At 43.3% G+C, this 72,089-nt stretch overlaps 1 protein-coding gene and 1 pseudogene across 1 annotated transcript; both read left to right on the forward strand.

The window, feature by feature from the left end:
* Positions 1-28,960: 28,960 nt before the first annotated feature.
* On the forward strand, positions 28,961-38,889 carry LOC123040375 (probable flavin-containing monooxygenase 1; annotated as a pseudogene).
* An 8,636-nt stretch (positions 38,890-47,525) lies between these two features.
* Positions 47,526-57,656, forward strand: LOC123040376 (probable flavin-containing monooxygenase 1). Its single transcript, XM_044463240.1, has 5 exons — positions 47,526-48,113; positions 55,906-56,143; positions 56,381-56,556; positions 56,669-57,021; positions 57,104-57,656. Exons 1-5 carry the CDS (start codon positions 47,673-47,675, stop codon positions 57,453-57,455), a joined length of 1,560 nt encoding a protein of 519 aa, XP_044319175.1. The 5' UTR covers positions 47,526-47,672; the 3' UTR covers positions 57,456-57,656.
* Positions 57,657-72,089: the final 14,433 nt, after the last annotated feature.

Genomic DNA, 72,089 nt, shown 5'->3' on the forward strand with positions numbered 1-72,089 from the left:
ACTTGTACTTTATCTGTCTCTTTGGTCCAACTGTTGAAATAAATTCATCGTAGCCTCCGAACCTTGTTATTTTTGTTTTCTTTTCTCACTGCTCCTTTCTATCTCATTTGAAATGCAAGTCCGAACCCATTTAAGGTTAAGTTTGGTTGTTAGTATATTGCTCGGATGCGAAGGCCCCCACGATGACGCCATTGTGCATCTCGCCATGGAGACGATGAATGTCGTGTGGCAAACGACCAAGCCACACCATGAATTTGATTGTTTTTCAGAAATTGCAAAATATTCATGAATTCAAAAGACATTTGCTAATTGGGAAAATTATTCATGAATGTGGAACAAAATCTTCAGGAATTCAAAAACTATTTCTGAATTTGAAAAAAAATAAGAACTAAAAAATCCAATAATAAAAAAAAATCGTGAATTGGAAAACTAGCTAATTCATAAACCGTCGTGATAGCATTTCCCTCGAAAAAAAGGAAAGAAATACCGGTCAAGGACAAGACACATTCTAGTAATAACCCACCCTAGAGTTTGAAAACTTCACAAAAAGGACCCTAACATTTTGCATTTTGCACCCTCACATTTCTGTTTTCATACAAACAAGGACAAAATTTTGACAAGTCGGAAAGGAATTTTGCTAGAAATTTTGGCAGCATAATAGGTGGCCAATAATTTGAGAAGCGTGTTGTAAAGGTACCATATATCATATATATTGTTGAGAGTATAAATACAACAACTTGTGTGCTTTTCCTCATCCTATATCATCCATCAATACCAGGATATATGAGCTCAAGAGCTACTACATACCTACTCCATCCAAATGCATCCAACATGCCAACACAACCCAGCAGCAATTCTCAAAAGAACCATCTAAACTAATCTTGACGAGAACCAATGGCTCCATCTATCATCATGCCTTGGGGCTTCGCCATCGCCGACTTCCGTCCTTCTTCAGCCACACCACAAGCTAGCAAGAGGCAGCCAGCGGCACAAGTGTGGTGGTACTTTCCATCCACCAGTTGGTCAAACTTCATGGACCGATCAGCTTTGAGTAATCTAGTGAAACATGGGCAGACTGAACTTTGAGTTATGTAGCTTTCAATTCTTTATTAGAAGTTAAAAAAGACAATTTCCATGAATGAATACAACCCAGCTAAATCTCGGTTATAATTTAGAAAACAAGCAGGGAAAGCTCTTTGAGAACTCAATTGCAATGGTGATACAACCCAGCTAAATCTCGGATATAATTTAGAAAACAAGCAGGGAAAGCTCTTTGAGAACTCAATTGCAATGATGATACATATGGGCAAAAGCAAAGCGGTTCACTTATGCCATATGTGGTCATCCATGAGCAAGCCTCTTGTTACTTGTAGCAATACACACACTTGTAGGAGAGGGCCCAAACAAATTACAACTTATTTACTTAGTAGTTGCAATGATGATACATGGGCAGAAGCGAAGCAGTTCACTTGAGAGAAATGTTGTTACATGTAGCAATACAAACAAACTAACTAGAGATTATTTATTTAGCACTAAATAAAAACCCTAAAATGGGACGATGGCCATGAACCACCATAGCCGTGGCTCGATGGCCACAAGCATCATTAGAGCATCATCATAGTAAGCAACCAGGGGTTGGGAGAAGAGGAAGAAGAGGATCTCACCATGACTGTTTTGTAGCCAATGCCAAACAAGCAGCAGGTGGAAGAACCTAGCACCACGCACCTCCTCGATGACCCCCTTGTCCTCTTTTTGATGTACTGCTGCTGCACAAGAAGGACATGTTGAGCTCAAATTGAAAAAAGAATCATGTACTAGGAAGGAAGGCATCCAGAAATAAAGGAGCAGCTAGGTAGCAAGCAAAAATAAATCAAGTATTTAAATTATTCAAGACATCAAGCAACTCTTGAGCTTGCCATCTTCTATGTAGAAAATAACGATCAACTTAATTGTCAAGATTATGTTTATTCTGCTATACAACATGAAAGAGGCAGTAGACTTCATAAATAAAACAAACAAAAGACCATAAAGACTCTAGAGACCAGTATCACTATCTCTAGTTAACTACAATTCAGTTATCGCCATTGTCAAAATATCAGCAGAGGTGCTTGAATATGAATAAGCAACACCAACCGGTGAGTCAAGGAACAAGATATTTGCAAATGCAAATATTAAGAAACAGTTAAGACACATATGTTCCAAAACCAGCAGGAGTGCACTGAAACAACACACTCGCAAAAGTTTAACAAAAGAAAATGGGTACTGATAAGAAACAAAAAAAGGATTGTAAGGCTGGAAACTGAAGTTGTACTGCAAACTGCGTGCGACGGCGTGAGAAGCAATTCAAGGATCTAGTTCATAAAAAATACTAGTAAACATGGGCAGTGGTGAAGGTGAGCATCTGAAAGTAAGATGTAAAACGCACGGGTTTTGCACAAGTGTGGTGGGACTTTACACAGCTCTAACTTAATGAAATGTAAAATGTAGCACCCTAACTACTAATCAAGGCTAGCATATTGGCCTAATAGAGCATATTCATCTTGGTGGAAGAGAATCCAAGATAGCCATGCATAGGCAGCAGTACAACATAGTGGCCACAAAACCTTGAAAAGCAATAATACTGTCAGCAACAAGTTGATCACAATAACAAGACTGGTGGCTGGAAGACCACCATCATAGATCCAAACACTGAATCGGCAAAGCATAACCTGCCATTATTTTTCTTGCATAAACTCTCACTAGTTTAGTCCAGTCTAATAAGAAATAGATGAACTAAGTAAGTGTAGAACAAACCAAAAAACTCAAAAGAATAACAAAGCAGCTCCGGTGGTGGATAGCAACAACAAGCATGCATGAACTATCTGGACATATCAACCAAAAAAATCAAACGAATCTCATCCATTTTCCCTAGAGCATAAAATAAACTATCTGTACACCAACAAAATCAAAATAATCATATCCATCTTCCCTAGAGCATAAAACAGTCAGCCATGCATGGCCAATTAAAGCCGATCTCAGTTCCTGGACATAATTAATACTAATGTTGCAGGGGCAAGGAGGACAACTGACTAATTCAAGCACTACAACACAATATGTTGGCCACAGACAAACATCGACTGATCCTGCCATGAGGAACTGAGGCATAGGGTTTTTTCGGCTAAAACTCTCAATGCTTGTACACTAATCACAGATCAGGCCGGAATAGAATAGACAGAAAGAACCACTAATGTGATGCAGTAAGCAAGTTCAGGCTGGGGAAAGGACACAAACAGAAGGGGGGAGAAGAGAAATACTTGCATTTGTCCATGGCGTTGGAGCAGTGGGAGAGCCGCATCCTAGGAAGAAGTAAGGGCACGAAGCAACTGCGCACACATGAGTAAACCACATCTGGGAGGGAGGGTTGGGAGTGGCCAAATCAAAACCAACATAACAACCGGTCCTAGGTGCTGGTACCTGATTAGCAAACAAAACGACATTGTTAGACCAAGTTTTTTCTTTTCCCATATATGACAATAAACTTCAGCGGAAGCACACAAATAGATGAACCTACGGAAAAGCTCTTTCAAACCTATATATTCGCAATAAATATAAGTAATGCAAAAGGAAATTGTGATGGTCGTAAAAGCAAAGGAACACAACTAACAAGAAGTTAACCTAGAAGATTCAACACTGGAGCCACTAAGATTGAATCAAATCAAAATTGTGGTTTAGACCAGCAATAGTCCAATGCAACATATCCATTGACCTAAGAAAATAACCGAGCAGACACAAAAGGTTCGAACTTCAAGCATGTTGAATAACTAAATATACAGCCAGAATTAAATCAGGTGGCATTTGCAGCAGCTGGCTGATAAAGGAGGTGGTTTGATGGTCCAAGGAAATCAGATCAAGTATGCAAACACAAGAACACATCACAAAAACAAACGATCTGCTACTTTATGCAGAACACAAGCACTTCACGAACACGTGGTATTCACCCTTGGCATAGGAGTAAATCATGCTATTTAGTGAATATAGTCCAAACATGCACATCACATAGTGAGATCATCTACTACAAACAGAACCTATTTACTAATTCAATTGGCATTCAACAAATTAGGGAAAGCATACAATTACAGACCCAAATGACTAGATGATAGAAGAAGTACAGCTAGAAGAGGAGACAATTAGCAAGCCAGAGGACCTAATTAGCACATGTAGCAAGGCTTAAGCATTATAAGGCACAACACACCTGCTTCATCATTACAAAAGGAGACCAAACCCTAACCAGACATGACCATGGCACGATGGCCATGAACGCAGTGCGAGCATCATAGCCGTGGCTCGATGGGCACGGTTCAGAGCAAACGGAGGCGAGTAGAAGAGGAAGGAGAGGAGCTAGAGCAGCTCACCGTGGCTGTTTTGTAGCCGATGCCAAGCAGCACCACCTCCGCCACACGGCAGCAGGGGCAACGGAAGACGCCAAGGCCGGAGACCGAGCCTACCACCAGGAACCTTGCTTGCCACGATTAACCCCCTTTCTCCTCCCCGGACCTCCATGTCCAGCTGACGAGGTTGATCAACCTCTTGTGGACCCGCATCTTGAACCAGTCCCAGGTGTTGGCACCTGATTAGCAAGCAAGACCACATTGTTAGAGGAAGTTTTTCTTCAATATATGATAAGAAACTTCAGCGGAAGCACAGAAACTGAAGCACATGGAGATGGATACCAAGCATCAATTGTTTTTCAATGTCAGACGTCCAAGCATCACAATCCTCTTCTAAAAACAAAATTTAAGTGTTCATATAAACAAACAGGAAGAAATTCCAGTTTACTTTAACCAAAAAATGTTGCTGCATATTCATAGAAATTGAAGATCCAAAAGGGATGGATACTCCAGTTTTAGTCAAAGTTTAACCATGATCACGTTATTCATGATCATGATAAAAGATTACAACTAATAGCACCACAAAAACATTAACATATATATACTTAGGCTTTCATCCTAGATGACAAGGATAGATAAACAGTGGACTGGAAACACCGCGATCAAGTACAATACCTGGTCTGTTACTATACAGTCCTAGAGAGACTAGGGAAGAGAGAAGTATGCTGCTTTGAGACTTGGGTTATTTCAGTTTGATTTGAAAGCAGTTCAAGATAACAGGCAGATGAGAAAATGACGAGAACCTAGGAGTCGAATGGCTTCAATCAATGAAGCAGTAAAGCAAACCCAGGACGGACTGGACCTCACCATGGTAGTTTGGTTTCGCAACAAAAAAGGAATAGTAAGTAGGCAGGCTAGAGCAGAGCATCAACAACTTGGGTAAACCACCAAACACAAGACTTGCAGGCATGCACATCTAGTTCATATTAAGACCAACCTTCAAGAGCTTAATTGGGTAGACAGTGGAGGAGCATTACAAGCTCATATTTTGAGCTTGTAACAAGGCAGATAAAGATAAACTAGTAATAACCTTCAAGCTTAGTTGGTCATCTTTTGTACACATTGTGCAATGTTCATGACACACACATATAATAAAGCAGCTAAAAGGTAGACTAATTACTAAGATTTTATTGGTTTGAGCTTCTGAAGTCCTTTTAAGAAGGCATTGAGGATTAATTTTACATCATCCTATATCAAATTGTTTTCTAGTAAGTGGGCATGAGTTTAGTATATACATTTCTATAGAAAGGTGGCACCTTTTATATATCAAAAGGACTGCAAGGTAGATCACCAAGAGGATATACATGTGACGTAATCCCCACGAATCACTAGACATCGTATAATCCATATAAGCTTGACCAATCCATTTTAATAACACATTCCTATTACTATAATAAAATAGTGTGCTATTAACATGAAACTAAAGTTTCTTGAATGACGCTTCACCACATACTTCCAGCAATGGTATTTTAGCTTTCCGACACACTTGCAGCGGTGATGGCTCACTCCATTTATTCATTACCTAGAAAATACAAATTCCAGTTAATTGAAGATATACGTAGGATACTATTGGATTGGCAAACAAGACAGTTCACAAATCAACATACAACACCCACTTTTCTCCCGTCAGATGTGCATCCTACTTGTATTCAGTCATATTATATATAAACTCAAAAGGCAGCGGCTTTTTTATGGCTCAATGAAAGCAAGGTAGATCATCAACATGATATACATGTGACATATCCCCAGAAATAAATGGAAGTCATTTAATCTGTACAAACTCGACCAATCTATTTCAAGAACACATTCCTATTACAACAATAAAAGTGTGCTATGAAGATGTTTTTTGGAAGATGCTTCCCCACATATTTCCAGCAACTATAGTTTCCCGCGTAATTCTCAAGGCAACAACTTTCCCTGGCATTTGCAGCAGTGATAGCTCACTGCATGTGCTCATTACCTAGAAATAAGAAAATCTAATTCATGCAAAACAAAACAATTCACAAATCAGGCAGTGTGGAAATCTATGTTTTTAAGGCGACGCTTTGCTTTAAGGCGCTGGGGGGCGCCTCGACGCCTAAGCGATGCCTAGGCGCCTTAAAAACATAGGTGGAAATATATCCATTTGGAGGATTTGACACGACAGAAAACTTGAAGGTGGGGTGGACACCTAATAATTTGATTAACACTGAAAGGATGCACCGAACTACAAGGCATTGCCATGGGTATTTCTACAATAATCCTCCCTAATCTCAGCCACAATAAGCTCCAATTGGTGAAACACATAGATATCAGAATCTGCTGATGCTCATGTTTAAATCAGAAAGAGAGAGGGAAAAACTGAATCAACCTAGAACAAGATGAAACATAACAGAAAGAGGAGAGGGGGAGGGGATCTTCCATGGGCTAGAAGGGTCGGAGCAGACACGCGGAACCAAAGAAGGAGTTTTCTCTCTACCAGGGGGGGAGCAGACTTGAGTTTCCTTTAGCTGTCAGAGTCATCTCGGTCGCTGGCCACATACCTCCTACCTACAGAGACAAGGCAGGGGTCAATGAAAAGAAGAAGAGCGTAAAAATCATTCTTTATCATGAAAAGAACATAATAACAAAGCAACTAGCTAGCTATGAAGTAAATACTAAATCATGTGGATCTCATCCTTGACATACATATGTACAAAAGAGGCATCTGGTATTTAATGTAAGTAAATAGCTGCAAACACTTTGATTTATCAGCCACTTTGAGGCATCTTGTAAGACTGGAAACTAACGGTGTACTCCAATATGCGTGTAAGTAGCAGTTCAAGGATCCAATTCATCACAAATAAAATACTACAAGACAAAAGCAGTCAACTTTGTGCACTCAACTAGTGGTGAAAGTGAGCATCAGATAGTAAAATGTACTACCTCCACAAGTGTGGTGGGATTTTGCATCCACCAGTTGTGGTCAAATTTCATGGAAAATTGCAGGAAGCAAAGATTTATGCCAAGAAAGTAGAGCTTACAGTTTAACAACAACCGATCAGATTTAAATAATCTACCAAAACATGGGGCAAAATGAGCCTTGATGTTTGTAACTTTCAATTATTTATTATTAGAAGGTAAAAAAAGACAATTTCCATGAATGAATACAACACAACTAAACCTTAGTTATAATTCAGAAAACAAGCATAGGAAAGCTCTTTGAGAACTCAATTGCAATGATGATACATATGGGCAAAAGCAAATCAGTTTTCAGTACAAGTGTGGTGGGACTTAAAATGTGTTGGGACTTTGCACAGGTGTAAAAGGCGCTTGTTTTGCACAAGTGTGGTTGGACTTTGCATCCACCAGTTTGGTTAAATTTTATGGCCAATTGCGAGCCAATCAATCAGCAGTACTCTAGCGGAAACATGGGGCAGACTCGGCCTTGACCTGTCTACCTTTCACTTGTTTAGAAGAAAAAAGGAAGACAATTTCCATGAATCAATACAAGATTGCAGCTAACCTCAGTTTATAATAATACAGAAAACACGGGAGAGCTCTTTGAGAATTCAATTGCAATGATGTCACAATCATATGGGCAAAAGTGAAGCCTTTTGTTACTTGTAGCAATACAAACAAACACACACTTGTAGGAGAGGTCCCAACCAAATTAAAGCTTATGTACTTAGCACTGAAACCCATGGACACACAGAGCATGAGCTACACACACACACACACACACACACACACACACTTGACTGGTTTTTTTTTTCAGAACTTAACTTGAAGACCCAGGCTTCACAAGTTAATTGATTGAACATAAACCAATCTCAGTTTGTTTCAAAGGGAAAACAACATAAACAACCAGAATGAACAACTGCGGACAGACATAGTTAATTAGTTAAAATAAAAGGCTTGGGTGTGTGCCGCAAAAAGAATAATCTTTGTCTACTAGTGCTACCAGTAGCGCTAGAACATGAAGCAGACCACATCATTATACGCAACCAACAGCGACTCCATAAATCCTAGGATTTTTTAGTCTTTTGCAACCAGATTAATTACTAAGTTTCTATTGGTTTGAGCTTCTGAAGTCCTTTTAAGAAGGCATCGAGGATTCATTTTACATCATCATATATTAATTTTTTTTTTCTAATAAGTGGGCATAGTTTAGTATATGGATTTCTAGAGAAAGGAGGCAGCTTTTATATGTCTAAATGATTGCAAGGCAGATCACCAAGAGGATATAAAAGTGACATAATCCCCACGAATCACTGGATATCGTAAAATCCGTATAAGATTGACCAATCATTTTAAGAACACATTCCTATTACAATAATAAAATAATGCACTATTAACATGAAACTAAAGTTTCTTGAATAACACTTTCCCACGTACTTCCAGCAAGGTAGTTTAGCTTTTCCCACGCATTTGCAGCGGTGATAGCTCACTGCATTTATTCATTACCTAGAAACTAGAAATTCCAGTTAATTGGAGATATATGCATGATACTAGGATTGACAAACAAAACATTTCACAAATCAACATACAACACCCCATTTTCTCCCATCAGATGTGCATCCTATGTGTATTCAGTCATATTTATATAAAATCAAAAGTTGGCAGCTTTTTTATGGCTCAATGCAAGCAAGGCAGATCATCAACATGATATACATGTGACATGTCTCCACGAATAAATGGAATTCATTTAATTTGTACAAACTTGATGCTTCCCCCCATATTTCCACCAACTATAATTTCCCACATAATTCTCAAGGCAATAGCTTTCCCATGCATTTGTAGCAGTGATAGCTTGCTGCATTTGTTCATTACCTAGAAATTAGAAAATCTAATTCACTGGAAATATATGCAGGTTACTACTGGATTGACCAATCAGACATGCAAAACAAAACCATTCGTGAATCAGGCAGGGTGGAAATATATCCAATTTGGAGGATTTGAAGTGACACAAAACTTGCAGGCAGGGTGGACACCTACTAATTTAATTAACATTGGAAGGATACACCTAACTACAAGGCATTGCATTGGGTAATTGTACAATAATCCTCCCTAATAGCAGCCAAAATAAGCTCCAACTAGTGAGCCACATAGATACCGGAATCTACTGATGCTCATGTTTAAATCAGAAAGAGAGAAAGGAAAAAAAACTGAATCAGCCTAGAACAAGATGGAACCGGAACAAAGAGAGGAGAGGGGGAGGGGACCTTCCGTGGGCTGGCAGGGTCGGAGCAGACACGCGGAACCCAAGGAGGTGGCTTCTCTCTACCAGGGGAGAAGGAGCAGACTTGAGCTTCCTTTGGCTGTTGGAGTCATCCGGGTCACTGGGCGCTGCACCTCCTACCTACAAAGACAAGGCGGGGATCAGAGAGCAGAAGAAGAGCATAACAATTCATTCTTTATCATGACAGGAGCATAACAACAAAGCAGCTAGCTAGCTATGAAGTAAATACTAAATCATGTGGGTCTCATCCTTGACATACATATGTACAGAAGAGGCATCTTGTAAGACTGGAAACTAACTGTGTACTCCAATATGTGTGTAAATAGCAGTTCAAGGAACCAATTCATCACAAATGAAATACTGCTAAACACAAGCAGTCAACTTTGTGCACTCAGCCAGTGGTGAAGGTGGGCATCATCAGATAGTAAAGCGTACAAGGCACTTGTTTTGCACAAGTGTGGTGGGACTTTGCATCCACAAGTTGGTCAAATTTCATGGACAATTGTAAGGAGCAATGATTTGTGCCAAGAAAGTAGGGCTTCCAGTTTAACAACCAACCGATCAGCTTTAAGTAATCTAGTGAAACATGGGGCAAACTCGGACGTGATTCTGTAGCTTTCAATTCTTTATTAGAAGGAAAAAAAAGACAATTTCCATGAATGAATACAACACAGCTAAACCTCGGTTATAATTCAAAAAACAAGCATGGCAAAGCTCTTCGATAATTCAATTGAAATGATGATACATATGGGCAAAATCAAAGCAGTTCCCTTATGCCAAATGTAGTCATCCATGAGCAAGCCTCTTGTTACTTGTAGCAATACAAACACACACTTGTAGGAGAGGGTCCAAACAAATTACAGCTTATTTACTTAGCAATTGCAATGATGATACATGGGCAAAAGTGAAGCAGTTCACTTGAGACGAATGTTGTTACTTGTAGCGATACAAACACTTGTATGAGAGGGGTTCCAGCGGAGGCCCAAACAAACTAGAGATAATTTCTTTAGAACTAAATAAAAACCCTAAAATGGGACAATGACGATAAACCCCGATATCTGTGGCTCAATGGCCACAAGCATCGTCAGAGCAGGCAACGAACACGGGGAGAAGATGAAGGAGAGGAGCTCACCATGGCCGTTTTGTAGCCGATGCCGAACAAGCAGCAGGTGGAAGAGCCTTGAACCATGCGCCTCCTCAATGAACCCCTTCTCCTCTTTCTACTGTACTACTGCTGCTGCACAAGAAGGACATGTGTTGAGCTCAAACCAAAAAAGGAAAAGAAGAAATCATGTCCTAGGAAGGAATGCATCCAGAAACAAAGGAGCAGCTAGGTAGCAAGCAAAAATAAATCGAGTATTTAAATTATTCAAGCTATCAAGCAACTCTTGAGCTTGACATCTCCTGTGTACATAGTACCAACCAAATTAACTGTCGAGATTATGTTTATTCTAGCTGTACAACATGAACAAAACAGTAGACTGCATAAATAAAAAGAACCAAAAGCCCATAAAGATTCTACGGACCAGCATCACTATCTCCAGTTAACTACAATTCAGTAATCGTCATTGCTCAAAATATCAGAGCCTATGCCTAAGCCCAGGAGGAAGACAAATCATGGCAGGCAGGGCGAGAGGCGTCGGTCGGAGTGGAAGAAGAATCACCATCATAGTGGTGCACCTTCACACTTGAGGGAAGTGACCGCATCAGGCAAGGGAAGGGCGGCCAAATCAAAATCGAATATGAAACGAACAGAGGGGGAGACAAGTCATCTTGGTGGGCATCCATCCTCAGCGGATCGGAGAAGCTTGTCGATGGGCAGAAGATAGACCAGCCAGCAGCCATTTTCAAAACTGCACATCGTTTATCAATCATGAGATAACAAGAGCAATCAATCATCACTTGTGGCAACATGGATAAAGGAGAGATTCACAAAATGCATGTCTTGAAATTCCAGACGATGAAATGAGACTCAAATTTATTATATATTTGTTAGACCATCATGTCTATGGAGCACAATACAGCAATCAGGCTGATTAGAAATTTTAAAGAGGGCAGTGCTAGTTTAAGAGTTATGAAAGATAGCAGTGGACCGTACTTGAAATGAAGGTTTTGAATCGTGCATACCAGCAGCAGGTAGGTAACTAGCAATATAAATACTTATATCATCGTGGATCGTACGGCAGACGACGTAGTGATGTTGATTAATTCCATTAGAGCGATTATTAATCACAACAGTACTTTTACATATTGACAGCCAATGCCCAATAGTAAGAACAATAGCTGCATGCTTTCTAGAATCATCTATTTTAGAATGGAGGTAGCAGTATTTTGGTGCGAGCATCTTAAATTTTGTACGTGGCCTTGAAGCTTGTTTGCCGAAAGTTTTCTATTTTTTTTAGTTGAGACTTGAGACACATAAATTCGAGGTGTGCGTACAACCATGACGATTATCCAATACTACAAAAATATTACATCCGTCCCAAATTAGTTATCTTAGATTCTAAGATGACTAATTCAGGACGTGAGTTATTATTATATGACAATAGTACACGCCAAGTTCGAAATAAAGCAGATAATTGGCCAGGATGCACCGTAATAATAAAAATAATAATGACTAAAGGAGAAGGGATAGGAATGGGTAATTTATACCAAACTAAGGTAGAAGATACATTGTTTTCCTGTGAGAACGATCGGCGTCACTACACTGGATACAGCGTATAATACCTTTTACGGCGTGCTCGGGGTGGTTTGGTGGCCGGAGTCTCCGTGGCTACCTTTGGTTTGTCGAGCTTCGGCTGATGCTCTGGCATCCCGTATGCAGCCGACGGAGGAAACGGCGGAGGAAATGCAGCCGGTGGAGGAAACGGATAGTACATTCCTTCCGGTTTCTCTTCAGCCTTCTTTTCGATCCTCTGGCTTCCCCTCATCACTGCCGACATCCGAACCAAGTTCGCCGGTCCGGAACGGCCCAGCATGCTCTGCCATAAGCCATACGATGGTGGTGAGGTCACCGCCATGGCCGAGCTGCTTGGCATGGGATTCCCTGTTGCATCGGGTGCCTGCATACAACAGCTTATCCACCCAAATGTTGAAGACGAGCTCCAACAGTTCTTGCATGTTCGAATTATCAGCCTCATTGAGCAGCACCATCGCAATATTAGCCCCTTCTTTGAGCAGCCCACGAATTTTTTTTCCATCGAAATCCCACTGGCCGTCTTTGTTCTTGTAGAGGATCCTTGCAAGCTTCTCCTCTCCAGTTGTCCGACTGGGACTAATGTTTGCATTGACCAATACCCCCTGCAAATATTTGAGGGTTGTTTCGTACAGGCTGCGAAGCGCAAGGCCTGGTAGCATGTCCGGGTTCACGGCCATGAGGAACATGAGATGCTCCGACAGCGCAACGATCGCGTCGGCAAGGGTCCCTTTCTTCTTTGCATGGACGAGGAAAATTTTGGTGGCGATGTGCCACACAAGGATGTCCTCCTGGAATTCACGGCCAAAGCCCAGCATGACCTCCTTCTGCTCAGCCTTCAGGACATTCTTCTTCGTATAAATCTCCTTTGTCACCTGACCCCAGCTTGTTGTGATGTCCCTCATGGAGTAGATGCCATCCTTGTATTTTTCGTATGTTAACCTGAGAACTTCCCTAACCCTTGTGAACGCCGCCTCCTTGACATCATCTGAGAGCTTACGTCCTCCTCTGGAGTGCTGGTATTCCTTCCAAATATCTCCCAATCCAATCACCTTTGCTGCTTTGCCGCAAACACTGATCTTCCGAGTGCACTCTTGCAGCAAGCTGTACTTCCCAATAGTGCCCGACCACCTTCTGTAGCTGCTTGCACTCCTTGGAGAACCCGTGAGGCGCAGCCTCCGAACATCCAGAGAAACAACGAAATGGCGGAGCTGGAGCCATCTCCCAGAGCACAAAACGGCATGTCGAAGCCATCGACATGGCCTGCTGGCCTGCAGGAAAGCATGCGTCCAGATCGACCCAAGTGCACTCAACAGCCATCTCGTATCCAGGAGGAGGGTTGCTAACAGCAAGGTATATGTGATCATCACATCCGGTAGGCTTTGGCCTTCTTTGTTGTAGTAGAACCCAAAGAGCACAGTGGCGGCGACAATGGCAAGCGGCGAGGCGATGCAGATGATGTACCCAACTCCAGTTGAGGTGTGGATGATGCTGGCCTTGGTGTAGAGGATGTCGTACATGAGTGAGAGCTCCATCTCCACTACACTGCACATGTTCCCCCACTTCATATCCAATATTTTTCTGCTTGTATCAAGGTCGTAGTCATTGTCAGGTGACTCCGTGTCGGCTGAAGAATCAACCATGGCACCCTTGTCAGGTGGCTCTGTGTAGACTGAAGAATCAGCCATGGCACGCTTGCAGAATCGGAGCATGCCGTGTGCGACAATCAAGGCTTCCTCATCGTCCAGCTTACCATCCATTCCTTTTCTGATCAGTGAGCCATAGTCCAAGGCTCCAAGCCATCAAAAGCAGTGAAGAATCTAATTGATTGCTTCTTGTTGCTGGAGCCCCTGATTTTGCCCAAGTCACCTTGCCATAGCGCACACGCCCTCTCTGCATACTTGGTAGCGCCAACAACCAAAACCATGATTGACGCCGTGATCAAAGCACCGCCGCCGCTACCGGTGTGCAAGTGCTTGTACAGGAAATAGATCGCTCCACCAACCCGTGAGAGGACCAGTGGTGCTTCGCGCCTATAGAGCGAACTGTCCTCCAGGGATAAGGCACTCATGTTGTCTGGGCCACCAAGATTGTGCAGGAGGAACGTCGCCCAGAATGCAAGAAGCTGCTGCCGCTGTGACATAGTGTCGTCGCAGGCAGAGATGTTGTTGACCATATACTATGTTTTAATATGAACGTCGCCCAGAATGCAAGAAGCTGCTGCCGCTGTGACATATATTACGTGCATTTTGACCATATACTATGTTTTAATATGAATTTGATTTTTTAATTTAATTTCAAATTTATGAATATGAAATGATGTTGAATTATGTGTAGCTGGAAACACAATTATTTGATTTATTGTGATAAGAAAATAGAGTTGAATATAGTTTTTATACAAAAATGTGGAATGAAGTGGAAATTATTTGGATATGCAAAATCACCTCCTTTGGTACTGGTAATCCAACAGGTGATACTAGGGCAGCCCCCGTAACACCCTAGTAGGTATGGATTTGAGGGCCCGTTGGAGATGCTCTGCGCCCCTTCTACAACCATTAAAAAAATTGCTTCTAGTTTCGGTAGTAGCCCATGTTTCTCAACACAGGTTTTACTAACACTGAAGTCTATACATTAACGTGTGATTTTTTTTCAAACTTTTCCTTTGCCTTCCCTTATCCCTGAACAAGGAGTTTGAGAGGTGGCACGAGGAGGGGCATAGGAGTGCCATCATGTAAAGAGGCGGTTAAGGAGGCTGCGGGGCTATGCAGAGTGGCTACGGAACTTGCTGGAGCATGGGTACAAGAAGTGGTGGCGGGGTGTGCAAGGGTGGATGGTGTGTGGGAAGATCTAGTGTGGCTCATTGATCGGTAACGAGAGGGGAGAAGATGTCACGATATAGGTATTTAGCATGGAGGAGACCGCATGCAATGGCGTCACTCCCACTACAAGGAATTAATTGATCTATGCTGAATTTGTGATGAAATTCTTAGAATCATGGAGGAGACCGTGACATACTCATAAATATGCTAGATACTCCCTACTGCTCACTCCGTCCCATAATATAAGACCTTATTGCATCCAATTTGTGACGGAGGGAGTAGATTGTACGCAACCCATACCAAAAGTGGGGGTAACAAAACCCGTTGTAGAAAAGGGGCTTTATATATGGCTACGCATGGTAAACAAATTAAATTAAAAGACACACTAGCTAATGCGTGCGGATGCCAAATTGATCGACAATGACAAGAAAAATAGTGAGCTTACATTGACTTGATTGAACCAGCAAAAGAAGATCAACCGCAAAGCGCCCCTGAATCCTGCTAAGCTTCCGAGTTGGATCACCAGCAGCTAGAGAGCGTTGCGGGGGCATGCATGCATGCTTGTTTGCAGTTGTGTTCAAGACTCCAAGTCGAAGCTATCTATAATGCATCAACTCCATAGCTAGCGTAGCTGCGCCCAACAACAGCCCAAAGAAAGCATAGCTGTGTGCTACGTCCACACATTGCCGGCATGCATGCATGTTACCTTGTTTGTACGTACGTGAATAGCTGCATCGATCTTGTGTACACTCCCTCACTCACTGTTAGGTAACGGAGACAAGCTGAATTTGGAAGGAGGTGAGTAGCCAAGTAGCTAGGTTGGTGGCTTGTCAATTGGTGGAGTACTATAAATTTGGAACCACGCCCATCATACATGCGAGAGTAGGTTGGTACGTAGCTTGTGACTTGTACAGTGCTGCGTTTGGAACAAGGGGATGAGTACGTACATTTGTGTAGGTATGTTGTCGGTCTCAGACGTGCATGTTGGCCAGCTAGCAAGTTGCATATATATGTGCGTGGTGATTGATTTCCATTTGTGGTCAGGATACTCTGCCGCCATTTGTGGGCATGATAGTGCCGCTACATATATGCATGTCGATGGTTTATTATTCTAGTAGGGAGGCTAGTAGACGAGCCCGTCAATGTCAGGACAAAATTCCATTGTTGAGTCTCTCTACACAAGGGAGCTAATTAAAGCGATTATATGTCAGCTACTCCCTCCATCCAGAAATACTTGTCATTGAAATAGATGTATCTAAATGTATTTTAGTTCTAGATACATCAATTTTCATTCATTTTGATGACAAGTAATATCGGATGGAGGGAGTACCAAAGAAGAATTTAACAATTTAGGTCCGTCAATATCCGCCCACTACCCACGGCCGCCTCAGTCGTCCCTGTAACACAATCCATCCTGGCGTTCTCATCCAGCCCGGCCACCACCCCGACCATCAACCCTTGGACTCGCCTCCTGTGGCCGGGTACAATGTCCAAGAATGCCGCCTCTGGCTCGGCCTCACCACCGGACGTTGCAGGTTGCCAAGACGTCTGTGGCGCCGTCTCGGTGCTATGTCTCACCATCTTCTGTTGGGAGATCGACTGACGCATCTGCTATCTTGATGCAAACTAGCAAATACTACCTCCGTCCAGAATTATTTGACGCCGAACTAGCTGTAATATCGATTAGATTGTCTTTTGTTTGTTACTACTACCTTCATAAATAAATTAATATAAGAGCATTTAGATCAGTAAAAAAACTCTTTTATAGATAGTTTATGAAGGGAGTATTACGCATCTAACGTGGCTCGTACGGCCCCGTAAGTAAGACACGACACACGAGACATTAGCCGCATGGGCAAGCGAAAATAGCACGCGCCGACACGCATGTACCACCATGCATGCCCGGGACCACCTGGGCTGGTCCCTGCCTACTCTGGAGCTTACTTGATCGGCGTGCTCACGGGCAAGACAGGCAGGAACACACACCTATAAGATGCACTCTGGACAGAAAGCGCATCTCCAACAACGACCTGAAAATTTTCTCTCACATCCGTTCGTTAATAGGGAGATCAGTTCACGGACATGGATGCGGAAACCGGCCATTCAACCATAGTCGTAAATATCCGTCGCTAAACACCTTCCTTGAAATACATGTGATTCACTATGCTACTAATCCATGGATTACTAGCTAGCCTGAAGAAAGGCTTCCGCAGCTTCCGCCGAACGCCAAGCACTTGCATGCATGGAGTAAAGTTTGCTTCCGCCAAGCACTTGCATGATTAACCTTTGGGGTGTTTGGTTTCAGGGACTTTTTTATGTTAGGATTAAAAAAAATCCCTAGCAAACCAAATAGGGGGGACTTTTTTGAGACTTTTTACTAAAAGTTCTTAAAAGCACTTTCTTAAGAGTCTTTTTCAAAAAGTTCTAGAAATTAGAAAAAGTCTTAGGACTAGAGAATCAAACACCACCAAAGTGAAGTTTCTGCCAAATGTATGTTGTGCTAGGGCAAACCTTCCGCCAGATGCCTATGCTAATTAGTAGATTGCCCATGCTAATTAGTAGCTTCCGTCAAATGCATGTTGCGCTAGGGCAAACCTTCCGCCAAATGCCCATGCTAATTAGTAGCTTGAGCCAAATGCCCATGCTAGTTTTAGTAGCTTCCGCCAAACGCCAATGCTAATTGCCATGCCATCGGAACGAAGAGCGAAGGGTACACGGTTGATTTTGATTCTCCCATAAAGCTCCCTTACGTTTATCTTGGATTTACCCGAAAAAGTACGTCCGGTTTGATACAGGATCGTGTTGGGTGACAAACTGGCGTCCGGACAGCATGGTCCGGATGCTTGCGGGAGGCTTGAGGATCCGCTTTGAAAATGCCCTAAGTTACACGTTTGGTCCTTGTACTATTGCGGACGTGTAATACAACCATCCTCAGACTAGAGAAAGGCTCAAATACATGAATACGTAACGCTTAGAGCATGATTAATAATAGAGCAGCTGATAGCTATATGAAACTCCAATGTCATTTATAGCATCACATATAGTCACCCGTATAGTAGTGTAGTGATCTTTTTGTCCAGAATTTATACTATTACCTTACACAGTCTATTGAGTGTAGATAAGTACTTAAACATGAGGAATTACGTTACAGAGCTGCCTTGGCCAAGCTATCAACTAGTAGTCCAGAATGCTGAAGTTGTAATAGTTCCATGCTGATTTGATGCATGACTTGTTCAAGTTACAGCTTAACATTTCTTTACCTGTGCTTCTGTATATCACGCTGGAGCTGACTTGTATGTTTAACTGTATGCAGCTCTGCTGTTCTTATTGTCAGCCATGGGGATCCACTACAGATCTTTCAAGCGGTACTCAGTGGAGCCAAGGAAAACCCATCTTTCCTCGATGAGGTAGCTGGCCTGAAAAAGGAAAGCCTGGTAGTTCCATCCGTGTTGTCACAACACCGTAAGTTCGCACTCAACACAGCAGAGCTGCGCCGAGTTGTGTGACCTGACGCAGATTTGATCCTGTACTGCTATAACGTAGATAATTCATGTATCTGTAGATCCTTGTGGACAGTCTATTGCCCCATGCATGATAAGATGGGAAAACTGTTGTTCGATGTTACTCCCTCGGCCCCTCTGTTGAGAAACATCAACGCATTATTTTTGATTGACCAGATTCAAGATCTGCTTGGAAATATGCGATGTTTTGTAACGGTGAGAAAAGACATCCACAAGAGATCGCTTTTGAATGTTAATCTAATAGTGTCAATTTTGTGCCACCAGCTCTGCGTGATAGTATTGAGTTGATTGTTGGTCAAAGCTTGATAAACCTCATTATTTTGCCGCGGGGGGGGGGGGGGGGGGGGGGGGGGGGGGGGTATTGCTTTCCAAATGAAATGCCATCGGCCTCAACAAAGCAGACACATCTTAGTTAGATCTTGATTTGGTGTGGTCTAGCTAGATATTCATTGCAACTGAATTGCTAATTGGGAAAATTATTCATGAATGTGGAAAAAAAACTTCCGGAATTCAAAAACTATTTGTGAATTTGAAAAAAAAAATAAGAACTAAAAAAATCCAATAATTAAAAAAATCCTGAATTGGAAAACTAGCTAATTCAAAAACCGTCGTGATAGCATTTCCCTCGAAAAAAAGGAAAGAAATACCGGTCAAGGACAAGACACATTTCCAGTAATAACCCACCCTAGAGTTTGAAAACTTCACAAAACGGACCCTAACATTTTGCATTTTGCACCCTCACATTCCTGTTTTCATACAAACAAGGACAAAATTTTGACAAGTCGGAAAGGAATTTTGCTTGAAATTTTGGCAGCATAACAGGTGGCCAATAATTTGAGAAGCGTGTTGTAAAGGTACCATATATCATATATATTGTTGAGAGTATAAATACAACAACTTGTGTGCTTTTCCTCATCCTATATCATCCATCAATACTAGGATGTATGAGCTCAAGAGCTACTACATACCTACTCCATCCAAATGCATCCAACATGCCAACACAACCAAGCAGGAATTCTCAAAAGAACCAACTAAACTAATCCTGACGAGAACCAATGGCTCCATCTATCATCATGCCTTGGGGCTTCGCCATCGCCGACTTCCGTCCTTCTTCAGCCACACCACAAGCTAGCAAGAGCCAGCCAGCGGCACTTTCTTGAATACGAACATCAGTTATAGAGCTCATAAACAAACATGTTTCTCCTCCATTGATAGAACAGCCAAGCAAAAAAACTACATTGGGAAGAAGACCTATGAACAAAGAAACAAATATTTGCATCATTATACAAGGAGAGGAGGGCATACCTCGTCTGGGACCTGCAACTCGTCGGGAAGGGTCAGAGATGCTGCTGCTGCAAGCTCCCGGTCCTTTATGGGAGGCCGAGGCGCCGCATCAAAGGCCAGCAAGAGGGCGCAGATGGAGCCCATGACGGCCCTCATGGGTACATAAAAGAAACTAAGTTACATCAGTTTTAAGGCACCAGAAGAATAGCTATTAACAAGTCGTCTATGCACAAAGGAAAATTGCAGCAAAGGTCGCCCCAGAAAAACAACATGGCATGAAGAAACAAATGTAAGGCAGTAGTATAACTAATTTACCAGTATGTTACGCAAATCATAACCTACCATTATTTTTCTTGCATAAACTCCACTAGTTTGTATAATGTAGTAGTACCAAAGAACAATCATAGTTTGAACTCATGGCCAACCCCTGCGTGCATTCCTATAATTTATAAATGCACAGATTGCTACAGCCAACTTGCCACGGCAAAAAGATGACCAGTTCAACTGTAACAATTTCCTGTGCTCATGACTTATTGCCGATCCCAACAATTTTCAGCACTATCACCTTCGCATAGAGCTTAAATAGATGTACCGTACTGGCCCAAAACACTACTACAGATCAATCATGATACCAACGCCCCTCAAACCCTATGTACATCTCCTCACTTTTGTAGGTTCAAGAGATTGGTAAGACCACCTTCATAACAGCATTACGATGAACGGTCCAAATCGCAAAAGATTCCAGAACAAACAATGCAAATACAATTTTTCATTGCTCTCACAGATCGACTAAGGCTTCATTACCTTCATTCCAACATTTTCTGCATACTAAGCGCAAGGGAAATGATACATGCCTGTTCTGATTTAGAAACGCACCTCTTAGTCCACCCTGGTGCCTAAGGGTTCATCTTGCCGGTTGACAATTCAGACAGCTGCGGCGAGCTCTCCTGTCTCCCATCCCACGCCGGCCTGCGCTCATTCCATGGCCTGGAAAGACGCCGCGCCCCGCAACCCGGCAGATCCATGGATGGTTGACTTCCACCCACCTCCACAAGAGGAAACCTGGTGAGGTCAAAAACACAAACGGGAAGCAAATAAACATACTACCAGATTTCCATTGCTTAAAAATAATTGCTTTTGCATTACATTTTGATTGGCTGCACTAAGTTTTGCATCGCTGGCAATGGAGTCACATGCTTCCCTAGATGTCGCCACAACAAATCCCATGCCGTAAAGTGAGTTTTTTGTTCCACGGAATAAATTCCTACCGACATTCTGAGCCATGGCTCAGCAAAAAAAACCACGACGGCCGTCATGATTCCTTGGTCCACCAACAGAGGGCGGCTGTTACGCCAGCCTGCAAATCAGGAGGACCATGTAGGTATGCCAGTCCAACATGCAATTACAACCGTGCCATATTCACCAGAATAACAAAAGGGCACATATCTGCAAGCTGTGTTGGGGGCAGCGACACCAATCCTCAACCTGCATTAGTTATACTCCCTGGGTCAGAAAGCCTGAAACCACCGCACTACCATGCTGCCTATGAAGAACACATTTAGAATATAGAAAAATAAGGTGCGCCGGCGTTGCGAGGACCCCTGCCATTGGCAGTTCAAGGATGGGGATGCATGGCGTATTGACATATTTTCTCTCAGTCGGCGGATGCGGGGAGGAGAAGCTGGACATCATGCTCCTCCCCTTGCTCGACGGGGTTGGAATGAACGAAAAATTTGATAGCCCCAACACCTGGCTGCTGCAGTCCATCTGTCCTGCTCACCATGTCCTTGTCATCCGGTCATCCGGCGCCCAGCTTGAAGATTAGGGTCCATGCTTGTATGTGATCCGTTCCTTTAGAATCTGATCCAGCTTTGTGGGTTTGGATCTGGATAGCCCATTAATTTTAAGCTTTGGGTAGAAAGATACAAATATTGATGCGAAATTGGTTACTCCTAGTACACTTCGTCTTTAATTCTTTTTGCAGGAGATTCTACACAGGTGTAGTTCTGTCTGATGCAAGTGCATAATCAATCTTCTTGCCATGAAAAAACCGCACTCCCAGATGTAAACTTTGAATGGCTCATAGTGTTGTGATGGTGCCATCTGAAAATCAATCTAAAAATGAACAATGTTACTTGTATGAGAAAATAGATTGTGGTTCTTGTATTTATGTAATCATTATGTCATCGTAGTCTTTAACAATCATGATTTGTTTTCCAATATCTATTAGGAATTTTGAAGTATTGAATTCTTATTAAAAAAACAACGTGCCGTTTGGAACAAAGGAATGGCTTACCAAGATTCCTACGGAATGAGGCAATTCCAATGGAATTTTGGAGGAAAACAAACACGATGTCTTACCTTATGTTTTCTCCATTTGTTTCTACATTTCCTGAGTTTTTCCTACCAGGTATCCAAAGTGACCATGTTGGAGTATTCAAGTGTTTTAGATTCCAGGAGAAATTTAGATTACATGACATCTCGGTCATGTGTTTTTCCTACTACTACATTTTAAGTTCTTGTGTTCCAAACGGGATCTATAGCTAGAAGAACAGACGTTCTAATGGAACTATTGATATGACAAGTAATATATAACAGCCTAAACCCTTAGCACGATACTCGGACACAAGTAACATGATGTTACACATGTTGAATATTGTAGAAACAATGCCGACCAATCAACATTGTCCTCCCCTTGATCTGAATTGACACTTCCAAGTGCCAAATCTTCAATTGCACATTTTTCAAAGAAAGAATATATATGCCAGGCATGCATGAATGAGAGCTATAATAAAGTTCAAGGACATAAGGTAGGTAAGAAGTAATTGGACTGTTGTGAGATAATGGAAGAGATCACTCTCGAGGCTTCTGCACCCACCAACGCGTGCCTCATGCTCATGGCCCTCTATAAATCAAGGATTATGTGCTAGTATTTGAAAACTAGAGCAACTAGCACACATTATGTGCTAGTATATGACCTAGATACCTCCTCAAGCTTGGTTTAATTCGAAGCTATGAATCACTAGAAATGAAAAACGTGTGCTTTTTTTGAACTACTTGATGGTCGTAAGGCTGTTGGGTACAGATGGATTTTAAAAGGAAGACGGACAATGATGGTAAGTTTCACCATTAAGAAAGCTCGACTTGTCGCTAAGATGTTTTCTGACAAGTTCAAGGAGTTGACTATGATGAGACTTTCTCACTCATAACGATGCTAAGAGTCTGCTGGAATTATATTAGCAGTTACTGCATTATTTATGAAATCTTGCAGATAGGATGTCAAAACATTGTTTCCTCGACAATTTACTTGAGGAAAGGTTGTATGTGATACAACCAGAAGGTTTTTTCAATCCTAAAAGATGCTAACAAGTATGCAAAGCTCCAGCAATCCTTCTAAGGATTGGAGTAAGCATCTCGGAGTTGGAATATACGCTTTGATGAGATGATCAAAGATTTTGGGTTTATACAAAGTTTATGAGAAACTTGTATTTCCAAAGAAGTGAGTGGGAGCACTATAGAATTTCTGATGAGTATATGTTGTTGACATATTTATCAGAAATGATGTAGAGTTTCTGGAAAGCATATAGGGTTATTCGAAAAGTGTTTTTCAATGGAAAACCTGGATTAAGCTACTTGAACATTGAGCATCAAGATCTATAAGGATAGATCAAAAACGCTTAATAGTACTTTCAAATGAACACATACCGTGAAAAGATTTTGAAGGAGTTCAAAATAGATCGGCAAAGAAGGAGTTCTTGATTGTGTTATTAGGTGTGAGTATTGAGTAAGACTCAAGACCTGACCACGACAGAATAGAGAGAAAGGACGAAGGTCGTCCCCTATGCTTTAGACGTAGGCTCTATAGTATGCTATGCTATGTACCGCACCTGAAGTGTGCCTTGCCATGAGTCAGTCAAGGGGTACAAGTGTGATCCAGGAATGGATCACAGGTCAACGGTCATGGTTATCCTTAGTAACTAGTGCACGAAGGAATTTTCTCGATTATGGAGGTGGTAAAAGAGTTCGTCGTAAAGGTTTACGTCGATGCAAACTTTGACACTAATCCGGATGATTCTGAGTAGTAAACTGGATTCGTATAGTAGAACAGTTATTTGGAATAGCTCCAAATAGAGCGTGGTAGCTGCATCTACAAGATGACATAGAGATTTGTAACGCACACACGGGTCTGAAAGGTTCAGACCCATTGACTAATAACCTCTCTCACAAGCGAGATATGATCAAACCCCATGGGTGTTGAATTCATTACAATCACATAGTGATGTGAACTAGATTATTGACTCTAGTGCAAGTGGGAGACTGTTGGAAATATGCCCTAGAGGCAATAATAAAATGGTTATTATTGTATTTCCTTGTTCATGATAATTGTCTATTGTTCATGCTATAATTATATTAACTGGAAATTGTAATACATGTGTGAATACATAGACCACAACATGTCCCTAGTGAGCCTCTAGTTGACTAGCTCGTTGGTCAATAAATGGTTATGGTTTCCTGACCATGGACATTGGATGTCATTGATAACGGGATCACATCATTAGGAGAATGATGTGATGGACAAGACCCAATCCTAAGCATAGCACAAGATCGTGTAGTTCGTTTGCTAAAGCTTTTCTAATGTCAAGTATCATTTCCTTAGACCATGAGATTGTGTAACTCCCGGATACCGTAGGAGTGCTTCGGGTGTACCAAACGTCACAACGTAACTGGGTGGCTATAAAGGTGCACTACAGGTATCTCCGAAAGTGTCTCTTGGGTTGGCACAAATCGAGACTGGGATTTGTCACTCCGTATGACGGAGAGGTATCTCTGGGCCCACTCGGTAGTGCATCATCATAATGAGCTCAATGTGACTAAGTAGTTAGTCATGGGATCATGCATTACGGAACGAGTAAAGTGACTTGCCGGTAACGAGATTGAACGAGGTATTGGGATAGCGACGATCAAATCTCGGGCAAGTAACGTAATTGACAAAGGGAATTGTATAAGGGATTGATTGAATCCTCGACATCGTGGTTCACCCGATGAGATCATCGTGGAACATGTGGGAGCCAACATGGGTATCCAGATCCCGCTGTTTGTTATTGGCCGGAGAGATGTCTCGGTCATGTCTGCATGATTACCGAACCCGTAAGGTCTACACACTTAAGGTTCGGTGATGCTAGAGTTGTTATGGGAATTAGTATGTGGTTAACGAATGTTGTTCGGAGTCCCGGATGAGATCCCGGATGTGACGAGGAGTTCCGGAATGGTCCGTCGGTGAAGATCGATATATTGGACGAAGGGTATTTGTGTTCGGAAGTGTTCCGGGGGTACCAGGCTATGGCCAGCATGACCGAAAGGTGTTTCGGGAGGCCCGACAAGTGTTGGAGGGCCTCATGGGCCAAAGGGGAAGGGGAAAACCAGCCCACTAAGGGATGGTGCGCCCCCCACACCCTTTCCCATGTTAGTTGGGGAGGTGGGGCGCCTCCACCTGGCTTGGGAGGCAATCCTCCACCTGCTTGGCTTGGGGGGCAAGTCTCCATGTATGATCCTGGTAGCTAGGCTTGGGAGGCAATAGGGATCCAACGCATGCAAATCTTGGAGCATCGTGTGTTGTGCACATCCAAACACGCACGGCCAGCGAGCAGGACATGCAAAAGCTATCTCCAAATGGAAACAACCGATTGTTCGATCAAAGGGAGCATTAAGGAGTCAGATTGTCATGGTGATACGGGTGCATCAGTGTCCAGGCCAGGAGCCTCTGCGCCGGATGATGCCACGGCTAACTCAACAGCCTGTTATTCATTTTCTCAAAAAAAAAACCCTGTTATTCATTTAATTCTTCGATTAAATTAAATTGTGAGTAAATTTTGTCTCTTTTTTTTAACGAGTTACAACTTGCTATGCTCTGAGTTCTATTATATAAGAAGACAAAGATTTCTTTTTTTGAACAGGGCATAACCCCCTTCCATTATATAAGCATAATGAAAATACAACCATTCGTCCTCCGACCAAGTTTAAAGAAAACAAAGAAAAGGGAAAGCGAGTTCAGTGCATCGCCAGAAAACCCACTGCAAGTGTCCGTCGTCGAAACACTTGCTATAGGGTGAAAACCCGACGGCACCTATCAGCAAACTACCCAAAAGGCAGGAAGAGTTCAAACGGGTTTAGGGGACGCTCACAAGGGAGCATATATAGGCAACCAAACTACATACACAGGGGCAGTAACCAGCAAACCCAAAGTCTACAAGGCAAAAGACTACGAATGATGCAGCCAGTGAAGCTTCGGGTCTCCGTCGTGTCATCAGCAGCTGCATAAATTCTCATCATAGTCGCTCTGTTGTTCCAGCTGAGCGGCCGCGCACCACATACCATTGCTTCCCGATCCTCACCTTTCAGCAATCCTTCCCAGAGAAATACACAAGCAGAAAACACCACATGACACAGAAACCTGGGCATTTTAATTCAAAGGTTGCTTTGTTACAGCAATTCCAGATTGCCCAACACACTGCAGCAAGACCAAATGTATAGAATTTGGCTGCATCATGAGTAATACTGCCAAATTTTATTTGGACGGAGATTAGTACCCAAAACTGAGCCAACAGTATGCCATGCTACTCTGGCTACTCGGTAAAGGAAGAATAGATGTTGAGAGGTCTCTCTATCATTGCAAAATGAGCATTTTGGGTTACCAGCCCAATTGCGCATGGTCATCACGTCTCTAGTCAGCACTGCGTCTTGAAATAATTGCGAAAGAAAAATCTAAATTTTCAGAGGTATCCTTGCATTCCAAATCCATCTGAAATCACAACCCACAGTGTTTTAAATTGTTTCAAGGTATTCGTACACAAACTTGGTAGTAAAGCTCTTTCTAGGGCCCAAACCCCACCTGATCTGGTCAGGCAACTCATATATTAAGCTCCAAGAGTTTATTAAGCTATTCGCAAAATAAAAGAGTTTATTAAGTTTCGCATCTCTACCCACTCCTCCAACAAAGGGGGGTGAAGACGTCTATGAAAGAAACTGTCAATGTTGATCACCCCTCATTCTGAGACAATGAATCTTGTATATTGCAAATGTTGAACAGCAACGGAAACTTAATACACAAGGAGGCATTATTGTTCAAAAGATCCGTCCACAACCTGGCAATGTTGTGAGAGTTTAGCATGATTTTTCTACGAGTGTGGATCTGGTGACTACGGGGTTCGGTGCCCCACTTTTGTGGTTCGTTGGATGCCAATCCGACGGTGAGGCCCTAAGTAAGTATACCAGTTCATAATAGCATGAAATAGGTAAAGAAGCTTCATTGTAGTACATATGTTGCAGCCTTGCAGGAGCTGGTACACTGCATGTACGGTACCCCACAAGTTAGATGGGAGATAGCTGCTACGTGTACTGGCAATCTGACTTGCATATCTATCATCTACTGGCCCTATAAATTTTTGCAAGCAAACCTGCATTTTGCAAGATTATTTTGTAAGAAAATTTATGCAACAAAAATTTGCAAGAGGATATGCATTTTGCAAGTAAACTGTGTAAGAATAATTTTGCAAGAAAAAATTGCAAGGGAATCTTCTGCTGAGTTTGCAAGAACAATATGTTCGGAAAATTTTGCAAGAAAAATTCATATATATTACCAGGCAAAACATACCATATTATCGCACCGAAAAACTCTCTGTTGAACGGTTGAAGCTACTCCATATAGCCCTGCACGTGTGCTAGAGTCCTAGCCAAAGCATTGCTCGTTACTCTTGCTGCATGCATCTATTGCATTCACTTGTCTAGCTTCTGGCTTGCTACCATGACTCTCCTATTTGTACTTCTGCTTCAGATGAATGTACAATACCAATGACGGTTTTTAAGGGGTCACCGTTGGATGGTATGGGGTGAATGAACGGCAGATAGAGGGATGGGGCAGTGCACCCATGGACACCGGATGATTTCTGTTTTTCTGCCGGCCATATAGTACTTTTTTACCTTCAGAATAGCTTTCCACGCGGAAGAGAGCCTTAAGTTACAATGAGAAGAGCTAAATGAACTAGATGATACCCCGCATGTTTAGGAGAGTCATCCCACTAATTTATATAGGAGTCATAATAATATAGTGAAAACAATCTCTAATATGGTCATCCCACTAATAATGTAGTGGATGACTCTCCTAGGTTGGTATATACTCAATTAGTGGGATGACTAGAAGGTAGAGAAATAGGCGTTTACACAATAATAAGAAGCTAGGGTTTCCGCCTCCTGTCAGTGGCGCAGCCTATCTGCCACTTCTCCTGTGGCCTTAGGGCCATGGGTGCATGCTGGATCCTGGCCCTTGCCGGCAGGAGGGCTCCGTTTTTAGGTGCTTCTTCAAGTTTTGTTAGGATAGACAGCGACGGCTTCTTGAAGATGGAATAAGGTTCTCCCGCCTAGCCCCCGTCTCGGTGGTGCGTCTAGTACCGTCGGACGGCGTGTGGAGGTGTGTCTCCGGTGGATCTTGTGGGATTTGGTTGATGGTTATCTATGGTGGATCTGCACGGATTTGTTCGTCTTTGTTCCAGTGTCCTTAGGTTGGATCCTTCCGATCTAAACTTCTCTTCATCAGCGGAGGTGGTTGTTCTGACGGTCCTATGGGGGCCTTAACGCGACGACTTCCCGACTGCCTACTACAACAAGTTGTGTCCGGCTTTGGCAAGGGGGGGGGGGGGGGGGGGGGGGGGCGATGACGGTGGCGCGTCTTCAGCTCGCTTCAGTGCTTGTAGTCCGTCGCTAGGTGGTCTATAAATCTGAATGTTTTATTATTTTTAATGTTCGTTGTACTCACATGATTGAAAATGAATAGATTGGAAGGTTCTCGTAAAAAAATAGTGGGACGGCTATATTAGAGTCTAAATTAGTGGGATGATCCTAATTAATTTATATCCCAATAATATAGTGAAAAAAAATCTCTTCGCGATATATAAGATATTTTCTTAACACCGGTGGTTCTGGATCCAGTGTACAAGCCATCGAAAGAGACGGCGGCAATGGTGCGACGAGGAAAACTCGTTCATTATGCCACCAGCCCAACACAGAGCTTGATTAGCTATCAACACCACCACGCTTAGCCATCACAGCGGGACGCCATTCTTAGCGTGAGTCCGTGACACCGTCGCACGCACACAACAAGGTCAGCCATGGACAAGAAGAGGGTGGCCATCGTCGGCGCCGGCCTGAGTGGCCTGGCGGCGTGCAAGCACCTCCTGGAGCGCGGCTGTCGGCCGGCCGTCTTCGAGGCGGACACCGTCCTCGGCGGCGTGTGGGCGCACGCACCAGAGTGCACCAGGCTCCAGACGCCACGGCCCATGTTCCAGTACTCCGACTTCCCGTGGCCGGAGTCTGTCACGGAGGTGTTCCCGGACCACCGCCAGGTCGCCGACTACCTCGACGCCTACACACGCCACTTCGGCGTGCTCGACTGCATCAGGTTCGGCTGCAGGGTGGTCGGGATGGAGTATGTGGGCGTCGGCGAGGAGGAGGTGGCGGCGTGGGAGGACTGGGCTGGGTGCGGCGAGGCGTTTGGTTCCGGCGACGGCGAGTGGCAGCTCACGGTGGCCGACGTCGACGGTCTCATGGAGGTAAGGGCTCAACCAGTTTGCACATACTTCCAAGGTACGTATATACTGTGTGTGCCCCTGCTTACACGGCACCATTGGTGCGCTCAGAACAGCACACTGCACTGTCGGATGTCGGTGATATTGATCCGTTTGCCTTTATTTGATGATGATAATATGCTGCACCTACTAATTTGATTTCTCGGCACATGAACGTCACACTCACACATGGAGGTGCCACCTGATAGATCCTTAGATCGGAGTGGGCTAGGAGATCCGATGAACCTACCTTGTTCAGGTGCAGATGAGGAACTCCCGGTACCGGCCATGGTGACGGTGGCCGGTGATGGCAGGGAGTGGATGGCGGCGACGTGTGGGCAGTGGCGGCGGCGGAGCTTCCCGTCACTGTCAGCGCTAGACCTAGATCGGATCGGGGTTTCCGGTGGGGAGCCTGGCAACGTGGTGAACCTCGTATTGCGTGTCGCCGGCCCCCACCTCTTTATGTAGCGCTGCGTGACAGGGGTCCGTCAACCAAATTGTGGTTGGGCGCCCCCGATCAGGACGCGGATCAGGGGTCCGTTGGGCCGTTGGGCGCACACGGGAGAGATCAACCTAACATTCTTCCCCTTGATCTCTACTTTACTTTTAACCTTATACATTCTAGTTTATTTGTTTCATCACATATTGGTACATAGAGCAAGTTTCATCGTCACAGCTTAAATGCCGGTAGAATCATACAGCTACAACATACGTTTTGTTCAGAAACAAATTCTGTTCCTTTTGGGCCTATCCAGGAATCATAAGGCCTTCCCTTAAACCCATGCCGGCTAAGTGTTCCTTGAACACATTGGGTGGTAAGCCTTTTATTAGCGGATCCTCAAGCATATCTTTTGTGTTTATATGCTCGAGACTTATAGTTTGATTCTGGATTTTATCTTTCACAACATAATACTTTATCTCTATTGTTTTGGCAGCATTACTTGACTTGTTGTTGTGAGCGTAAAATAACGCGGGCTGATTGTCGCAGTACATCTTTAGTGGTTTGTGAATACAATCTACAACTTTCAAGTCGGGTACAAATTTCTTTAGCCATATCGCCTGCCCCGTGGCTTCGAAACATGCTATGAATTCTGCATACATCGTGGATGATGCAACTGTTGACTGTTTGGAGCTTTTCCACGAAATAGCTCCCCTAGCGAGGGTGAATACTTATCCTGACGTGGATTTTCTACCATCTTTGTCCCCCGCAAAATCTGCGTCTGAATACCCTTTTATCTCTAGGGAATCAGATCTCATGTATGTTAGCATGTAGTCCTTCGTGCCTTGCGCATAACGCAATGCTTTCTTTACCATCTTCCAGTGCTCTATGCCTGGATTCTCTTGATATCTACCGAGTACCCCGGTGATGAAAGCTAAGTCAGGGCGAGTGCACACTTGTGCATACTGTAAGCTGCCAACTGCCGAAGCGTATGGTACTCCTTTCATTTGATCGATCTCATACTGATTCTTGGGACATTGAAATTTCCCAAAATTATCGCCCTTAACTATAGGAGCAGGTGTGGCTTTACTCGCATGCATATTATACTTTTTAAGAACCTTTTCTAAATATGCTTTCTGCGATAGTCCTAAGACTCCATTGTTTCTATCTCGGTGAATTTCTATGCCCAAAACATATGATGCTTCACCAAGATCTGTTATGTCAAAAGTCGAGGATAAGAACTTCTTTGTTTCTTGTAGTAGACTAACATCACTGCTAGCAAGCAGAATGTCATCCACATACAAGATTAGGAAAATATATTTCCCATTTTTAAACTTTGCATAAATGCAGTTATCCTCAATATTTTCCTTAAATCCAAAACTTTTAATCGTTTGATTAAACTTTAAATACCACTGCCTAGAGGCTTGCTTTAATCCATAAATGGATTTCTTTAGGAGGCATCCCATATTTTCCTTGCCTTCCATGATAAAACCCTTGGGCTGTTTCATGTAGACATTTTCTTTTAAATCTCCGTTGAGAAATGCCGTCTTTACATCCATTTGATGTAACTCTAAATCAAAATGAGCAACTAATGCCATTATGATTCTGAAAGAATCCTTACATGATACTGGAGAAAATGTCTCTTTGTAATCTATCCCTTCTCTTTGTGTAAATCCTTTTGCCACGAGTCGTGCTTTATATTTTTCTATATTCCCTTTAGAGTCATACTTAATTTTGTAGACCCATTTGCAGCCTACTGATTTGGCTCCTTTAGGAATTTCCTCTAAGTCCCAAACATCTTTGGAACTCATTGATTTCATCTCGTCTTCCATTGCCTTCATCCACATCGATGAATGAGGGCTTCTCATGGCTTCTTCATATGAGGTGGGATCTTTTTCCATATGAACCATTTCTATGTTATAAACTTTAAAGTCAGTAGAAATAGCTGACTTTCTTGGTCTTGTAGACCTTCTAAGGGCCTCAGTTTCTGGCACATTCTGTGCCTCAACTTCTGGCACTTCTTCTAAAATTTGCTGCTGCACCTCCCTTTCATGCTCAACAACGGGTTCAGTCGGCTCCTGACGAACAGGTTCCGGGTCTGCCCCCATAGTTATCATGGGTGGAGTTGCAACTGGTAGTGAGAAAAATGGCTCCTGAATCATCGGATTAGGTGCATGCACCCTCTTCTCCTCAAGATCAGTTTTCCGAGCTACCAAGCTCCCCCTCATCATTTCGTCCTCTAAAAAGACTGCATGTCTCGTTTCTACAAACTTTGTATATCTGTCTGGGCAGTAGAAACGAAAACCCTTTGATCAGTCTGGATAGCCAATGAAGTGGCAACTCACTGTTTTGGGATCTAACTTTCCAATGTTTGGACTAAACATTTTGGCCTCAGCAGGGCACCCCCACACCCTGAAGTGTTGTAGGGATGGCACCCTTCCTGTCCATAGCTCGTACGGTGTTTTGGGCACTGACTTGCTTGGTACTCTATTGAGAATGTGAATGGCGGTTTTAAGCGCCTCCATCCATAATCCCAATGGCAAGTTGGAATAACTCATCATGCTGCGCACCATATCCATAAGTGTACGGTTGCGCCTTTCAGCTACTCCATTTTGCTGAGGTTCGCCCGGCATTGAATACTGGGCAACAATGCCAGTCTCCTGCAAGAACTTTGCAAAAGGTCCAGGGACTTGGCCATATGGAGTGTGCCGACCGTAGTACTCTCCCCCACGGTCGGACCTAACTATCTTTATTCTTTTATCATGCTGATTTTCAACTTTAGCTTTGAATATTTTAAATTTATCCAACGCTTCAGATCTTTCTTTGATTGGATAAATATATCCATAGCGAGGGTAATCATCTATGAATGTTATGAACGAGTCATATCCATCCACACTTTTCACCGGAAATGGTCCACAAATATCAGTGTGGATGATTTCTAGTGTGCCTGTGCTATGGATTGCACCTTTTTTGATTTGTTTTACGTACTTTCCTTTAACGCAATCTATGCATTGTTCTAAGTCTGAAAATTCTAACGGTGGAAGAATTTCACTTTTGACTAATCTTTCTATTCTCCCCTTCGAAATATGGCCCAAGCGACAGTGCCATAATTTCGATGAGTCGAATGTTCTTTTTCTTTTCTTTTGCTCTTTATTCGATACGGAAACATTTTCTTTCACATTGCAAACGGAATAAACTTTTTCACGAAGTGATAACAAATAAAGCTCATCATGGAGTAAAGCATCATCCACATAAGCATTATTATACCAAATGGCACACTTGCCACATCCAAAATAACATTCATAATTATCTTTGTCCAAACAAGAAACACTAATTAAGTTTCTATGACATGATGGAACAAATAAAACATCTTTAAGTAGAATATTGAATCCGCCAGCTAACTCCAAGGAGATGTCACCGACAGCTTCAACTTCTGCTTCAACTCCGTTTGCCACTTCAATGCGTCTTTCGCTTCTTAGCGTAGTTCGCGTCGAATGGAATCCCTGTAAAGAATTTGCAACATGAACAGTTGCTCCTGAATCAATCCACCAAGTGGATTTCGAAAACTGTGTATACAAGGATTCATATACAAATGAAACTATATTGTTACCTCTTTTTGCCATGACTGACTTCAGCCAAGCAGCGCAGTCTTTCTCGTAATGCCCTTTCTGCTTGCAGTGGAGACACGTGTCTTTGTCCACTGAGAAAGGCTGTTGCTGATGCTGATGCTGATAGGGGGCTTTTCCATTCTTTGAAGGAGAACTTTTGTTGTTTTGATTGTAGTTCTTTTTTTTGTAATCCTTCACATAGTTGATTGAACCACCATGTGCGGCTTTGAGTCCATCCTCTTCTTGGACACACATTGCTATTGTCTTTTCAATGTCCCATGTTCCAGGTGACATATTATAGTTTACAACAAAAGTTGCAAACTCCTGTGGCAGTGAAGCCATGACCAGGTGGACCAGGAGCGCTGGTTTGATCTCCAGATCCGCATCCATGGGCTTGAGCTTTGCTGCCATATTACTTATCCTAAGGATGTGCTCTCTTATTCCACGACTACCACCTGTGTAGCATTCTGTCACCAGTTGCTCTAACACCTGGGTGGCATAGATCTTTGAAGAGCTAGTGAACTGGCTCTTTATCTTTGCAAGCAACTCCCCTGCGGAAGTGCACTCTGCAATGGAGCCCACAATGGCGCTCTGAATTGTATTCTTTATAAATGCCATGCACTTTTTGTTTGCATTGACCCACTTTTGGTTATCTATTAGGTAGGACTGCTCCAAAGGAGCATAGTCCCCCTTCTTTTTAGCCCATGCAGCATCATCATCAGTGGCCTCTCTTACTGGCTCTGTGGGTCTGATCGGTTGTGGTTTCTCCACAACCCAGTCAAGATCAGCACAAACAAATGCCAGTTCAACTTTCTTCCTCCACTCAGTGTGGTTGTCACCCCTGAGTGTCGGAACTTCTTTTAGGCAACTCATCAAGTGAAAGCCTCCTGAAATCACAATTTAAGTGACATCAATAAAACAATCATATTCAATAATCTAACGTTGGTCAAATTAAAACATACAATTGTCTATGCAATTAAATCTATATTACCGTTGGGCAGAATATTAGAAATAAATGCACCTCTAAATCTCAATAATAAAACATGATCATGTTATTAATAACATTGGTCATAAAAAATAACACAATCATATTTATTTTAATAATCACTTTAACATGCTCTTAAAAACATAATTCTTTTAAACTTTTATTTTCAAAAAAAGAGTAATATTAATTCTCTACGCAGCGGAAAAACATGAATAAAAATTCATGAACTTTTTACTCTTTGCAGAAACTTTTCTTTGACAAAATTAAAAAATCATGAACTTTTTAATTTTCACTATAAAATTCATGAACATTTCTTTCTCTGGAAAATTTCTTTTATATTTCCAGAAACTTTTCTACTTTTCTGTTTTCTAAACAAAATATTTCGTTGGAAAAAGCTTTGCATAGAAAAAACTATTTTCAATCTGCCCAAAACACTGGACAGACAAACCCTAAACCCTAAACCCTAAACCCTAAACCCTAAACCTAACCCTAAACCCTAAACCCTAAACCCAGCGCCTCCAGTTTTGGCCCAAGTGGCCTGCAACGGGTTAGGGTTTCGATCTGAGCCGTCTCTGGAGATCCGACGGCCAGGCGCCCGTTTCGCTCGAACAAAACAGCGAGTCCAACCCCAATCCAACCCTAGCGCCCCCACTCTTTCTCGATCTCTCTCTCGACCGCTCGCGCCGCTCTCGGCCGCTCGCTCCTCTCTCGCCCGCCCGCTCGGTCCCCGGTGCGCGAGCCACCGCCTGCGCGGCGAGCCAGGGCGGAGCGGCGATCCAGGGCGGCGCCCTGACGAGACAGTCCCTTCTCCCTTCCCTCCCCTCTCCGTTTTCTCTTTGACAGAGATAGACAGGCGCCTGCAGCGCTGTCGGGACTCCGCCGGCCGCCGGCGACGGCGATAGGCCACCGCGCCACGCGAGCTTCTCCCTTTCCCCGTTTTCTCCTTCCACCTCACGCCTCCTTCTTAGAGAGAGAGAGAGCCACGAGCAGAGTCAAACTCTGCTCCCCCTGTGCGTTCGACGGTGGAACACCCGTTTCTGCGGCGTCCGTTGCCATCCCCTTCGCCGGTGGCGCGTTCCCTCGTGGTGAGCGCGCCACCGTCGAGCGGTTTGGCGAGCGGCGCCCTTTGCCCCTCTCGGGGTGGTGTTCTTCTTCCGACGCCTCGGCTTGCCGATACGCGTCCGGATCGAGAGGAACAGGTGCGGCCATGACGGCGGCACAACTTTTCTTTTAGGTTTCTTTGCCCTTCTAGGGTTCTTTGGGAGGGGATCTCTTTTTGTTTCTCTCTTTTATCTTTGTACCGAAAATCTGCTAGCCCAATCTGGCTACCTGATACCATTGATAGATCCTTAGATCGGAGTGGGCTAGGAGATCCGGTGAACCTACCTTGTTCAGGTGCAGATAAGGAACTCCCAGTGCCGGCCATGGTGACGGTGGCCGGTGATGGCAGGGAGTGGATGGCGGAGATGTGTGGGAAGTGGCGGCGGCGGAGCTTCCCGTCACTGTCAGCGCTAGACCTAGATCGGGTCGGGGTTTTCGGTGGGGAGCCTGGCAACGCGGTGAACCTCGTACTGCGTGCCGCCGGCCCCCACCTCTTTATGTAGCGCTGCGTGACAGGGGCCCGTCAATCATATTGTGGTTGGGCGCCCCCGATCAGGGCGCGGATCAGGGGTCCGTTGGGCCGTTGGGCCCACACGGGAGAGATCAACCTAACACCACCTACTCCCCAAAAAATGGCATGTGACCACTGGATGTGAATAAATCAACATCTACTTTTCTTATCTTCTGACTTCAAGTGATACTCCATGTACTAGTAACCTCTCATCTTTGACGTTCTAGATTGAAGCTTGGATGACCACTAGCCTTCCGAATCTCAGGGAAAAAACTAGGAGCAGGAATCAAAGACTTTTGTTTACTAGTTACTATAGGGCAACAGCCCTACAGTCCTGTATTCTATATTTTTTTCCAGGCTTGTTTAAATCCGCTCCCACGGGTAGTCGAACCCAGGATTTGGGGTGCTACTGAGGTCACTGCAACCATAAATTCCTAGCTAGTAAGGGAATAATAGCAAAGTACGGTTCCATGAATTATTACAGTACCAACACTCCTCTACCATCAACACATAACCGACATCTAAAAAAAAATCACCCGGCACCGATCATATGCATGCTTGCACGTTGAGAGAAATGAGTTAGCGAGGACCACCTATTTAGTTATGTAGGATGTCCAGCTTTTACAATCGAACAACACGACAAACACCCAGATACAATCGATGGTAATCCTACGATCAGACTATACCCTGGAAGCGAAGAAGGAGTCAACTAAACTATCAGACCATGTTTTTATTGTACACATGCAACATAACTTTAGAAGTGCGGAAATTTTACTCTCTAAGATGTTTCTACATAGGTACCATAACATCAGTATTTCTATGAAAACACGCTACACCAAGAAAATTAAAATCAGGGAATATATGTGCACCATTTTCCAAATGTAATGCGTATAGATTGGCTAAGGGACAAGCAATTTTAATACTCCCTTCGATCCTTGTTACTTGTCGCTCAAAGGGATGTATCTAGCAGTATTTTAGTGCTAGATACATCCATTTGAGCGACAAGTAATATGGATTGGAGAGAGTAGTATTTTGTTAACTCGGAGTATATTTTTCTAGACTTAACCTTCCAGGTAAATGAAACAATGTTCATAAATCAAATAGTCTGTGCAATTCTATTTGCCTTCTTTTCAGGTACACAAGGCAGACTTTGTGATCCTTTGTATTGGGAGGTTCAGTGGTGTGCCCAACATACCTACATTTCCAGTTGGCAAAGGCCCAGAAGTGTTTGACGGGAAAGTGATCCACTCCATGGAGTACTCAAAAATGGGAGGCAAAAATGCTAGAGATATGATCAAGGACAAGCATGTGACTGTTATTGGCTACCTGAGATCAGCAGTAGACATTGCAAATGAGTGTGCCAACGTCAATGGTATGTAGACGATGCCACTTTCTTACAATATGATTATCTCCTTTCCTCTTGCATGAAGGTTGATATATCAAACTTAATTAGTGTTAAACCTAAGTGTTACAATATGTAGACGATTTTTGCTTTATTAAATGTGTCATTGTCTACCTTGGTTATAAAGTCTTGGGTTACATAGTTGCCTCAATAAAACAAAAATAGAAATGCCATGATTTTATTACTAATTGTTTATTTATTTTTAGGTACCGAAAAACCATGCACGATGGTAGTACGAACAAAGAGTTGGATTATACCAGACTACTATGCTTGGGGCGTCCACATTTCAAATTTCTATCTCACCCGTTTCGCCGAACTACTTATTCACAAGCCTGGTGAAGGCTTTCTCCTCAACATGTTGGCTACTGTCTTGACTCCACTGGTAGGGCTACATGTTATAATTTTTGTATTAAATTCTAATTGAACTTGTTTAAATGGTTTTGTTTTAGATTAAACCGATACATGCATGTGTTTTCCTTGTTTGTGTTGAGTAGAGGTTGATTTTTTCGAAGTTTGTTGAGAGCTACTACTCAATTGCAATGAGGAAGCATGACATGGTGCCTGACCATAGCTTTTTTGAGGGATTAGTGGCATGTGTAGCTGCCATTGCACCAAAGGATCATTACAAGAATCTGGAAGAAGGTAGCATCGTTCTTAAGAAGTCAAAAACATTCAGCTTTTGTGAAGAAGGTGTGCATTTTGAAGGTGAATGTACTCCAGTAAAGAGTGACATTGTTATCTTCGGAACCGGATTCAACGGTGATCAAAAGATCAAGGACATGTTCACATCAGAATACTTTCAGAGCATAGTCGTTGGCTCAACATCAACGACCGTGCCACTTTATAGGTAATCACATCGCTATATATGCACAATATTTATGTAGTTTGAACGTCTTGATTTTGAAGAGTACACTAATCCCTTATTTTAGGGAGTGCATCCATCCAAAGATTCCACAGCTCGCGGTCATCAGCTATTCCGAGAGCTTGACAAATATCTATACAACAGAGCTTATGTCCAAGTGGATATCACATTTTATGGATGGTGGTTTCAGATTGCCAAGTGTCAGAGAAATGCAGAGGGATGTCCTTGAATGGGAGAAGTTCATGAAGCGCTACTCTCGAGACTATTTCCGTAGGTCATGTGTTGGAATTGTTCATATATGGCACAATGATCAACTATGCCAGGACATGGGATGCAACCCAAGAAGGAAGAAGGGTTTTTCTCTGAATTATTTGAGCCTTATGGTCCTTGTGATTATGTTAATCTTCAGCCCAAGTAATAGTAGATCACATGTTTGCACACAATAAGTTTTCTACCAGATCCCTCATGTACACACATGTATAAGTTGTCTACCAGATCCCTCGTTGTTTACATACTTGCATGGTTACTTGTTATAATATTGTATGGTATTGTGCCAGGACATGTTCCTAGACATTAATTGTAGTCGGGTTGGTGGTTTGTTTGGTCCACTAATCTAGTGTAGTAATATCCAATGTCAAGGAAGAAATGAAACCATAGGCACAATTATACCATATAGTCATGCCTCTTAGAAATCCCTTATTGAAAGTATACTATATATGTAGAATTATATATAATGTTAGCTTATATTTTCTATTACTAATCCCTAGCTAATTGCACATACGTATCTACGAAACAGTAATAACAATACATATGTAAGATTTGAGTGACTGGAAATTTACTCACCTCAAAAAGATACAAAAGTATATAAACAAAGACTATGTCATCGTTTGAAATAGTGTTAGTCTCTTTATCCTTTGGTGGGATATATACTTACATTATTTTTTAGCAAAGACCACACACAACAATTCAAACTTGACTAGTGAAATAGAATAACAAAATTGTGATAGACTATAACCTCATGACATATTGCCTTATATATCCCAAATTTCACTAAGATGGTCAAATATGGGGCCTCCGTACACATCCATCGTGGGTACCATCCGGTCGCGAATGAAGTCCAGCCGCACACAGAGGAAAGCCCACACTACCCTCTCGACACCGCCCAAGACCGTCGGACCAAGCCTAGCAGGTACCATCGCTGATGGAAGAGCGCCGCCAAAACCACGCCACCACCTCCACCGGCCAGGCCCACTATGGCAGAGACACATAATTTGACCTAAGAGAGATCGAACTCAGGTCGTCTGGGCGAAACCACAGCGCCACCACCACTGGGCTATGAGCCCGTCCACGGAAGACCTTAAATTTTGCATGCAAGAATAGGGATGCCTTAATTTTTTATCTCCATCATATATGTTAGCAAGCTAGCTAGGCTTGGGAGGCAATAGGGAACTAAGGCATGCAATCATAGGCTACTTGTCCGGTTCTGGGCATTCAACCACGCAAGGTCTTTCAACACGATTGAAATCTCAATGCCGTGGTTAATTATTGTCACTCAAAAAGTCTCATCTTTAGAAGTAAAGTGTAGACATCAAGACCTAGAAAGAGCACCATATAGAAAAATAAGGTGCGCCGGCGTTGCGAGGACCCCTGCCATTGGCAGTTCAAGGATGGGGATGCATGGCGTATTGACATATTTTCTCTCAGTCGGCGGATGCGGGGAGGAGAAGCTGGACATCATGCTCCTCCCCTTGCTCGACGGGGTTGGAATGAACGAAAAATTTGATAGCCCCAACACCTGGCTGCTGCAGTCCATCTGTCCTGCTCACCATGTCCTTGTCATCCGGTCATCCGGCGCCCAGCTTGAAGATTAGGGTCCATGCTTGTATGTGATCCGTTCCTTTAGAATCTGATCCAGCTTTGTGGGTTTGGATCTGGATAGCCCATTAATTTTAAGCTTTGGGTAGAAAGATACAAATATTGATGCGAAATTGGTTACTCCTAGTACACTTCGTCTTTAATTCTTTTTGCAGGAGATTCTACACAGGTGTAGTTCTGTCTGATGCAAGTGCATAATCAATCTTCTTGCCATGAAAAAACCGCACTCCCAGATGTAAACTTTGAATGGCTCATAGTGTTGTGATGGTGCCATCTGAAAATCAATCTAAAAATGAACAATGTTACTTGTATGAGAAAATAGATTGTGGTTCTTGTATTTATGTAATCATTATGTCATCGTAGTCTTTAACAATCATGATTTGTTTTCCAATATCTATTAGGAATTTTGAAGTATTGAATTCTTATTAAAAAAACAACGTGCCGTTTGGAACAAAGTAATGGCTTACCAAGATTCCTACGGAATGAGGCAATTCCAATGGAATTTTGGAGGAAAACAAACACGATGTCTTACCTTATGTTTTCTCCATTTGTTTCTACATTTCCTGAGTTTTTCCTACCAGGTATCCAAAGTGACCATGTTGGAGTATTCAAGTGTTTTAGATTCCAGGAGAAATTTAGATTACATGACATCTCGGTCATGTGTTTTTCCTACTACTACATTTTAAGTTCTTGTGTTCCAAATGGGATCTATAGCTAGAAGAACAGACGTTCTAATGGAACTATTGATATGACAAGTAATATATAACAGCCTAAACCCTTAGCACGATACTCGGACACAAGTAACATGATGTTACACATGTTGAATATTGTAGAAACAATGCCGACCAATCAACATTGTCCTCCCCTTGATCTGAATTGACACTTCCAAGTGCCAAATCTTCAATTGCACATTTTTCAAAGAAAGAATATATATGCCAGGCATGCATGAATGAGAGCTATAATAAAGTTCAAGGACATAAGGTAGGTAACAAGTAATTGGACTGTTGTGAGATAATGGAAGAGATCACTCTCGAGGCTTCTGCACCCACCAACGCGTGCCTCATGCTCATGGCCCTCTATAAATCAAGGATTATGTGCTAGTATTTGAAAACTAGAGCAACTAGCACACATTATGTGCTAGTATATGACCTAGATACCTCCTCAAGCTTGGTTTAATTCGAAGCTATGAATCACTAGAAATGAAAAACGTGTGCTTTTTTTGAACTACTTGATGGTCGTAAGGCTGTTGGGTACAGATGGATTTTAAAAGGAAGACGAACAATGATGGTAAGTTTCACCATTAAGAAAGCTCGACTTGTCGCTAAGATGTTTTCTGACAAGTTCAAGGAGTTGACTATGATGAGACTTTCTCACTCATAACGATGCTAAGAGTCTGCTGGAATTATATTAGCAGTTACTGCATTATTTATGAAATCTTGCAGATAGGATGTCAAAACATTGTTTCCTCGACAATTTACTTGAGGAAAGGTTGTATGTGATACAACCAGAAGGTTTTTTCAATCCTAAAAGATGCTAACAAGTATGCAAAGCTCCAGCAATCCTTCTAAGGATTGGAGTAAGCATCTCGGAGTTGGAATATACGCTTTGATGAGATGATCAAAGATTTTGGGTTTATACAAAGTTTATGAGAAACTTGTATTTCCAAAGAAGTGAGTGGGAGCACTATAGAATTTCTGATGAGTATATGTTGTTGACATATTTATCAGAAATGATGTAGAGTTTCTGGAAAGCATATAGGGTTATTCGAAAAGTGTTTTTCAATGGAAAACCTGGATTAAGCTACTTGAACATTGAGCATCAAGATCTATAAGGATAGATCAAAAACGCTTAATAGTACTTTCAAATGAACACATACCGTGAAAAGATTTTGAAGGAGTTCAAAATAGATCGGCAAAGAAGGAGTTCTTGATTGTGTTATTAGGTGTGAGTATTGAGTAAGACTCAAGACCTGACCACGACAGAATAGAGAGAAAGGACGAAGGTCGTCCCCTATGCTTTAGACGTAGGCTCTATAGTATGCTATGCTATGTACCGCACCTGAAGTGTGCCTTGCCATGAGTCAGTCAAGGGGTACAAGTGTGATCCAGGAATGGATCACAGGTCAACGGTCATGGTTATCCTTAGTAACTAGTGCACGAAGGAATTTTCTCGATTATGGAGGTGGTAAAAGAGTTCGTCGTAAAGGGTTACGTCGATGCAAACTTTGACACTAATCCGGATGATTCTGAGTAGTAAACTGGATTCGTATAGTAGAACAGTTATTTGGAATAGCTCCAAATAGAGCGTGGTAGCTGCATCTACAAGATGACATAGAGATTTGTAACGCACACACGGATCTGAAAGGTTCAGACCCGTTGACTAATAACCTCTCTCACAAGCGAGATATGATCAAACCCCATGGGTGTTGAATTCATTACAATCACATAGTGATGTGAACTAGATTATTGACTCTAGTGCAAGTGGGAGACTGTTGGAAATATGCCCTAGAGGCAATAATAAAATGGTTATTATTGTATTTCCTTGTTCATGATAATTGTCTATTGTTCATGCTATAATTATATTAACTGGAAATTGTAATACATGTGTGAATACATAGACCACAACATGTCCCTAGTGAGCCTCTAGTTGACTAGCTCGTTGGTCAATAAATGGTTACGGTTTCCTGACCATGGACATTGGATGTCATTGATAACGGGATCACATCATTAGGAGAATGATGTGATGGACAAGACCCAATCCTAAGCATAGCACAAGATCGTGTAGTTCGTTTGCTAAAGCTTTTCTAATGTCAAGTATCATTTCCTTAGACCATGAGATTGTGTAACTCCCGGATACCGTAGGAGTGCTTCGGGTGTACCAAACGTCACAACGTAACTGGGTGGCTATAAAGGTGCACTACAGGTATCTCCGAAAGTGTCTCTTGGGTTGGCACAAATCGAGACTGGGATTTGTCACTCCGTATGACGGAGAGGTATCTCCGGGCCCACTCGGTAGTGCATCATCATAATGAGCTCAATGTGACTAAGTAGTTAGTCATGGGATCATGCATTACGGAACGAGTAAAGTGACTTGCCGGTAACGAGATTGAACGAGGTATTGGGATAGCGACGATCAAATCTCGGGCAAGTAACGTAATTGACAAAGGGAATTGTATAAGGGATTGATTGAATCCTCGACATCGTGGTTCACCCGATGAGATCATCGTGGAACATGTGGGAGCCAACATGGGTATCCAGATCCCGCTGTTTGTTATTGGCCGGAGAGATGTCTCGGTCATGTCTGCATGATTACCGAACCCGTAAGGTCTACACACTTAAGGTTCGGTGATGCTAGAGTTGTTATGGGAATTAGTATGTGGTTAACGAATGTTGTTCGGAGTCCCGGATGAGATCCCGGATGTGACGAGGAGTTCCGGAATGGTCCGTCGGTGAAGATCGATATATTGGACGAAGGGTATTTGTGTTCGGAAGTGTTCCGGGGGTACCAGGCTATGGCCAGCATGACCGAAAGGTGTTTCGGGAGGCCCGACAAGTGTTGGAGGGCCTCATGGGCCAAAGGGGAAGGGGAAAACCAGCCCACTAAGGGATGGTGCGCCCCCCACACCCTTTCCCATGTTAGTTGGGGAGGTGGGGCGCCTCCACCTGGCTTGGGAGGCAATCCTCCACCTGCTTGGCTTGGGGGGCAAGTCTCCATGTATGATCCTGGTAGCTAGGCTTGGGAGGCAATAGGGATCCAACGCATGCAAATCTTGGAGCATCGTGTGTTGTGCACATCCAAACACGCACGGCCAGCGAGCAGGACATGCAAAAGCTATCTCCAAACGGAAACAACCGATTGTTCGATCAAAGGGAGCATTAAGGAGTCAGATTGTCATGGTGATACGGGTGCATCAGTGTCCAGGCCAGGAGCCTCTGGGCCGGATGATGCCACGGCTAACTCAACAGCCTGTTATTCATTTTCTCAAAAAAAAAAACCCTGTTATTCATTTAATTCTTCGATTAAATTAAATTGTGAGTAAATTTTGTCTCTTTTTTTTAACGAGTTACAACTTGCTATGCTCTGAGTTCTATTATATAAGAAGACAAAGATTTCTTTTTTTGAACAGGGCATAACCACCTTCCATTATATAAGCATAATGAAAATACAACCATTCGTCCTCCGACCAAGTTTAAAGAAAACAAAGAAAAGGGAAAGCGAGTTCAGTGCATCGCCAGAAAACCCACTGCAAGTGTCCGTCGTCGAAACACTTGCTATAGGGTGAAAACCCGACGGCACCTATCAGCAAACTACCCAAAAGGCAGGAAGAGTTCAAACGGGTTTAGGGGACGCTCACAAGGGAGCATATATAGGCAACCAAACTACATACACAGGGGCAGTAACCAGCAAACCCAAAGTCTACAAGGCAAAAGACTACGAATGATGCAGCCAGTGAAGCTTCGGGTCTCCGTCGTGTCATCAGCAGCTGCATAAATTCTCATCATAGTCGCTCTGTTGTTCCAGCTGAGCGGCCGCGCACCACATACCATTGCTTCCCGATCCTCACCTTTCAGCAATCCTTCCCAGAGAAATACACAAGCAGAAAACACCACATGACACAGAAACCTGGGCATTTTAATTCAAAGGTTGCTTTGTTACAGCAATTCCAGATTGCCCAACACACTGCAGCAAGACCAAATGTATAGAATTTGGCTGCATCATGAGTAATACTGCCAAATTTTATTTGGACGGAGATTAGTACCCAAAACTGAGCCAACAGTATGCCATGCTACTCTGGCTACTCGGTAAAGGAAGAATAGATGTTGAGAGGTCTCTCTATCATTGCAAAATGAGCATTTTGGGTTACCAGCCCAATTGCGCATGGTCATCACGTCTCTAGTCAGCACTGCGTCTTGAAATAATTGCCAAAGAAAAATCTAAATTTTCAGAGGTATCCTTGCATTCCAAATCCATCTGAAATCACAACCCACAGTGTTTTAAATTGTTTCAAGGTATTCGTACACAAACTTGGTAGTAAAGCTCTTTCTAGGGCCCAAACCCCACCTGATCTGGTCAGGCAACTCATATATTAAGCTCCAAGAGTTTATTAAGCTATTCGCAAAATAAAAGAGTTTATTAAGTTTCGCATCTCTACCCACTCCTCCAACAAAGGGGGGTGAAGACGTCTATGAAAGAAACTGTCAATGTTGATCACCCCTCATTCTGAGACAATGAATCTTGTATATTGCAAATGTTGAACAGCAACGGAAACTTAATACACAAGGAGGCATTATTGTTCAAAAGATCCGTCCACAACCTGGCAATGTTGTGAGAGTTTAGCATGATTTTTCTACGAGTGTGGATCTGGTGACTACGGGGTTCGGTGCCCCACTTTTGTGGTTCGTTGGATGCCAATCCGACGGTGAGGCCCTAAGTAAGTATACCAGTTCATAATAGCATGAAATAGGTAAAGAAGCTTCATTGTAGTACATATGTTGCAGCCTTGCAGGAGCTGGTACACTGCATGTACGGTACCCCACAAGTTAGATGGGAGATAGCTGCTACGTGTACTGGCAATCTGACTTGCATATCTATCATCTACTGGCCCTATAAATTTTTGCAAGCAAACCTGCATTTTGCAAGATTATTTTGTAAGAAAATTTATGCAACAAAAATTTGCAAGAGGATATGCATTTTGCAAGTAAACTGTGTAAGAATAATTTTGCAAGAAAAAATTGCAAGGGAATCTTCTGCTGAGTTTGCAAGAACAATATGTTCGGAAAATTTTGCAAGAAAAATTCATATATATTACCAGGCAAAACATACCATATTATCGCACCGAAAAACTCTCTGTTGAACGGTTGAAGCTACTCCATATAGCCCTGCACGTGTGCTAGAGTCCTAGCCAAAGCATTGCTCGTTACTCTTGCTGCATGCATCTATTGCATTCACTTGTCTAGCTTCTGGCTTGCTACCATGACTCTCCTATTTGTACTTCTGCTTCAGATGAATGTACAATACCAATGACGGTTTTTAAGGGGTCACCGTTGGATGGTATGGGGTGAATGAACGGCAGATAGAGGGATGGGGCAGTGCACCCATGGACACCGGATGATTTCTGTTTTTCTGCCGGCCATATAGTACTTTTTTACCTTCAGAATAGCTTTCCACGCGGAAGAGAGCCTTAAGTTACAATGAGAAGAGCTAAATGAACTAGATGATACCCCGCATGTTTAGGAGAGTCATCCCACTAATTTATATAGGAGTCATAATAATATAGTGAAAACAATCTCTAATATGGTCATCCCACTAATAATGTAGTGGATGACTCTCCTAGGTTGGTATATACTCAATTAGTGGGATGACTAGAAGGTAGAGAAATAGGCGTTTACACAATAATAAGAAGCTAGGGTTTCCGCCTCCTGTCAGTGGCGCAGCCTATCTGCCACTTCTCCTGTGGCCTTAGGGCCATGGGTGCATGCTGGATCCTGGCCCTTGCCGGCAGGAGGGCTCCGTTTTTAGGTGCTTCTTCAAGTTTTGTTAGGATAGACAGCGACGGCTTCTTGAAGATGGAATAAGGTTCTCCCGCCTAGCCCCGTCTCGGTGGTGCGTCTAGTACCGTCGGACGGCGTGTGGAGGTGTGTCTCCGGTGGATCTTGTGGGATTTGGTTGATGGTTATCTATGGTGGATCTGCACGGATTTGTTCGTCTTTGTTCCAGTGTCCTTAGGTTGGATCCTTCCGATCTAAACTTCTCTTCATCAGCGGAGGTGGTTGTTCTGACGGTCCTATGGGGGCCTTAACGCGACGACTTCCCGACTGCCTACTACAACAAGTTGTGTCCGGCTTTGGCAAGGGGGGGGGGGGAGGGGGCGATGACGGTGGCGCGTCTTCAGCTCGCTTCAGTGCTTGTAGTCCGTCGCTAGGTGGTCTATAAATCTGAATGTTTTATTATTTTTAATGTTCGTTGTACTCACATGATTGAAAATGAATAGATTGGAAGGTTCTCGTAAAAAAATAGTGGGACGGCTATATTAGAGTCTAAATTAGTGGGATGATCCTAATTAATTTATATCCCAATAATATAGTGAAAAAAAAATCTCTTCGCGATATATAAGATATTTTCTTAACACCGGTGGTTCTGGATCCAGTGTACAAGCCATCGAAAGAGACGGCGGCAATGGTGCGACGAGGAAAACTCGTTCATTATGCCACCAGCCCAACACAGAGCTTGATTAGCTATCAACACCACCACGCTTAGCCATCACAGCGGGACGCCATTCTTAGCGTGAGTCCGTGACACCGTCGCACGCACACAACAAGGTCAGCCATGGACAAGAAGAGGGTGGCCATCGTCGGCGCCGGCCTGAGTGGCCTGGCGGCGTGCAAGCACCTCCTGGAGCGCGGCTGTCGGCCGGCCGTCTTCGAGGCGGACACCGTCCTCGGCGGCGTGTGGGCGCACGCACCAGAGTGCACCAGGCTCCAGACGCCACGGCCCATGTTCCAGTACTCCGACTTCCCGTGGCCGGAGTCTGTCACGGAGGTGTTCCCGGACCACCGCCAGGTCGCCGACTACCTCGACGCCTACACACGCCACTTCGGCGTGCTCGACTGCATCAGGTTCGGCTGCAGGGTGGTCGGGATGGAGTATGTGGGCGTCGGCGAGGAGGAGGTGGCGGCGTGGGAGGACTGGGCTGGGTGCGGCGAGGCGTTTGGTTCCGGCGACGGCGAGTGGCAGCTCACGGTGGCCGACGTCGACGGTCTCATGGAGGTAAGGGCTCAACCAGTTTGCACATACTTCCAAGGTACGTATATACTGTGTGTGCCCCTGCTTACACGGCACCATTGGTGCGCTCAGAACAGCACACTGCACTGTCGGATGTCGGTGATATTGATCCGTTTGCCTTTATTTGATGATGATAATATGCTGCACCTACTAATTTGATTTCTCGGCACATGAACGTCACACTCACACATGGAGGTGCCACCTGATAGATCCTTAGATCGGAGTGGGCTAGGAGATCCGGTGAACCTACCTTGTACAGGTGCAGATGAGGAACTCCCGGTGCCGGCCATGGTGACGGTGGCCGGTGATGGCAGGGAGTGGATGGCGGCGGTGTGTGGGCAGTGGCGGCGGCGGAGCTTCCCGTCACTGTCAGCGCTAGACCTAGATCGGGTCGGGGTTTTCGGTGGGGAGCCTGGCAACGTGGTGAACCTCGTACTGCGTGCCGCCGGCCCCCACCTCTTTATGTAGCGCTGCGTGACAGGGGCCCGTCAACCATATTGTGGTTGGGCGCCCCCGATCAGGGCGCGGATCAGGGGTCCGTTTAGCCGTTGGGCCCACACGGGAGAGATCAACCTAACATTCTCCCCCTTGATCTCAACTTTACTTTTAACCTTATACTTTCTAGTTTATTTGTTTCATCACATATTGGTACATAGAGCATGTTTCATCGTCACAGCTTAAATGCCGATAGAATCATACAGCTACAACATACGTTTTGTTCAGAAACAAATTCTGTTCCTTTTGGGCCTATCCAGGAATCATAAGGCTTTCCCTTAAACCCATGCCGGCTAAGTGTTCCTTGAACACATTGGGTGGTAAGCCTTTCGTTAGCGGATCCGCAAGCATATCTTTTGTCTTTATATGCTCGAGACTTATAGTTTGATCCTGGATTTTATCTTTCACAACATAATACTTTATCTCTATTGTTTTGGCAGCATTACTCGACTTGTTGTTGTGAGCGTAAAATACCGCGGGCTGATTGTCGCAGTACATCTTTAGTGGTTTGTGAATACAATCTACCACTTTCAAGTCGGGTACAAATTTCTTTAGCCATATCGCCTGCCCCGTGGCTTCGAAGCATGCTATGAATTCTGCATACATCGTGGATGATGCAACTGTCGACTGTTTGGAGCTTTTCCACGAAATAGCTCCCCCAGCGAGGGTGAATACGTATCCTGACGTGGATTTTCTATCATCTTTGTCCCCCGCAAAATCTGCGTCTGAATACCCTTTTATCTCTAGGGAATCAGATCTCCTGTATGTTAGCATGTAGTCCTTCGTGCCTTGCGCATAACGCAATGCTTTCTTTACCATCTTCCAGTGCTCTATGCCTGGATTCTCTTGATATCTACCGAGTACCCCGGTGATAAAGGCTAAGTCAGGGCGAGTGCACACTTGTGCATACTGTAAGCTGCCAACTGCCGAAGCATATGGTACTCCTTTCATTTGATCGATCTCATACTGATTCTTGGGACATTGAAATTTCCCAAAATTATCGCCCTTAACTATAGGAGCAGGTGTGGCTTTACTCGCATGCATATTATACTTTTTAAGAACCTTCTCCAAATATGCTTTCTGCGATAGTCCTAAGACTCCATTGTTTCTATCTCGGTGAATTTCTATGCCCAAAACATATGATGCTTCACCAAGATCTGTTATGTCAAAATTCGAGGATAAGAACTTCTTTGTTTCTTGTAGTAGACTAACATCACTGCTAGCAAGCAGAATGTCATCCACATACAAGATTAGGAAAATATATTTCCCATTTTTAAACTTTGCATAAATGCAGTTATCCTCAATATTTTCTTTAAATCCAAAACTTTTAATCGTTTGATTAAACTTTAAATACCACTGCCTAGAGGCTTGCTTTAATCCATAAATGGATTTCTTTAGGCGGCATCCCATATTTTCCTTGCCTTCCATGATAAAACCCTTGGGCTGTTTCATGTAGACATTTTCTTTTAAATCTCCGTTGAGAAATGCCGTCTTTACATCCATTTGATGTAACTCTAAATCAAAATGAGCAACTAATGCCATTATGATTCTGAAGGAATCCTTACATGAGACCGGAGAAAATGTCTCTTTGTAATCTATCCCTTCTCTTTGTGTAAATCCTTTTGCCACGAGTCGTGCTTTATATTTTTCTATATTCCCTTTAGAGTCATACTTAATTTTGTAGACCCATTTGCAGCCTACTGATTTGGCTCCTTTAGGAATTTCCTCTAAGTCCCAAACATCTTTGGAACTCATTGATTTCATCTCGTCTTCCATTGCCTTCATCCACATCGATGAATGAGGGCTTCTCATGGCTTCTTCATATGAGGTGGGATCTTTTTCCATATGAACCATTTCTGTGTTATAAACTTTAAAGTCAGTAGAAATAGCTGACTTTCTTGGTCTTGTAGACCTTCTAAGGGCCTCAGTTTCTGGCACATTCTGTGCCTCAACTTCTGGCACTTCTTCTAAAATTTGCTGTTGCACCTCCCTTTCATGCTCAACAACGGGTTCAGTCGGCTCCTGACGGACAGGTTCCGGGTCTGCCCCCATAGTTGTCATGGGTGGAGTTGCAACTGGTAGTGAGAAAAATGGCTCCTGGATCATCGGATTAGGTGCATGCACCCTCTTCTCCTCAAGATCAATTTTCCGAGCTACCAAGCTCCCCCTCATCATTTCGTCCTCTAAGAAGACTGCATGTCTCGTTTCTACAAACTTTGTATATCTGTCTGGGCAGTAGAAACGAAAACCCTTTGATCTGTCTGGATAGCCAATGAAGTGGCAACTCACTGTTTTGGGATCTAACTTTCCAATGTTTGGATTAAACATTTTGGCCTCAGCAGGGCACCCCCACACCCTGAAGTGTTGTAGGGATGGCACCCTTCCTGTCCATAGCTCGTACGGTGTTTTGGGCACCGACTTGCTTGGTACTCTATTGAGAATGTGAATGGCGGTTTTAAGCGCCTCCATCCATAATCCCAATGGCAAGTTGGAATAACTCATCATGCTGCGCACCATATCCATAAGTGTACGGTTGCGCCTTTCAGCTACTCCATTTTGCTGAGGTTCGCCCGGCATTGAATACTGGGCAACTATGCCAGTCTCCTGCAAGAACTTTGCAAAAGGTCCAGGGACTTGGCCATATGGAGTGTGCCGACCGTAGTACTCTCCCCCACGGTCGGACCTAACTATCTTTATTCTTTTATCATGCTGATTTTCAACTTCAGCTTTGAATATTTTAAATTTATCCAACGCTTCAGATCTTTCTTTGATTGGATAAATATATCCATAGCGAGAGTAATCATCTGTGAATGTTATGAACGAGTCATATCCATCCACACTTTTCACCGGAAATGGTCCACAAATATCAGTGTGGATGATTTCTAGTGTGCCTGTGCTATGGATTGCACCTTTTTTGATTTGTTTTACGTACTTTCCTTTAACGCAATCTATGCATTGTTCTAAGTCTGAAAATTCTAACGGAGGAAGAATTTCACTTTTGACTAATCTTTCTATTCTCCCCTTCGAAATATGGCCCAAGCGACAGTGCCATAATTTCGATGAGTCGAATGTTCTTTTTCTTTTCTTTTGCTCTTTATTCGACGCGGAAACATTTTCTTTCACATTGCAAACGGAATAAACTTTTTCACGAAGTGATAACAAATAAAGCTCATCATGGAGTAAAGCATCACCCACATAAGCATTATTATACCAAATGGCACACTTGCCATGTCCAAAATGACATTCATAATTATCTTTGTCCAAACAAGAAACACTAATTAAGTTTCTATGACATGATGGAACAAATAAAACATCTCTAAGTAGAAGATTGAATCCGCCAGCTAACTCCAAGGAGATGTCACCGACAGCTTCAACTTCTGCTTCAACTCCGTTTGCCACTTCAATGCGTCTTTCGCTTCTTAGCGTAGTTCGCGTCGAATGGAATCCCTGTAAAGAATTTGCAACATGAACAGTTGCTCCTGAATCAATCCACCAAGTGGATTTTGAAAACTGTGTATACAAGGATTCATTGACAAATGAAACTATATTGTTACCTCTTTTTGCCATGACTGACTTCAGCCAAGCAGCGCAGTCTTTCTTGTAATGCCCTTTCTGCTTGCAGTGGAGACACGTGTCTTTGTCCACTGAGAAAGGTTGTTGCTGATGCTGATGCTGATAGGGGGCTTTTCCATTCTTTGAAGGAGAACTTTTGTTGTTTTGATTGTAGTTCTTTTTCTTCCAATCCTTCACATAGTTGATTGAACCACCATGTGCGGCTTTGAGTCTGTCCTCTTCTTGGACACACATTGCTATTGTCTTTTCAATGTCCCATGTTTCAGGTGACATATTATAGTTTACAACAAAAGTTGCCAACTCCTGTGGCAGTGAAGCCATGACCAGGTGGACCAGGAGCGCTGGTTTGATCTCCAGATCCGCATCCATGGGCTTGAGCTTTGCTGCCATATTACTCATCCTGAGGATGTGCTCTCTTATTCCACGACTACCACCTGTGTAGCGTTCTGTCACCAGTTGCTCTAACACCTGGGTGGCATAGATCTTTGAAGAGCCAGTGAACTGGCTCTTTATCTTTGTAAGCAACTCCCCTGCGGAAGTGCACTCTGCAATGGAGCCCACAATGGCGCTCTCAATTGTATTCTTTATAAAAGCCATGCACTTTTTGTTTGCATTGACCCACTTTTGGTTATCTATGAGGCAGGACTGCTCCAAAGGAGCATAGGCCCCCTTCTTTTTAGCCCATGCAGCATCATCATCAGTGGCCTCTCTTACTGGCTCTGTGGATCTGACCGGCTGTGGTTTCACCACAACCCAGTCAAGATCAGCACAAATAAATGCCAGTTAAACTTTCTTCCTCCACTCAGTGTGGTTGTCACCTCTGAGTGTCGGAACTTCTTTTAGGCAACTCATCAAGTGAAAGCCTCCTGAAATCACAATTTAAGTGACATCAATAAACAATCATATGCAATAATCTAACGTTGGTCAAATTAAACATACAATTGTCTATGCAATTAAATCTATATTACCGTTGGGCAGAATATTAGAAATAAATGCACCTCTAAATCTCAATAATAAAACATGATCATGTTATTAATAACATTGGTCATAAAAAATAACACAATCATATTTATTTTAATATCACTTTAACATGCTCTTAAAAACATAATTCTTTTAAACTTTTATTTTCAAAAAAAGAGTAATATTAATTCTCTACGCAGCGGAAAAACATGAATAAAAATTCATGAACTTTTTACTCTTTGCAGAAAACTTTTCTTTGACAAAATTAAAAAATCATGAACTTTTTAATTTTCACTATAAAAATTCATGAACATTTCTTTCTCTGGAAAATTTCTTTTATATTTCCAGAAACTTTTCTACTTTTCTGTTTTCTAAACAAAATATTTCGTTGGAAAAAGCTTTGCATAGAAAAAACTATTTTCAATCTGCCCCAAAACACTGGACAGACAAACCCTAAACCCTAAACCCTAAACCCTAAACCCTAACCCTAACCCTAAACCCTAAACCCTAAACCCAGCGCCTCCAGTTTTGGCCCAAGTGGCCTGCAACGGGTTAGGGTTTCGATCTGAGCCGTCTCTGGAGATCCGACGGCCAGGCGCCCGTTTCGCTCGAACAAAACAGCGAGTCCGACCCCAATCCAACCCTAGCGCCCCCACTCTTTCTCGATCTCTCTCTCGACCGCTCGCGCCGCTCTCGGCCGCTCGCTCCTCTCTCGCCCGCCCGCTCGGTCCCCGGTGCGCGAGCCACCGCCTGCGCGGCGAGCCAGGGCGGAGCGGCGATCCAGGGCGGCGCCCTGACGAGACAGTCCCTTCTCCCTTCCCTCCCCTCTCCGTTTTCTCTTTGACAGAGATAGACAGGCGCCTGCAGCGCTGTCGGGACTCCGCCGGCCGCCGGCGACGGCGATAGGCCACCGCGCCACGCGAGCTTCTCCCTTTCCCCGTTTTCTCCTTCCACCTCACGCCTCCTTCTTAGAGAGAGAGAGAGCCACGAGCAGAGTCAAACTCTGCTCCCCCTGTGCGTTCGACGGTGGAACACCCGTTTCTGCGGCGTCCGTTGCCATCCCCTTCGCCGGTGGCGCGTTCCCTCGTGGTGAGCGCGCCACCGTCGAGCGGTTTGGCGAGCGGCGCCCTTTGCCCCTCTCGGGGTGGTGTTCTTCTTCCGACGCCTCGGCTTGCCGATACGCGTCCGGATCGAGAGGAACAGGTGCGGCCATGACGGCGGCACAACTTTTCTTTTAGGTTTCTTTGCCCTTCTAGGGTTCTTTGGGAGGGGATCTCTTTTTGTTTCTCTCTTTTATCTTTGTACCGAAAATCTGCTAGCCCAATCTGGCTACCTCATACCATTGATAGATCCTTAGATCGGAGTGGGCTAGGAGATCCGGTGAACCTACCTTGTTCAGGTGCAGATAAGGAACTCCCAGTGCCGGCCATGGTGACGGTGGCCGGTGATGGCAGGGAGTGGATGGCGGAGATGTGTGGGAAGTGGCGGCGGCGGAGCTTCCCGTCACTGTCAGCGCTAGACCTAGATCGGGTCGGGGTTTTCGGTGGGGAGCCTGGCAACGCGGTGAACCTCGTACTGCGTGCCGCCGGCCCCCACCTCTTTATGTAGCGCTGCGTGACAGGGGCCCGTCAACCATATTGTGGTTGGGCGCCCCCGATCAGGGCGCGGATCAGGGGTCCGTTGGGCCGTTGGGCCCACACGGGAGAGATCAACCTAACACCACCTACTCCCCAAAAAATGGCATGTGACCACTGGATGTGAATAAATCAACATCTACTTTTCTTATCTTCTGACTTCAAGTGATACTCCATGTACTAGTAACCTCTCATCTTTGACGTTCTAGATTGAAGCTTGGATGACCACTAGCCTTCCGAATCTCAGGGAAAAAACTAGGAGCAGGAATCAAAGACTTTTGTTTACTAGTTACTATAGGGCAACAGCCCTACAGTCCTGTATTCTATATTTTTTTCCAGGCTTGTTTAAATCCGCTCCCACGGGTAGTCGAACCCAGGATTTGGGGTGCTACTGAGGTCACTGCAACCATAAATTCCTAGCTAGTAAGGGAATAATAGCAAAGTACGGTTCCATGAATTATTACAGTACCAACACTCCTCTACCATCAACACATAACCGACATCTAAAAAAAATCACCCGGCACCGATCATATGCATGCTTGCACGTTGAGAGAAATGAGTTAGCGAGGACCACCTATTTAGTTATGTAGGATGTCCAGCTTTTACAATCGAACAACACGACAAACACCCAGATACAATCGATGGTAATCCTACGATCAGACTATACCCTGGAAGCGAAGAAGGAGTCAACTAAACTATCAGACCATGTTTTTATTGTACACATGCAACATAACTTTAGAAGTGCGGAAATTTTACTCTCTAAGATGTTTCTACATAGGTACCATAACATCAGTATTTCTATGAAAACACGCTACACCAAGAAAATTAAAATCAGGGAATATATGTGCACCATTTTCCAAATGTAATGCGTATAGATTGGCTAAGGGACAAGCAATTTTAATACTCCCTTCGATCCTTGTTACTTGTCGCTCAAAGGGATGTATCTAGCAGTATTTTAGTGCTAGATACATCCATTTGAGCGACAAGTAATATGGATTGGAGAGAGTAGTATTTTGTTAACTCGGAGTATATTTTTCTAGACTTAACCTTCCAGGTAAATGAAACAATGTTCATAAATCAAATAGTCTGTGCAATTCTATTTGCCTTCTTTTCAGGTACACAAGGCAGACTTTGTGATCCTTTGTATTGGGAGGTTCAGTGGTGTGCCCAACATACCTACATTTCCAGTTGGCAAAGGCCCAGAAGTGTTTGACGGGAAAGTGATCCACTCCATGGAGTACTCAAAAATGGGAGGCAAAAATGCTAGAGATATGATCAAGGACAAGCATGTGACTGTTATTGGCTACCTGAGATCAGCAGTAGACATTGCAAATGAGTGTGCCAACGTCAATGGTATGTAGACGATGCCACTTTCTTACAATATGATTATCTCCTTTCCTCTTGCATGAAGGTTGATATATCAAACTTAATTAGTGTTAAACCTAAGTGTTACAATATGTAGACGATTTTTGCTTTATTAAATGTGTCATTGTCTACCTTGGTTATAAAGTCTTGGGTTACATAGTTGCCTCAATAAAACAAAAATAGAAATGCCAAGATTTTATTACTAATTGTTTATTTATTTTTTAGGTACCGAAAAACCATGCACGATGGTAGTACGAACAAAGAGTTGGATTATACCAGACTACTATGCTTGGGGCGTCCACATTTCAAATTTCTATCTCACCCGTTTCGCCGAACTACTTATTCACAAGCCTGGTGAAGGCTTTCTCCTCAACATGTTGGCTACTGTCTTGACTCCACTGGTAGGGCTACATGTTATAATTTTTGTATTAAATTCTAATTGAACTTGTTTAAATGGTTTTGTTTTAGATTAAACCGATACATGCATGTGTTTTCCTTGTTTGTGTTGAGTAGAGGTTGATTTTTTCGAAGTTTGTTGAGAGCTACTACTCAATTGCAATGAGGAAGCATGACATGGTGCCTGACCATAGCTTTTTTGAGGGATTAGTGGCATGTGTAGCTGCCATTGCACCAAAGGATCATTACAAGAATCTGGAAGAAGGTAGCATCGTTCTTAAGAAGTCAAAAACATTCAGCTTTTGTGAAGAAGGTGTGCATTTTGAAGGTGAATGTACTCCAGTAAAGAGTGACATTGTTATCTTCGGAACCGGATTCAACGGTGATCAAAATATCAAGGACATGTTCACATCAGAATACTTTCAGAGCATAGTCGTTGGCTCAACATCAACGACCGTGCCACTTTATAGGTAATCACCTCGCTATATATGCACAATATTTATGTAGTTTGAACGTCTTGATTTTGAAGAGTACACTAATCCCTTATTTTAGGGAGTGCATCCATCCAAAGATTCCACAGCTCGCGGTCATCAGCTATTCCGAGAGCTTGACAAATATCTATACAACAGAGCTTATGTCCAAGTGGATATCACATTTTATGGATGGTGGTTTCAGATTGCCAAGTGTCAGAGAAATGCAGAGGGATGTCCTTGAATGGGAGAAGTTCATGAAGCGCTACTCTCGAGACTATTTCCGTAGGTCATGTGTTGGAATTGTTCATATATGGCACAATGATCAACTATGCCAGGACATGGGATGCAACCCAAGAAGGAAGAAGGGTTTTTTCTCTGAATTATTTGAGCCTTATGGTCCTTGTGATTATGTTAATCTTCAGCCCAAGTAATAGTAGATCACATGTTTGCACACAATAAGTTTTCTACCAGATCCCTCATGTACACACATGTATAAGTTGTCTACCAGATCCCTCGTTGTTTACATACTTGCATGGTTACTTGTTATAATATTGTATGGTATTGTGCCAGGACATGTTCCTAGACATTAATTGTAGTCGGGTTGGTGGTTTGTTTGGTCCACTAATCTAGTGTAGTAATATCCAATGTCAAGGAAGAAATGAAACCATAGGCACAATTATACCATATAGTCATGCCTCTTAGAAATCCCTTATTGAAAGTATACTATATATGTAGAATTATATATAATGTTAGCTTATATTTTCTATTACTAATCCCTAGCTAATTGCACATACGTATCTACGAAACAGTAATAACAATACATATGTAAGATTTGAGTGACTGGAAATTTACTCACCTCAAAAAGATACAAAAGTATATAAACAAAGACTATGTCATCGTTTGAAATAGTGTTAGTCTCTTTATCCTTTGGTGGGATATATACTTACATTATTTTTTAGCAAAGACCACACACAACAATTCAAACTTGACTAGTGAAATAGAATAACAAAATTGTGATAGACTATAACCTCATGACATATTGCCTTATATATCCCAAATTTCACTAAGATGGTCAAATATGGGGCCTCCGTACACATCCATCGTGGGTACCATCCGGTCGCGAATGAAGTCCAGCCGCACACAGAGGAAAGCCCACACTACCCTCTCGACACCGCCCAAGACCGTCGGACCAAGCCTAGCAGGTACCATCGCTGATGGAAGAGCGCCGCCAAAACCACGCCACCACCTCCACCGGCCAGGCCCACTATGGCAGAGACACATAATTTGACCTAAGAGAGATCGAACTCAGGTCGTCTGGGCGAAACCACAGCGCCACCACCACTGGGCTATGAGCCCGTCCACGGAAGACCTTAAATTTTGCATGCAAGAATAGGGATGCCTTAATTTTTTATCTCCATCATATATGTTAGCAAGCTAGCTAGGCTTGGGAGGCAATAGGGAACTAAGGCATGCAATCATAGGCTGCTTGTCCGGTTCTGGGCATTCAACCACGCAAGGTCTTTCAACACGATTGAAATCTCAATGCCGTGGTTAATTATTGTCACTCAAAAAGTCTCATCTTTAGAAGTAAAGTGTAGACATCAACACCTAGAAAGAGCACCATATAGAAAAATAAGGTGCGCCGGCGTTGCGAGGACCCCTGCCATTGGCAGTTCAAGGATGGGGATGCATGGCGTATTGACATATTTTCTCTCAGTCGGCGGATGCGGGGAGGAGAAGCTGGACATCATGCTCCTCCCCTTGCTCGACGGGGTTGGAATGAACGAAAAATTTGATAGCCCCAACACCTGGCTGCTGCAGTCCATCTGTCCTGCTCACCATGTCCTTGTCATCCGGTCATCCGGCGCCCAGCTTGAAGATTAGGGTCCATGCTTGTATGTGATCCGTTCCTTTAGAATCTGATCCAGCTTTGTGGGTTTGGATCTGGATAGCCCATTAATTTTAAGCTTTGGGTAGAAAGATACAAATATTGATGCGAAATTGGTTACTCCTAGTACACTTCGTCTTTAATTCTTTTTGCAGGAGATTCTACACAGGTGTAGTTCTGTCTGATGCAAGTGCATAATCAATCTTCTTGCCATGAAAAAACCGCACTCCCAGATGTAAACTTTGAATGGCTCATAGTGTTGTGATGGTGCCATCTGAAAATCAATCTAAAAATGAACAATGTTACTTGTATGAGAAAATAGATTGTGGTTCTTGTATTTATGTAATCATTATGTCATCGTAGTCTTTAACAATCATGATTTGTTTTCCAATATCTATTAGGAATTTTGAAGTATTGAATTCTTATTAAAAAAACAACGTGCCGTTTGGAACAAAGGAATGGCTTACCAAGATTCCTACGGAATGAGGCAATTCCAATGGAATTTTGGAGGAAAACAAACACGATGTCTTACCTTATGTTTTCTCCATTTGTTTCTACATTTCCTGAGTTTTTCCTACCAGGTATCCAAAGTGACCATGTTGGAGTATTCAAGTGTTTTAGATTCCAGGAGAAATTTAGATTACATGACATCTCGGTCATGTGTTTTCCTACTACTACATTTTAAGTTCTTGTGTTCCAAACGGGATCTATAGCTAGAAGAACAGACGTTCTAATGGAACTATTGATATGACAAGTAATATATAACAGCCTAAACCCTTAGCACGATACTCGGACACAAGTAACATGATGTTACACATGTTGAATATTGTAGAAACAATGCCGACCAATCAACATTGTCCTCCCCTTGATCTGAATTGACACTTCCAAGTGCCAAATCTTCAATTGCACATTTTTCAAAGAAAGAATATATATGCCAGGCATGCATGAATGAGAGCTATAATAAAGTTCAAGGACATAAGGTAGGTAAGAAGTAATTGGACTGTTGTGAGATAATGGAAGAGATCACTCTCGAGGCTTCTGCACCCACCAACGCGTGCCTCATGCTCATGGCCCTCTATAAATCAAGGATTATGTGCTAGTATTTGAAAACTAGAGCAACTAGCACACATTATGTGCTAGTATATGACCTAGATACCTCCTCAAGCTTGGTTTAATTCGAAGCTATGAATCACTAGAAATGAAAAACGTGTGCTTTTTTTTCCGCAAAAAAAGCACACGTTTTTCATTTCTAGTGATTCATAGCTTCGAATTAAACCAAGCTTGAGGAGGTTTCTAGGTCATATTTGCTTCCACGTTGGCAATGTCAAATTTGCAATTAATGCCTGGATTTTCTCTACGAGAATAGAATCACCTTAGTTTGTGTTCTCCACGTATATGTTAGAGCAAGATGGCTAGGCTTGTGAGGCAACGGGGAAACTAAGGCACACAAACATTGTCATATTGTCTGTCATAATGTACAATACTCCACGAGGAATCATCTGAAAAAGTGTTTTCAGACACCCTCTATTGTTTTGGGTTGACAAGCTCGTAGGTATGTTGATTATTCCAGAAAAAGTATGTTTAGAGCATCTCTAGCAGATCCCGTAAAAGGCCCGAAACTATAAAATACCCGCAGCCTTATGGTTTTGGGCGAAAAAATGTCCACTGCGCAAAATAGCCGGTCCTATAAAAATTTATGCCACTCCCCTTAAAACCAACCTATTTCCCAAGATATGGAGTTTTAGAGGCAAAATTTTCAGCTCCCAAAATACCAAAAAAAACGTTGGCGGGAAGGAAGTTTCACGTCAACCGCCACCGTTGCCAGCTCTCGATTCCCGTCGTCCCCACCGCTGCCGACCAGCCGGCCGATGTCCCCCGCCTTTCCTCGCCTCATCCTAGATGGCCATCGCGCCCCTCGAGCTTTCGGGTGGCCGTGGTAGCTCCGCCATGGATGCGGGCTCGAGGTCGCCGCTGGGGCCCGATGGCCATTGGTTGGCGGAAGCGTTCGCTGCTGGGGGTGGCTGTTTGTGTGGGTGATTTGGGAAAGAAGATGACCATGGAAAAAAAGAGAAAGTGAAAGATCGAGGATGTCTCCTAGAGGGGGGGGGGGTGAATAGGCGCTTTAAAATAATTACGGTTTAGACTTGAACAAATGCGGAATAAACCTAGCGGTTAATTTGTGAAGCACAAAACCTACAACAACTAGGCTCACCTATGTGCACCAACAACTTATGCTAAACTGTTGGAAATATGCCCTAGAGGCAATAATAAAAGGATTATTATTATATTTCCTTGTTCATGATAATTGTCTTTTATTCATGTTATAATTGTATTATCCGGAAATCGTAATACATGTGTGAATACATAGACGACAATACGTCCCTAGTAAGCCTCTAGTTGACTAGCTCGTTGGTCAACAGATAGTCATGGTTTCCTGACTATGGACATTAGATGTCGTTGACAACGGGATCACATCATTAGGAGAATGATGTGATGGACAAGACCCAATCCTAAGCATAGCACAAAGATCGTGTAGTTCGTTTTGCTAGAGCTTTTCCAATGTCAAGTATCTCTTCCTTAGACCATGAGATCGTGTAACTCCCGGATACCGTAGGAGTGCTTTGGGTGTACCAAACGTCACAACGTAACTGGGTGACTATAAAGGTGCACTACAGGTATCTCCAAAAGTGTCTGTTGGGTTGACACGGATCGAGACTGGGATTTGTCACTTCGTGTTACGGAGAGGTATCACTGGGCCCACTCGGTAGTGCATCATCATAATGAGCTCAAAGTGACCAAGTGTCTGGTCACAGGATCATGCATTACAGTACGAGTAAAGTGACTTGCCGGTAACGAGACTGAACGAGGTATTGGGATACCGATGATCGAGTCTCGGGCAAGTAACATACCATCTGACAAAGGGAATAGTATACGGGGTTGCTTGAACCCTCGACATCGTGGTTCATCCGATGAGATCATCGAGGAGTATGTGGGAACCAACATGGGTATCCAGATCCCGCTGTTGGTTATTGACCGGAGAACCGTCTCGGTCATGTCTGCATGTCTCCCGAACCCGTAGGGTCTACACACTTAAGGTTTGGTGACGCTAGGGTTGTATGAATATGAGTATGCGGCAAACCGAATGTTGTTCGGAGTCCTGGATGAGTTCCCGGACGTCACGAGGAGTTCCGGAATGGTCCGGAGGTAAAGAAAACTATATAGGAAGTGCTGCTTCGGCCATCGGGAAAGTTTCGGGGTCACCCGGTATTGTACCGGGACCACCGGAAGGGTCCCGGGGGTCCACCGGGTGGGGCCACCTATCCCAGAGGGCCCCGTGGGCTGAAGTGGGAGGGGAACCATCCCCTAGTGGGCTGGTGCTCCCCCCTTGAGCCCCCTCTGCGCCTAGGGTTGGAAACCCTAGGTGGAGGGGGGGGCACCACTTGCCTTGGGGGGCACTCCACCCCCTTGGCCGCCGCCCCCCCTTGGGAGATTGATCTCCCAGGGCCGGCGCCCCCCCTGGGGGCCTATATAAAGGAGGGGGAGGGAGGGCAGCCGCACCCCAAGTCTTGGCGCCTCCCTCCACCTGCTACACCTCGTCCTCCTCCCGCATCAGCTTGGCGAAGCCCTGCCGGAGTTCTGCTGCATCCACCACCACACCGTCGTGCTGCTGGATCATCATCAACCTCTCCTTCCTCCTTTCTGGATCAAGACGGAGGATACGTCACGCAGATCGTACGTGTGTTGAACGCGGAGGTGCCGTCCGTTCGGCGCTAGGATCTCCGGTGATAGGATCACGACGAGAACGACTACTTCAACCCCGTTCTTTTGAACGCTTCCACACGCGATCTACAAAGTGGTATGTAGATGCAATCTCTCTCCCATGACTCGTTGCTTAGATGAACTCATAGATGGATCTTGGTGAAACCGTAGGAAAATTTTTATTTTCTGCAACGTTCCCCAACAGTGGCATCATGAGCTAGGTCTATGCGTAGTTCTCTATTGCACGAGTAGAACACAAATTGTTGTGGGCGTAGATCTTGTCAACTTGCTTGCCGCTACTAGTCTTTTCTTGCTTCAGCGGTATTGTAGGATGAAGCGGCCCGGACCGACCTTACACGTACGCTTACGTGAGACATGTTCCACCGACTGACATGCACTAGTTGCATAAGGTGGCTAGCGGGTGTCTGTCTCTCCTACATTAGTTGGAGCGAATTAGATGAAAAGGGTCCTTATGAAGGGTAAATAGAAGTTGACAAAAATCACGCTGTGGTTATTCGTAGGTAAGAAAACATTCTTGCTAGAACCCAATTGCAGTCACGTAAAAGATGCAACAACAATTAGAGGACGTCTAACTTGTTTTTGCAGCAATTGTCATGTGATGTGATATGGCCAGAAGTTGTGATGAATGATGAATGATATATTGTGATGTATGAGATCATGTTCTTGTAATAGGAATCACGACTTGCATGTCGATGAGTATGACAACCGGCAGGAGCCATAGGAGTTGTCTTTAATTTTTGTATGACCTGTGTGTCATTGAAGAATGCCGTGTAAATTACTTTACTTTATTGCTAAACGCGTTAGCCATAGAAGTAGAAGTAGTCGTTGGCGTGACAACTTCATGAAGACACAATGATGGAGATCATGATGATGGAGATCATGGTGTCATGCCGGTGACAGAGATGATCATGGAGGCCCGAAGATGGAGATCGAAGGAGCTATATGATATTGGCCATATCATGTCACTACTATATAATTGCATGTGATGTTTATTATGTTTTATGCATCTTGTTTACTTAGAACGGCGGTAGTAAATAAGATGATCCCTTATAATAATTTCAAGAAAGTGTTCCCCCTAACTGTGCACCGTTGCTAAAGTTCGTCGTTTCGAAGCACCACGTGATGATCGGGTGTGATAGATCCTTACGTTCACATACAACGGGTGTAAGACAGATTTACACACGCAGAAACACTTAGGGTTGACTTGACGAGCCTAGCATGTACAGACATGGCCTCAGAACATAAGAGACCGAAAGGTCGAACATGAGTCGTATGGAAGATACGATCAACATGGAGATGTTCACCGATGATGACTAGTCCGTCTCACGTGATGATCGGACACGGCCTAGTCGACTCGGATCGTGTAAACACTTAGATGACTAGAGGGATGTCTAATCTGAGTGGGAGTTCATTAAATAATTTGATTAGATGAACTTAATTATCATGAACTTAGTCTAAAACTTTTGCAAAATATGTCTTGTAGATCAAATGGCCAACGCTCATGTCAACATGAACTTCAACGCGTTCCTAGAGAAAACCAAGCTGAAAGATGATGGCAGCAACTATTCGGACTGGGTCCGGAACCTGAGGATCATCCTCATAGCAGCCAAGAAAGATTATGTCCTAGAAGCACCGCTAGGTGAAGCACCCATCCCAGAGAACCAACACATTATGAATGCTTGGCAATCACATGCTGATGATTACTCCCTCGTTCAGTGCGGCATGCTTTACAGCTTAGAATCGGGGCTCCAAAAGCGTTTTGAGAAGCACGGAGCATATGAGATGTTCGAGGAGCTGAAAATGGTTTTCCAAGCTCATGCCCGGGTCGAGAGATATGAAGTCTCCGACAAGTTCTATAGTTGTAAGATGGAGGAAAACAGTTCTGTCAGTGAGCACATACTCAAAATGTCTGGGTTGCACAACCGCCTGTCCCAGCTGGAGATCAACCTCCCGGACGAGGCGGTCATTAACAGAATCCTTCAGTCGCTCCCACCGAGCTACGAGAGCTTTGTGTTGAACTACAATATGCAGGGGATGGTAAAGACCATTCCTGAAGTATTCTCAATGCTGAAGTCAGCAGAGGTTGAAATCAAGAAAGAACATCAAGTGTTGATGGTCAATAAGATCACTAAGTTCAAGAATGGCAAGGGTAAGAAGAACTTCAAGAAGGACGGCAAAGATGTTGCCACGCCCGATAAGCCAGTTGCTGGGAAGAAGTCAAAGAATGGACCCAAGCCTGAGACTGAGTGCTTTTATTGCAAGGGGACGGGTCACTGGAAGCGGAACTGCCCCAAATACTTAGCGGACAAGAAGGCCGGCAACACTAAAGGTATATTTGATATACATGTAATTGATGTGTACCTTACCAGTACTCGTAGTAACTACTGGGTATTTGATACCGGTGCCGTTGCTCACATTTGTAACCCACACCAGGAGCTACGAAATAAGCAGAGACTGGTGAAGGACGAGGTGACAATGCGCGTCGGGAATGGTTCCAAGGTCGATGTGATCGCCGTCGGCACGCTACCTCTACATTTACCTACGGGATTAGTTTTAAACCTCAATAATTGTTATTTAGTGCCAAGTTTGAGCATGAACATTGTATCTGGATCTCGTTTGATACGAGATGGCTACTTATTTAAATCCGAGAATAATGGTTGTTCTATTTATATGAGAGATATGTTTTATGGTCATGCCCCGATGGTCAATGGTTTATTCTTAATGAATCTCGTCGTGATAGCATTTCCCTCGAAAAAAAGGAAAGAAATACCGGTCAAGGACAAGACACATTTCTAGTAATAACCCACCCTAGAGATTGAAAACTTCACAAAAAGGAACCTAACATTTTGCATTTCGCACCCTCACATTCCTGTTTTTATACAAACAAGGAAAAAATTTTGACAAGTCGGAAAGGAATTTTGCTAGAAATTTTGGCAGCATAACAGGTGGCCAATAATTTGAGAAGCGTGTTGTAAAGGTACCATATATCATATATATTGTTGAGAGTATAAATACAACAACTTGTGTGCTTTTCCTCATCCTATATCATCCATCAATACCAGGATGTATGAGCTCAAGAGCTAGTACATACCTACTCCATCCAAATGCATCCAACATGCCAACACAACCAAGCAGCAATTCTCAAAAGAACCAACTAAACTAATCTTGGCGAGAACCAATGGCTCCATCTATCATCATGCCTTGGGGCTTCGCCATCGCCGACTTCCGTCCTTCTTCAGCCACACCACAAGCTAGCAAGAGCCAGCCAGCGGCACTTTCTTGAATACGAACACCAGTTATAGAGCTCATAAACAAACATGTTTCTCCTCCATTGATAGAACAGCCAAGCAAAAAAACTACATTGGGAAGAAGACCTATGAACAAAGAAACAAATATTTGCATCATTATACAAGGAGAGGAGGACATACCTCGTCTAGGACCTGCAACTCGTCGGGAAGGGTCAGAGATGCTGCTGCTGCAAGATCCCGGTCCTCTATGGGAGGCCGAGACACCACATCAAAGGCCAGCAAGAGGGCGCAGGTGGAGCCCATGACGACCCTCATGGGTACATAATAGGAACTAAGTTACATCAGTTTTAAGCCACCAGAAGAATAGCTATTAACAAGTCGTCTATGCACAAAGGAAAATTGCAGCAAAGGTCGCCCCAGAAAAACAACATGGCATGAAGAAACAAATGTAAGGCAGTAGTATAACTAATTTACCAGTATGTTACGCAAATCGTAACCTACCATTATTTTTCTTGCATAAACTCCACTAGTTCGTATAATGTAGTAGTACCAAAGAACAATCATAGTTTGAACTCATGGCCAACCCCTACGTGCATTCCTATAATTTATAATTGCACAGATTGCTACAGCCAACTTGCCACGTCAAAAAGATGACCAGTTCAACTGTAACAATTTCCTGTGCTCATGACTTATTGCCGATCCCAACAATTTTCAGCACTATCACATTCGCATAGAGCTTAAATAGATGTACCGTACTGGCCCAAAACACTACTACAGATCAATCATGATACCAACGCCCCTTAAATCCTATGTACATCTCCTCACTTTTGTAGGTTCAAGATATTGGTAAGACCACCTTCATAACAGCATTACGATGAACGGCTCAAATCGCAAAAGATTCCAGAACAAACAATGCAAATACAATTTTTCATTGCTCTCACAGATCGACTAAGGCTTCATTACCTTCATTCCAACATTTTCTGCATACTACGCGTAAGGGAAATGATACATGCCCGTTCTGACTTAGAAACGCACCTCTTCGTCCACCCTGGTGCCTAAGGGTTCATCTTGCCGGTTGACAATTCAAACAGTTGCGGCGAGCTCTCCTGTATCCCATCGCACGCCGGCCTGCGCTCATTCCATGGCCTGGAAAGACGCCGCGCCCCGCAACCCGTCAGATCCATGGATGGTTGACTTCCACCCACCTCCACAAGAGGAAACCTGGTGAGGTCAAAAACACAAACGGGAAGCAAAATAATTGCTTTTGCATTACATTTTGATTGGCTGCACTAAGTTTTGCATCGCTGGCAATGGAGTCACATGCTTCCCTAGATGTCGCCACAACAAATCCCATGCCGTAAAGTGAGTTTTTTGTTCCACGGAATAAATTCCAACCGACATTCTGAGCCATGGCTCAGCAAAAAAAACCACGACGGCCGTCATGATTCCTTGGTCCACCAACAGAGGGCGGCTGTTACGCCAGCCTGCAAATCAGGAGGACCATGTAGGTATGCCAGTCCAACATGTAATTACAACCGTGCCATATTCACCAGAATAACAAAAGGGCACATATCTGCAAGCTGTGTTGGGGGCAGCGACACCAATCCTCAACCTGCATTAGTTATACTCCCTGGGTCAGAAAGCCTGAAACCACCGCACTACCATGCCGCCTATGAAGAACACATTCAGAATATTCAGAGCACCATTCTCAGAATTCAACAAGCTAGCCAAAGTGAAACCAATAGTGCGGCCATTTATAGCACGCCCAAACTCCAGATATAAAAAATCCTACAATTTTCCCATATATACATCTACGTCCAATCCAACTGACGCTTTTTTGCGCTGCTTGTGTACTACTCCCTCTGTTTCTAAATATAAAACCTTCTAGAGATTCCAATACGGACTACATACAGAGCAAAATGAGTGAATCTACACTCTAAATTGCGTCTACATACATCAGTGTGTAGTCCGTATTGAAATCACTAAAAGGGCTTATATTTAGAAAAGGAGGTACTACTTCCTTCACTTAACTGAATCCAAAACACCAGCGTCCTGAACTCTAAAATTACACTGCAGCCAAACCATGCTAGCAATCCACTTAACCATATTAACAGAGAAAACAACTCCCCAATTCTAATAAGTAATTGTGCACAAATCCTGGTTAACTACACAGAGGTCTTTCCTCTCTACAATCAAAATACATAAATTAATTTCTGAAAGTATTCCTCACCTTTTTTTCTTGCCAGGGGCATGAGGATTCATCTCTCCTTCCTCACCACCGCCGGCTCCTGCATCATGCAGATCCGTGCTTTTGCACTCACAACAGTTTGCTCCCCCTACACCACCTCCAACTACTGTCCAGGTAATGTTGTTTGCTGGCAGTTCAGCAGGCACCAGACTCTTCCCAACCTCCTCAATCATACTAGACTGGCAAAAGAAAACATACTGATATAAACAGCCAAAAACCCACCGTGCAAATGAGGAAGATCAATGGACAAATAATTAAGACCCAACATACCTCCTGATTGGTTGCATTAGGAACTCGATCACCGCTGCTTTCCATTATTTTCCCTCACTCACACTACTCGGCTTCTGAAATGACCGCGACATTTGTCGAGAAGAGGCATGAGCGTACATTCAATTTGTGTCTGTTGCCATTCAACAAAAAGTGCCTTTCCCGAGCCACAGATCAGACAGTTCCTACAGTCCAGATCAGTGGCTCAGCTACCCGCCGGTGGGCCGTCCACCCGGTCCTGCCCACACACCGTCACATAAGTTGGAACTACTTTGAACAAATTTTAAAGCATACATGTTGCTTCAACATGATAACATGGACCTGCAGAACACTAACCATGTCAAAAAGGGAATCCCAAAAATGCAATTGCACAGGATTAAAGAAGAACCACACAATGTAGATTTAGTTGTTTCCAGAAGCAGAGCACATAAAAATTGGATCAGAAGTTTCATGCAAGTGGTTCAAACATGTCAAGGCAAACACTACAGGAAATAACAGTTCTTACAACAACAATAACAACAACAACAACAACAACAACAAAGCCTTTAGTCCCAAGCAAGTTGGGGTAGGCTAGAGGTGAAACCCATAAGCTCTCACGACCAACTCATGGTTCGGGCACATGGATAGCAAGCTTCCCCGCACCCCTATCCATAACAGTTCTTAAAAGATACTTACAATGCTGAAAACTAAAGATTATAGAAAGAAAATAAGAACAGAATATGATTAATCTACCAAATACAAATGCTCTCCTATACATGACACGGCAATATCTAGAGCCTATGAATGGTGGCACTGATTAGTAAATGAAATTAAGAAAGCACTCGTGCTCTCTATACATGACTCGCCAATATCTAGAAATGGGAGCCTATGAAACAGTGGCATCGCTTTATATGAAATTATGTAGACTAGCATACAAAGACCACAGCGAGAAAAAGCTACAAAGATAGACATTTCATGAGATGACAATGTATAGAATAGAGTTTCAGAGGGAAACATACATGCAACTCTCTCGAAATTTTAGACAGTAGCAGAACATTCAACAAATTTCCATTCATCAATCCCAGTTTTTGATCAGTTAACATCGAGTCCAAACTATATGTGGTGTCACCTCAAATAGCATGACAAGATAGGAAACTAGTACACCATATAGGATGTCAGGTAACGTGATCCATTCCATCCTAAGAATTTAAGATTGTCTATCTCACTTACTAATTAAAACATTCCAAATGTTGGCACCAGAGATACCAAATCAAACATACAAGGCCAACATAACAAGGTTAACTCCAACACTTGAAGAGAGAAACAAGCAATGCATGAATGCAGGAAGAACTCCTAGACACGTCTAGTAGTTCAACCTTGATAAATTCGTTCATACAACAGACAAATTATGTAATTTCATGTTGCCGAATCCAAATAACAACTCAAAAATAGACACTTACATTGAGGAAATCATTGGGCATGCTAGCCAGCAAGATGGGTAATTGGGGATCACTGGGCCGGCTGCCGGAGTCTCTTCATGGTGCTGTGCCGGCCAAGTTGGTGACCTACCAATCAGGTGTTTGTAAAATGAGTTATAAAGGAATATTGGCAACACACGGAAATAATTTGTAGCACATTATGGTTAACTGCGACTTGCAGTCATATGGGTGCAAATAAACCTAAACCGGTACCAAAAAGGTAGTGTACGACTAATGTCGGCAAGGAGGATGCTGAAAAAACATCACATACAAGTATGTTATAAGAGGACCTCTTGTTATGTGGGCACCTTCAAATATTTAGCAACTTCACAACCGTGCTAGCTAACAAGCTGCAAGGAATGTGTCTATCCATTCATGTGGAGCAATATCAGCGAGATCTGAACTGGTTATACAATGATGACCTCGATTACTAAAATCCACACAAACTGAAACTCTGCAAGTCTGCAGTCTTCTTTGCGTAACTAAGCTGGCGTGTTGAAACAGGAAACCTCCCTCCCTAGAACAAAGGCCAAACAACAGGAAACAGGAAACCACCCTCTCTAGAACAAAAACCAAAAAATGGTCCGGCTCAGAACACAACTAAACAGCAGGGAAAATGGTATCCTGCCCTACATACACACACTAAAACATGCCTAGATTAATTAATCATGGCACCATGCTCTGATGATCAACGTCACAGATAGCCATTGCACAATGGTCAGCACAGAGCACACAAGTGTAAAACAAAAACACATTTTTAACCCATGCAAAGCAGCAAACAGTTGTTCAATAGGCCAACAAAGGCACACATAATAGATCTACATATAATAGCATCGTGAGAAACCTCCAACAGTTTTACAAGGCTCAAAATTCTTTGAAGCAAGAAAATTCTTCTTACATGGTTTAGAGAGGGGAAATGGTTCACACCTGTCCAGCGAGCAGCCAGGTGTTGGATGCGAACACAGCGGAGGAAGCAGTGGCCGCCCCCTCCTCCTCATCCGGTGAACGATTGTGCAGAAGGCGAAATTCGTCTTGGGGGCGGCTGTGTCCACCTCGAGGACCTTCGTCACGGCTGCCGTGCTTGTCACCAATGTGTGAACCATCCCATGGCCATCAGCCATGCCAGCGCAGATCCTGGAGACCTTGGTCATGGCCTGCTCGGGGCCTTGACCAGCATGTGCCAGGCATCCGCGACAACGAGCTAGAGGTGGGGCATCGCTGGACTAGGAGTAGTGCTCGATCTGGATGCGATCGATCGACCCTGCCCTCCATTAAGCATAGTTACTTCCAAAAAAAAACAGGAAATGGGAAAGATACATTAAGGAATATGTCAAAAACATTCAAGATAGATGCATAGTGATGCATAATCTACCATTGATTTTTTAACAACTGAAAAATAAAGCGTTTGAAACATGTAATCTTCGGGAGGCAAAATATTCATATACTCCCTCTATAAACTAAAATAAGAGCATTTGGATCACTAGTTTAGTATTCTAAACACTCTTTTATTAGTTTACGGCAGGAGTATGTGCTAAAAGGAACTGATAAATAAACCGTAGCTCCAAAATTACCTAAATAGAAACCGTTGAAGTTCTTTAATGCAGTGTTGACACATTAAGTGGTCGCTGTTTTCCATTTTGTATGACAAAATTTAATAGAATCAAAACCACAACCATGATGCCATCATGAACCAAAATAAGCTAGACCAAGACCAAGCATAATAAATCCGCTCGTATCCATATTATGACCAGAGATAGATATACAGTATCATGCCAAAGGGAATATAGAAGCCTAAATCCTGTCAATTGATAATCATAGACTGACATTTGATGAACATGAGCATGCTATTGACTCCAGGAGCAAGCTAAATGCAATTAGGGATCATCCGGCAGCCAAAATCATCAACATGGAATCCTACTTAATTACTAAGTAAACATTGCTCTCTTTTTTAGCAAACTTCTTGGCTCAAATTGGACTTTGAGAAGATTTTGCTTCGAGGACAAATAATATGAGGCAGATTAATTATGCTCAACCACTCATGCATGTCAACTACTCATCTCTCTAAAGTCCAAAGGCGTTCTCTTTCTCTATCAGGATTTCTTCTCCTATATAAGCTCTAACAAGAATTTAAAAGTACACAATATGTTTTCCCTAAACTTCAACAGATTGGTTGACAC

The sequence above is a fragment of the Triticum aestivum genome, chromosome 2B (genome assembly GCF_018294505.1).
Source record: "Triticum aestivum cultivar Chinese Spring chromosome 2B, IWGSC CS RefSeq v2.1, whole genome shotgun sequence".
Taxonomy (NCBI): Eukaryota; Viridiplantae; Streptophyta; class Magnoliopsida; order Poales; family Poaceae; genus Triticum; species Triticum aestivum.

What these genes read in the sequence shown, in the direction of transcription:
- LOC123040376 (XM_044463240.1), top strand. Translation starts at nt 47,673, where the DNA reads ATGGACAAGAAGAGGGTGGCCATCGTCGGCGCCGGCCTGAGTGGCCTG. An exon ending in TGAGTGTGCCAACGTCAATG is followed by an intron (nt 56,144 to 56,380) that starts GTATGTAGACGA and finishes TTTATTTTTTAG; the next exon opens with GTACCGAAAAACCATGCACG. An exon ending in ACGACCGTGCCACTTTATAG is followed by an intron (nt 57,022 to 57,103) that starts GTAATCACCTCG and finishes CCCTTATTTTAG; the next exon opens with GGAGTGCATCCATCCAAAGA.